At 43.2% G+C, this 55567-nt stretch overlaps 2 protein-coding genes across 2 annotated transcripts; both read left to right on the plus strand.

Moving 5' to 3' along the window:
• The first annotated feature begins 8355 nt into the window (after positions 1-8355).
• On the plus strand, positions 8356-34407 carry CSF3R (colony stimulating factor 3 receptor). The gene is made up of 16 exons (XM_027864736.1): positions 8356-8519; positions 17946-18024; positions 23111-23410; positions 24162-24285; positions 24794-24987; positions 25845-26017; positions 26395-26569; positions 26674-26759; positions 29047-29260; positions 29614-29808; positions 30494-30595; positions 31139-31285; positions 31808-31948; positions 32373-32469; positions 33054-33135; positions 33402-34407. The coding sequence occupies exons 2-16, from the start codon at positions 17967-17969 to the stop codon at positions 33912-33914; spliced, it is 2601 nt and encodes an 866-aa protein (XP_027720537.1). The 5' UTR covers positions 8356-8519; positions 17946-17966; the 3' UTR covers positions 33915-34407.
• Positions 34408-44784: 10377 nt separating this feature from the next.
• On the plus strand, positions 44785-52849 carry MRPS15 (mitochondrial ribosomal protein S15). The gene is made up of 8 exons (XM_027864363.1): positions 44785-44951; positions 45447-45497; positions 46023-46101; positions 46691-46739; positions 48139-48223; positions 50585-50643; positions 51939-52130; positions 52681-52849. Exons 1-8 carry the CDS (start codon positions 44837-44839, stop codon positions 52783-52785), a joined length of 735 nt encoding a protein of 244 aa, XP_027720164.1. The 5' UTR covers positions 44785-44836; the 3' UTR covers positions 52786-52849.
• The last annotated feature ends 2718 nt before the right edge of the window (positions 52850-55567 follow it).

The raw sequence follows: 55567 nt of genomic DNA on the forward strand, positions 1-55567 counted from the left end.
TAGGAGGGGCAGGCCATGCATGCTAAGACTTCTCCCCAAAAGTGACAAAACTAGTTGATCTTTAAACAAATGAGCCAAGAGGCCACAGGGATTTTGATAAACTCCAAGGGAAACCATTCACTCAATATGCAAGCAAAAAGGGTACCCTTGGTAATCTCTTCACACGGGAGTTACATGAGTGATTTTCATGTACAGTAAGTATAATACAATAACACAACACCACAAAGGGAACTGGTCTGTCACTTGGTCTTATTTCTTATATTCTTATATTATGTTCTTATATTTGAACATCAGTGGCAACTCTAAATACAATACCATGAGGTGTTAGTCAAGAAAAAGAAAAGTCCATAAAAATACTTTGTGTTCTAGGGTCCCTTGCAGTTCTAACATTCCATGTTCTGGGTTATAAAGCCCCTTTCAGCTCTGGAACTCTGTGTTATGTCACAGAAGTGTGGAATTTTAGAGTTAGAAGGGACCTCGGTGAAATCTAGTACCATCCACATCTGAAGAAAGATATCCACCATGACACTACCAACAAGGGGTCATCCAGACTCCACTTGGAAACCTCCAATGAGGAGAACCAGACCAAAGCAGCCCATTTCACTTTTGGAGAGCTCAAATCATTTAAAAAAAACCTTTCCTAATATTGCTTCAGCTTCCTGCTCCTAGATCTACCCTCTAAGGCTAAACAGAACAAGTCTAATTAATCACTCTCCCACATAGTACCCTTTTAAGAAGTCAGTTCTTCGATAACACCTGTTTCAAAAATACAAATTTATTCCAACTTAATTGAAATTCTATGTTCTAATGTCTACCTCTGATAGTCTGGGTTCTAAAGCCCCTCCCAACTCTGATATTCTGTGTTCTAAGCGCCCTCCCAACCCTGACATTCTATATTCTAAGGGCTCTCCCAGCCCTGACATCCTATAAATGGCTCTCATTTCATGTATTATCCTTTGCTTTGCATTTTAGTTAATTGATTATAGGTATCATCCCCAATCCACTCCCTAACTATTAGATTGTGAGCTCTCTGAAGACTGGAACTGTGTCTTTTCTTCTTTTATATTCTACAGTATAGGGCACCAGGTCTTATACATACATACTCAGTATACATACATATACTGAGTTCCTTAACTCAGTAAATTCAGAAGGAAGGAATGGATGGATGAATGGATAGATGGATGTATGGATGGTTGGGTGGATGGGTGGATGGATGGACCATAGAAAGAAAAAGCCTTTAGAGATGACTTAATCTAATTTTCCTAAGATACAGAAATATTTAGCAACTTGTCCAAGGTTTTGAGAGCACCTGGAATCCATACTGTATTAAAGAACCAGGGATTAAGATTAAAGACTCAAGAAGACACAGGATAACTATTTACAAATATCTGAAGGATTGTGATAGGGCAGAGGAATTAAATTTACTCTGCTTGGCCCCAGAAGCTAGAGCCATGAGCAAAGGGAGGAAAGTTACAGGGAGGCCATTTTGAGTTCAATAAAAGAGGGAACTTTTCTAACAATTGGAGCTGTCCAACAATGAAATGAGCTGCCTCAGAAAATAATAATAATAACAGCTTACTCCTATGGCAGCTTATGGTTTACAAAGGCCTTTATTCACAATAGCCCTGCAAAATAGGTAGCACAATTATTTATATATTTATATTTATATATTTTTTTATTATTTATATATTTATATTTACAGATCAGGAAACTGAGGGTTTGAAAGGTGAAATCATTTGCTGATCACTTAATTGGTGGGGTGTGTAAAACAGAGACAGACAGACAGACAACAAAGACAGAGACAGAGAAAGGAGGGGGAGGGAAGGAGAGAGACAGAGATAGAAACAGTGAGAGAGAGAAATAGGGAGAGAGACAGACAGACAGAGAGAGGGAGGGAGAGAGACAGAGACAGACAGAGAAAAACAGATAGAGACAAAGACAGAGAGACAAAGAAGAGAAAGATAGGAGGGAAAGCATAATTTATAGAGAGCTGGCCTTGGAGCCAGGAAGACTTAAGTTCAGATCTGGTCTCTGACACATGCTGGTTGTGTGACCCGGAGCAAGTCGACTAACCTCTCTGCGCTCTAGGCACATTCTAAGAGAATAAATTGCAGCCAATCTCTATTTCCTGAGGAATGGCCTCACCAGCACCTCCTTACACCAATAAATTTACAGGTCTGGTCCCTGTCCCCCACTTTATGCTGGTGATATGAAGTGTTGCAGAGGCCTCAGTCAGGAAGTCCTGAGTTCAAGCCCTGCCTTGAACACATCCTGGGGCAGCCCTGAATTGCAGAACAGTTGCAGATCCCCTTAAATGGAGTTTCCTTGCTGTGAGTTCCCTACAGTGATGAAATCATAGGTCTGAACTCCCTTCCCCCACCAACAAGTGGTCATAATGCTGACTGTCGGAAGCACAGAATTCAGGTCTTAGAGCCTGGAAGACCAAGATTCAAATCCTACCTCAGAAATTTACTAACTGTGTAATCCTGGACATGATGTTTAACCTCATAATTTCTGATTCTGTAAAATGGGGATAGTAATATCTATAGCACTTAACCCACAGGGTTTTTCACAAAGATGAAAAAAGATTATTTATACAATGTACTTTGCCAAACTTAAAGTAATATAATAATAATAATAGTAATAGTAATAATAATAATAGCTAACATTTATATAGTCTAGGTGGAACAGTAAATAGAGCGCAGGGCCTCAAGTCAGGAAGACCTGAATTCAAATCTAAAATTAGATACTTCCTAGCTGTGTGACCTTAGGCAAGTCACTTAACCTCTGTTTGCCTCAGTTTCCTCACCTATAAGATGGAGATAATAATAGCACTACCTCCTAGGGTTATTATCAGGATCAAATGAGATAATATTTGTAAAATACTTAGCCCAGTGCCTGGACTATATAGATGCTAGCTATTTTAGCGTACTTTGTACCTACTATGGGCTAAACACTGATGATATAATGAACGAAACAATCCCAACACACAAGGAGTAGGTACTAACATGCCTTAATTCTAGGAGGAGAATGGACAAAGGACAAGGTATTTTATTCTACTGTTGAACTTCAAAGTAATTAAGAGTCTAGTCCAAGGGGCAGCTGGGTTGCAGCAGATAGAGCTCCAGTCTTAGAGTCAGGAGGACTTGAGGTCAAATTCAGCCTCAGACCCTTGAAGCTTACCAGCTGTGTGCCCCTGGGCAAGTCACTTAACCCCCATTGCCTCACCAAAAAAAGCAAAAAAGAATCTAATCCAAAGTCATTCAGCTAATAAGCATAGGAGATAGAATTGAAAGCCATGTCTCTTTATTGGTCCAGGAACACCCAGAGGATTCCCCGGTATACCACAGCTGCCTCTCTAATAGAGGCAAATGCAAAGGGGAAAATATATATAGAAAGAAAACAAAGCAAATGTAAGTGCCTTTGGGAATTATCTCTAGTTCATGGATAACCCGTGCTTTGGGCTGGCCTGTGCACTGGCTCTGCTCTGGCTGCAGATGCACAGACAATCTCAGGGTTGGTCTTGTTTTCCCTTTGACTGGGACCTGTGAATCCTTGTCTCCATGGGACTAGAGAAGCAGCCTCTTCTAGCTGGTCTGGTTTGGGGATGCCACCCATGGTGAGGGAATGGGGCAGAACAGGTCCTGAGACTGTCTATGAGAAAGAGACATATACAGACAGAAAGAGATAGAGACAGAAACAAAGACAGAGAGATGCAAAGAGACACAGAGACAGAGAGATGCAGAGAGACACAGAGACAGAGACAAAGACAGAGACAGAGAGACAAAGACAGAGGTTGCTGCCCGGAAGAAGCTGTTGCCCAGGCTGCTGGGTTGGAATACAGTTCTCTGTGCTGAGATTGTGCAAACAAGGTATTGCCCAAGGGCCCGGGTGACCTCCATTGTGCAAACAGGTGTTTACTGGAGGCTGTGAGTTGGGCATGCTCAAAGAGCCTTCTTACCAAAAGCTGAGAGGCTGACTCAAAAAGAAACAGGAATTATTTGTATGCATATTTTCATGTTATTTGTTTATTGTTTTCATGGGCTTCCAGCTGGGATGTATTTGATGGGAAGATGGGTGATGAGTTGAATATCTGGCCCAGCTTCAGCTCTTCCAAGAATGCAACAAATTTAATAGATGTGTTAAGCACCTACTTCATGCAAGGTACCATATTAGACCCTGGAGATACAAAGATAAAAAAAATGATAATAATTCTGCCTTCAAAAGACTTACATTCTATTGTGGCAGGGAGGGGACAACATATATAGAAAAGGTAGTCTAATGAGGGAAAGAGAATTAGCAAGTGGGGGCTATCAAGGAAGGAATCATTGAGGAATTGACACCAGAACTAAACCATGAAGGAAAAGATTACAAAAGCCATATGCAGACAAATAATTGGGGGCTGTTTGTTCAGGCAGAATGTTGGGCAGTTGAGGTGGTTGAGGGGGGGGAAGATGTGGCAAAAAGAGGAGTCCAAAACACTTCAGAACCTCACCAGGGAAATTTTAATGACAGACCAAACTCAAGACGCCCCTTGGCCATAAACAACCTTGAAATGTTAGATTTTTTTTTTCTCCTCATCTTGTTTTTGGACAAGACGGTGGGTTCTTAATACTTCTCAGTCAGATGAAAATTTCTTCCTGCTTTTAAAGACTAGAGGAGGGAATCCATCATCATAATAGTAACTGACATTTATATTGGGTTTTAAGGTTTCACAAAGCACTTTACATACATTAATATCCTTTAAGTCTCAGAAGAACCCTTTGAAATTAGTGCTCTTTGACAGATTAAGAAACCGAGGCTCAGAAAGGTGAATTGATTTACACGTGACTTCATGGCACCAGTTAATCAATCAATGAGCATTTATTAAGCATTTATTTTAAATGCTGGGTACTGTGCTACAGCTAGGTATATGAAGACAAGAATGAAACAGTCCCTGCCTTCCAGAAACTTATATTCTATCACAGGAGACTATATGTATCTTACTAAGTGTATATAGAATAAATACAAGGTAAATTCAGGGGATGGGGAGGATGAAGAAATAGTAGCTGTGGAGAAATAGGAAAGGCTTTACTTAGAAAGTGGTGTTCGATCAAAGTGTCAAAGGAAATTCAGTTTTCTTAGAAGCAATAGGTGAGAAGAGAGTGTATTCTGGGCATGAAGACAGCCAAGACAAAGGCTGGAGATGGAGGACCGTGTATGAAGAACAGCAAGAGTGCAGTCATGCTAGACGATGGAATTTAGGAAAGGGAATAATGTATCATAATGTATCATAATGTGAAAAATTGTAAAAGTCATAAGAAACAAAATTTCATCTCAAGGTTCTCCAGCCTCAAAGCCCATTGCTTGTTCTATCATATTATATGCGCTTCCCATTCTCCTACCTCCCTCCTTTTTCCCTGTCCCTCCCACATTTTCATGTATTTTGGAATTTCCCATCTCCCCACACCCCCCCAGGATATGTTCCTTTAAATCTAACTTGTATATCACATATTTGGGGAAAAGAAGGGATCTCCATAATGATAACCCACATCTATGCAGGCATACCCCAGAGATATTGCAGGTTCAGTTCTAGACTACTGCAATAAAGGCAGTAGCATGAATTTTTTGGTTTTCTGACGTACATAAAAATTATGTTTACACTATACTGTAGTCTATTAAGTATGCAATAGTATTATGTCTTTAAAAACCAATGTACATACTTTAATTGAAAAATATTTCATATTGCTTTTAAAAAAAATGCTGACAATCATCTGAGCCTTCATCGAGTCATTATCTTTTTGTTTGTGGAAGGTCTTGCCTTCATGTTGATGGCTGCTGACTGATCAGGGTGGTGGTGCTGAAGGTTGGAGTGGTTATGGCAATTTCTTAAAATAAGACAACAATGAAGTTTGCCTCATGGATCGACTCTTCCTTTCACTTGAACACTTAGAGACCATTGTAGGGTTATTAACTGGCCTAATTTCAATATTGTTGTGTCTCAGGAAATAGGGAGGCCTGAGGAGAGGGAGGAAGACAGGGAATGGCCTATCAGTGGAACAGTCAGAACACACACATTTATTACTTAAGTTCCCCATCTTATATGGTCATGGTTCACAGCATCCCAAAATAATTACAATAATAACATCAAAGGTCACTGATCACAGCTCTTCATAACAGACATGATAATAATGGAAAAAGTCTGAAATAGTGTGAGAATTACCAAAATGTGACACAGAGTCATGAAGTGAGCACATGCTGTTGGAAAAATGGCACCAGTAGACTTGCTCCATGCAGGGTAGCCACAAAGCTTCAATTCACAAAAAAAACAAAGTATCTGGGGGCAGCGAGGTGGCACAGTAGATAGAGCACCAGCCCTGGAGTCAGGAGGACCTGAGTTCAAATATGGCCTCAGACACATAATACTTACTAGCTGTGTGACTCTGGGCAAGTTACTTAACCCCAATTGCTTCTCTCTCTTTCTCTCTCTCTCTCTCTCTCTCTCTCTCTCTCTCTCTCACACACACACACACACACACACACACACACACACACACACAAACAACCCACAGTATCTGCGAAGTGCAATAAGGTGAAACCCAATAAAATGAGGTATGCCTGTATAAAGCTTTACCATTAATAGTAGTGCTTTATATTGATTATCTCCTTTAAGTCTCATGGAGATAATCAATACAAGTATTTTTATCCTCATTTAATAGATGAGGAAACAGAGGCTCAGCTTCATCAGTAACATATCTTGCCAGGCTAGCCTCATTTCCTTTATTGACAACATTACTAAACTAGCAGATGAGGGGAATGCTATGGATATAATTTTTCTAGATTTTAGCAAAGCTGTTTTTAACGTATCTCATGATATTCTTGCAAAGAAGATGGAAAGATATAGATTAGATCAAAACACAATCAGATGAATTAACAAAGTACTGGATAGGTAGCCAGTCTCAGAGAGTGGGTGTTCATGGTTCAAGGCCTATACAGTAAGAACAGCCACAGAATTTGGGGTACTTCAGCTTCTTCTCGGTGGTTTAACATGTTTATCAATGACTTGAACAAAGGCATAGATGACACACTCATCAGATTTGTAGATGACACAAAAGTGGGAGAGATTGTGAACATGCTAGATAACAGTCATGATCCAAAAGGATCTCACAAGTTTGGAGAATGGAGTTGAATCTAATAGAATGAACTTCAACAGGGATAAATGTGAAGTCTAGCATTTGACCACCAAAAGGAAACCCACCTCACAGGCGTAAGATGGGGGTGGGCATGGACTTGGGGGCTTAGTGGACTGCAAGCTCAATGGGAGTCAGTTCTTCAAGCAGAGATTAGATGACCAGTTGTTGGGTCTGTTAGAGTAAGGATTCCTTTCATGTGTGGACTGAATTAGAGAGCTGGCTGCTGATATGCCCTCCAACTCTCAAATTCTATGAAGCTCAGAGAGGGTTAAAATTTTAGGAGAAATTTGAAAATTATAGGAGAAAACTGAGGGAGAAAGGACCTTAGAGAGTTTATAGCCCAACCCTTTAATAGGAATTGGAGACTCAGATAAGACACCCAAATTCATATAACTGCTAAATCAGAACTTGAACCCAGGTCCTCTGACTCCAAAGTTCTCTTTCCATGGTACCACCACCATGATGCCTCAATATAAGTGACACTCTAAGACACAAACTTGAAGGAGGTACAACCCCCATCTCTACAAAAACAATGTTCAACACCCAAAATTCTCCTCTACCTTGTTCTATCCTTCCCCCCAGCCCAAATCTTGTTTCTCTGTCTATAGAATGGAGAGACCTACTCTAAACTGGCCATGAGAGCAATGGTGATCAATGGTAGGGCAAAGGAAGAGGGAATAACAGACAGTGGGATTTGGCTAAAGAATGGGAATTACTAAGTCCCATTCAAGGCCAAGGGCTTCAAGGAAAGGTAGGTTTCAGGTTACCCAAGTGACCAATATTTTGGGGAAAAGGAAGAAGGATTAACATTGCATTTGACCTGCCCAATTGGCAGATTCCCAAAACACCTATTTTTGGGGGAAGGTACCAGAGCAGGCTCCAATCCAGGTTGGAGAACCCCTGGCCCCTGCCCAGGCTCAAGACTTCTAGGCCAGGAAATCCGGGGGGTGGGGTCTTCTGAGCCTTGCCACATCACCAAGCCCCTTTAAGGGTCCTGGGCAGGAAAGCTGCCCCAGAGTGACTGCCTAGCTTCTCAGAGGCTCCTTCCTGGGGGGAAGGGACTCCTTTCCCAGGGAGGGAGGCTGAAGCAGGTGTTGCAATCCCCCAGCCCGGGGAAGGCCTGTCAGAAAGTCAAAAAGACTAACGACAGCCCTGGGTTGGGAGGGAGGGGCATGGGGGGAGGAAGGTGGAAGAACAGTCTGTGCCGAAGTGGTTTTCAGGAACTGAGCAAGAAAGGGGATGATATGAGGCCCCTGGTGAATGCCTGAAACAGGCCAGCCACCCAGTGCAGCCAGCTCGATCTCTGAGAAACTACTGAAGTGGGGGTAAAATCATTCCAGGAATGAGGTAAGTCCTAAGGGTGCCATCCCCGAACCCTCTATACCTCCCCAAGACCAACTCCCCATTCCATCTCAGCTGAGCCCTGATAGCATGAGGGTTTAGACCTGCGCCAGGAAGTTGAGCCCCAGGAAACATTACTAAGGCCCAGCTCCTTAGGAACAGGAGTGGTGAGATGTGTGGATCCAGACATGATACTCTCCCTAAACATGTATTAGTTATTGGCATCTCCACATGAGCAGAGGGGAAGGGGTATCTCTCTGGGGTATCTGTCTGTCTGCCTGCCACACATATGAGGAGGTCCCTTTTTCTCACAGGGCATGTATGACCTAAAGGAGATGGAATATATGCCTTTTAAGATGAATCCACTTCTGCCTATATGATTTATAACTAGGAGGACCCTAGGTGGTATAGTCTATAGAGTATAGGTAGAGTCGGAAAGATCTGACTTGGAATCTTATCTCAGATGCTGTGTGACCCTGAATGAGCCGCTTAATTTCTGTCTACCCCAGAACAATCCGTGCAAAGGAGATAATAATAGTAACTACCTTACAGGGTTGCTGTAAGAATCAAATGACATGGTGTATATAAATTGTGTGTATGTAAATACATGTAAATTGATTTGAAAACCTTAAGTTGCTATGTAAATATTACTTATTAGAGATCATCTTATCCAAATGCTTTGTTGTACAGATGAGGAAAGTGAGGTGTAAAATGGCTAAGGTAGGATTCTAATGCACATCCTCTAACACCAAATCAAATATTTCTTACTAACAACTTGGTCTGAAGTCTAAGGCAAACAGCAAACTAAGTAGGAAAAGATGAAAAACACAAAGATTTGGGAGCACTAAGGACCAATGCAGAGAGCTCTGAAATCAAAGTAAGGGAGCCTGGACCCAAATCTTTGGTCTGGTATTACTAATAATAATAATTAGCATTTAAGAAATCCAAAGTGCTTTACAAATACTATCTTACTTTATCCTCATTTACCTGGGAGGTAAATGTTATTATCCTTATTGAAAACTATAGCAGACAGATTAGTTGACTTACCCAGAGGTCACACAGATAGTATGGGTCTGAGGTAGAATTTGAACTCAGGTCTTCCTGACTCCAGTTAGGTCCAGCATTCTATCCACTGTGCCACCTAGCTGTCTCTAATTCACTCTATTACCTTAAGCAAGTCCCCTCTCTTTCCTGGGCCTCACTTTGCCCATCTGTAAAATGGCAATCATTGGCTAGGGGAAGAGGAGATGAAAATAAATCAGCAGATTACTAGCTCCCTGGTGATGTTTTTCTGAGTCCAGTTAGGTTGGTCCTTAAACAACAGATATTCAGGCTTTCGCTGGCCCTAAGTTGCTACATAGAACCACAACACAGTCAAAGTTGGTGAGGCAGGCAGTGGTGAATGGAAAGAGAGAAGATGGCTCCATTTAGAAAAGATGTGGGATTAGACTAAGTGGTTTCAACCCAACTCGCCATTGATTAAGCCTAAGTCTCTGCCATCTGCCATGTGTATTGGGTGCTGAAGGAAAAAGTGATTAAGGGACAGTTCTCTAAGGTCTTTCCAGTTCTGATGTGGGAGGATGGGGAGGAGGAAGGAAAGATGAGAGACAAAAGGAAAGTAGGAGCCAGAGGGAGAATATAAGAATGTAAGGAGAATCAAGGGAAGAGAGAAAGGGAAAAAGGGGAGACTTCTCAGAGAGAGGAGAGAAAATTGACAGTACATTGAACAATGAACAGACAAGAAGAGAAAAATAAAAAAGAAGCTGAGAAATAAATTTAAAAAAAGAAATAGCTGATATCGATCAGAATGTAAGCAGGGGCTCTTACTTTTTCATTGTGACCAGTATACTTAGTACAATACCTGGCACAGAGAAAACTTGTTGATTGATTAGTATTTATATAGAACCTTAAAAACTGCAAATCACTTTGATCCTTACAACAACCTGGTGCTATTACTATTCCCATTTGACAGATAAGGAAACTGAGGTTCCTAGAGGCTAGGATCACATACAGTAGGTATTTGAAGCAGGATTTGAACCCAAGTCTACTACACCATCCTACCTCTAAGGAAACTGAAGGGAAAAGATGATGCAATACAAGGAAGGAAGGGATGGCATTGATCCATTCAAGTTTCTGGATTCTTCTTTGTATATAAGGACCATCTGCAGTTGGGCTGAAGGAAAGAGTCAAAGGACAGGAAAATAAGAGACCTCTCCCCCGGTCCAGCAGTTTCCCTGGAGGGAAGCAATTCTAAAGAGTACAATGAGGGGGAATGAGGACTCCAGGCACATAATGACTGGGTAAGAAAGATAGCCACCTATTTGCTATGATCTTCTGTTAAATGATGCTACTTTAAAGTTCTTAAAGAACCTTTGAGAGGCTCCATTGTTTAGTGAATAGAGCACTTTCCTTAGCATCAAAAAGATCAGGATTCAAGTCTTGCCTCCAACCCATACTAGCCATTTGACCATGGACAAGTTGTTTAAACTATCACTACTTCAGGCGCCTCTCTGAGTCTGTAAGTTACAGAAGAGTAGCTGATAGATATCAGTGGAGGGAGCCTTCTACCTAGGGAGTTCCCCACATGAAAGATATCACAAGATCAGACTAAAAAAAAAATAGGACCCTTAAAATTTGCAATACAAGTTAGTGTCGACTTAGAGCAACCAGCCTTGGATTCAGACCTCCCCTCTGACACTTACTAACTGGGGGACTATGACCAAGTCACCTAACGTCTCTGCAGGTCAGTTTACTCATCTGCCAAAATAGTATTTGCCCTACCTAATTCACAGGGCTGTGCTGAGGAAAGCATTTTGTAATCTTTAAAGGCTAGACAAATGTGGGTCGCTATATTTCCCCAACTGCCTCCACCTCCATCCTCTTCTAGCAGAGTTCAATCTCTTACTGCCAATCAGTGTTCACATATTGGTTGAGAGATGTTGTCCACATAGGCTTTGCCTTTGTTGGGATGAGTGGCCACTCAAGAAGCATTTGAAGCAAAGGAAGATGCTTAGTCTGAAAAAGAAAAGATTTAGGAAGGACAAGATCCTTTAGCAGAACCAGGGGGAGATCGTTTCAAAAGGGGAAATATAGATTCCCAATGAAGAAATGCTCCCTTACAACTAGAGATGTCATACACACACAGCTGCATTACAAAGGATCAGTAATGGAAAGGATCTTAGAGTTCATCTAGTCCAATCCCCTCATTTGACAGATAAGGAAACCGAGACCCAAAGAGGTAATTTCTTTCCCAAGGTGCCACAGGTACTAAGTGGCAGTGCCAGGATTTCATTTCAATGCAGCTAAACAAATATTTCTCAAGCTCATGCTATGTGCCTACACTGTTCCAGGCACTGGGGCTATTAAGGCAAAAATAAAATCATCCATGCCTTACAATCTAATAAAGGGATGCTGACACATATAATTACAGTAGAATGAAAGTTCCTTGAAGGCAGAGGCTGTTCACAGTGCCTGGAATAGAGAAGGAGGTGACTACATGTTAATTTAATTGAATATATACAAATATATAACTTTTAAAAATGACAAAAGCTTATGAGAAATCAGACATTGAGGGAGGAGAGATTTAGGGGTGGAAGGATCACTTCTACCTGAGAAGCTATCACAGAAGAATTGCTTATGTTATATCTTAGGAGCAGAAATTAAGAACTGAAATGGATAAAAGAGAACAGACACATAGCCCAACCATCTCATTAAATATGTGAAGAAACTAAGACCTAGAAACCCAGAGAGATTAGAGGGTTATCACTGAAAGTGACCTGAGAGGCTGTCTACTCTAACAGCCCACCCCCATTCCACCCATGAAGAAGCTGAAGCACACAGAGATAAAGGAACTTGCCTAAAGTCATATACGTAGTAATTGGCAGAAGTAGGATTCAAATTCATTTCTTCCAAATCTGGTGCCTAAGAAGGAAAAGATGGAGATATGAGGAGGGGAGATAGGAAAGAAAAGTCAATCCAGGCAGCTGAGTCCATGTAAGTAAAGGTATGAAAATAAAAGGTAGATTGGGGAACAGAAAGTCTTCTGCATTGAACATGGAGTAAATAGGGAAACAGTATGAAGTAAGGGCAGAAAAGGAGGTTGGATCCAGATTATCAGACTAAGGAATTTGCATTTTGTCCTATTGGCAATGGAGAGCCATTCGAGTTTTTTAAACAAGTTAATGACATTATCAGACTTTTGCATTGAAAAGATTAATCTCATGGTATGTATGGGATGGATTGGGGAGAGACAGTAGGCAAGAAGAGCAGTTCAGAGTCTTCTTCCAGGAAAGAAGTGGTGAGAGGCTGAACAAGGGTGCTGGCACTGGGAATTGAGTGGAACAGATCGATTTCAGAAACATTGTCAGTCAATGAATATTTATTAAGAACCTACCATGTGCCAGGCACTGGGATAAGCATTGGGGATATAAAAAAAAAGGTGAAAAATAATCCCTGAACTCAAAGAACTCACAATCTTGGGGTGAGGCAACATACAAACAAATATGTACAAATCAGCTATATATAGGAAAAATGGGAAATAATGAACAGAGGGAAAGCACTAGAATTAAGAGGAATTGATAAAAGTTTTCTACAGAAGGTGGGATTTTAACTGGAACTTGATAGAAGTCAGGGAATCCAAGAGATGGAGAAGAGGTGGGGAGAGCATTCAAGCATAAGGAAAGCCAGTGAAAATGCCCGGAGTTGGAAGATGAAGTGTCCTGTTTGAGAAATAGCAAGAAGGTCAGTGTCCCTGGATTGAAGAGTATAATGGTGTGATATCAGGTGTAAGAAGACTAAAATATAACAGGGGGATTAGGTTATGAAGAGCTTTGAGCATTAGAGCATTTTAGTTTAATATTGAAGGTGACAGAAAGCCACTGGAGTTTATTGAGTAGGGGGTATGACATAGTTGGACCTGAACTTTAGGAAAATCACTCTAGCAGCTGAGTGGAGGATGGCCCAAAGTGGGAAGAGACTTGGGACAGGGAGACCTACCAACAAGCTATTGGAAAGTACAGGCATGAGGAGAAACCAGGATAAATGAGAGTAATGACAATATTAGGGGAGAGATGGAGGTATATTCCAGAGATGTTACAAAGGTGAAATTTGAAAATACTTGGCAACAGATTGGATATGGGTGAGAGATAGCAAGGAGTCAAGATAACACTTAGGTTTCAAACCTGGGGGACTGGGAGGACGGCAGTACCCTTCACAGTAATAGGGAAGTTTGGGAGGGGGAACAAAGTGGGAAAGATAATAAATTCATCTTTGGAAATATTGAGATTAAGATGTCTATATAATGTCTAATTCAAAATGTCCAATAGGCAGTTAGAGATGCTAAACTGGAAGGCGGCAGAGAAGTCAGAGATAAGTAGATTTGAGAATTATCAGCATAGAGATGATAATTGAATCCATGAGAGCTGATGAGATCACCAAGTGAAACTGAAGAAAATAAAAGGAATCAGGACAGTACCCTGTGGGATATCCACAGTTAGCAGGTATGAGTTGCATAAGGATCAAGCAAAGGAGATTGAGAAGGAGTAATCTGATGAGTAAGAGGAGAACTAGAGAGAGTAGAGTCCAGAAAACCCAGAGAAAAGAGAGTATCAATGAGAGTATCAAGGAGAAGAGGGAGAATGATTATGTCAAAGACTGCAAAGGAGTCAAGACTGAGAAAAGGTCATTGGATTTGGCAATTAAAAGATCATTTGGTATCTCTGTAGAGAGTAGTTTCAATTGAATGATGAAGTCCAAAACCCAACTGTAGAGAGTTAAGAGGGGAGAGATAGGAAAAGAAGTGGAGGAACCTATTATAGATGGCTTTCTCAAGATCATTTATTTAGCCTCAAAAGGCAAGTAGAATATGGAACAATTTAGTTAGTGGAGATAGATGGATCAGGTGAGGTGTTTTTGAAAGTTGGGGAGACAAATTGGTAGGCAGTAAAGAAGCAGCCAGTAGACAAAGAGAGATTGAAGATAAGTGGAAGGGGGTGATGGGGCAACCTACTGGAGGAGAGAGGATGGAATGGGGCCACTTGTGCACAAAAAGGGGTTGGTCTTGGCAAGAGGAATGGCCACTTCATCATGTGAGACAGGGGTAAAGAAATAGTGGGCAAAAGGCATCTGGGTGATATAAGGAGTAGGGGAGAAAAGGAACTTCTCAGTGAATGCCTCAATTGTTTCAGTAAAATATGAGATGAGCTTAACTGAGAGGATGGGAAGGGAGCCATGGGAGGTTCAAGGAGGAAGGATGAAAAGGTTTAGAAGAGCCATAGTGGTGAATGAGATAGTAATTTAATTAGGGAGCTATAAAAGGATTGCCTCGCAGCAGTGAGGGCCCAGCTGAGGTTGTTTAACATAAATTTGAGGTGGATTCAGTCGGGACAATTTGATTTTCTCTGATTTCATTCAATAAAAAATGCATATGATCAGATGCAACAGATGGTGGAAGGGATCCAAGGCCAAGGTTTGGCAGATCACAATCAGTGATATGATAAGGGGGCAAAGGATTCAACAGAAGAGGACAGTGTAGAGTTGACCTGGTTCATTAATGGTCAAGGGAAAGCAAGAAAGTATGGCTAGTGAATGGGGCAATGGCCTGGGAGAGAACTGAGGGGTTAAAGGATTGGAGGTCATGGTGTGGATGAAAAGAAGGGTTTGGTATTAGAAAGCAGAAGGAAAGGTAGAATACTAATAGATTGTGATCAGATAAGGGAATTTCAGAGTTCATGAACATGGAAGTGATGTATTTGTGAGTGAGGGCAAGATCAAAGGTATGAGCACCTCTGTATGTAACTACGGTAGGATGGAGAAGTAGGTCATGGGAAATGAGTAAGTTGAGGAACCAATATGTTGGGGTCTCTGGAGAGCATCAATATGTATGCTGAAGTCTCCTAATATAAGGGCAGGAGTTGAGAAGGAAAGAAAGATTATAGAGGTAGATTTGGCAATTGTTGGGATGTAGCAGATGAGGAAGAAGGAAGAGAAAGAAAGGACTCCAAATTTATAAGCTTGAGGAAATGAGAGAACGGCGTCACCAAGTGAAATTGGGAAATTGGGGAAAGATGTAGGTTTAGGACAGGTTTAGTCTGGGACATGCTGAGAATGAGGTACCTATGGGACACTCAGGTGGAAAAGTGCAGGTAAGAAGTGAGAATAGTACTAGACATGGAATCAGAGAGACCTGAGTTTAAATCCTACCTCAGATATTAACTAGTTTTGTAACCCTGGGTAAGTCACTTAACCTGTTGGCTTCATCAGTTTGCTCATCTTTGAAAATAGGATAATAATAGTAACTACCTCACAGGGTTAGGGTTGTTGTGAAAATCAAACAAGATGATATATATAAAGTGTTTTTCAAACCTTAATGTACCCAATAAATGGCTGTTTATTATTATTATTATTATTATTATAGCTGCAACTTGGATACACAGAAGAGGGATTAGGCCTGTATGTGTAGTATATGTAGTATATGTAGATTTGGAAATCATGAGATGGTCAATGAACCCCTGGGAGCAGATGAGACCACCAAATGAGGAAGTGTTGAGAGAGGAGAAGGCCAAGGACAAAGCACTGGGAGATAACCTCAGGCTGCAGGAGGGGAAAGATGTACCAACCAAGGAGGCCTAGAAGGAGTAGTCAGATGAAACCAAAGAGTTGTTCAAACCTGGAGAAAGGTCAAGGAGTATAAAGACTTTTAACGAGAAGAAGAAGAAGGAGAAGAAGAAGAAAAAAGAAGAAGGAGAAGAAAGAGAAGAAGGGGAAGAAGAAGTGGAAGAAGAAGAGGAAGGGGAAGAAGAAGGGGAAGAAGAAGGGGAAGAAGAAGGGGTAGAAGAAGAAGAGGAAGGGGAAGAAGAAGAGGAAGGGGAAGAAGAAGAAGAAGGGAAAGAAGAAGAGGAAGGAGAAGAAGAAGAGGAAGGGGAAGAAGAAGAGGAAGGGGAAGAAAAAGGGGAAGGAGGAGAAGAGGAAAAAGATGATGATGATGACGACCGACAAAGAAGAAGAGAAGAGAAAAGAAAGAAAGAACGTTAGCTCTAGAGATAAGGAAGTCAAATGGTGGCCCCAAAGAGAGTCATTTCAGTAGAGTGGTGTGGACAGAATCCACACTGCTTGGGGTTGAGGTGTAGCAGTGGCAGCAATAAATGTAGAAGGCTCTCTGTTTCATCAGGAATTGAGATAATTGAGGACCATAAATTGGGCCTTGATAGAGTCTTGATAAGGTCCAACAACAACAACAAAGCTACACACTCTGGATACAAAATAAAGGGGGAATAGACCCTGCCCTTAAGCAACTGACTAGAGAGGAGGGAGGGGAAGAGATTCCAATGCACCAAAAAAAAAAATGTCAAGCAACTTGAGGGAGAAACCAACAACAAAAGGAGAGTAGGGTGGGGTAATCAGCCCTGATTTCTTTCTCTACTTTGCTATACCTCTCTTTCTTCCTCCTCTTCCTTTTGTTTTTCTCTCTCCCCTGCTTTCCTTCATGTTCATATGATCACAGGATTCAGAACTGAAAGAGACCTTAAGAGATCATCTGGTCCAACTCTCTCCTTTTACTGAGCAGGAAACAGAGACCTGAGGTACCAAGCTTAGGGACAGCTCCATGCCCTGGGGCTGCGATACTCTGCTCTGATACATTCTCCATCATAAAGGGTAGAAATTAAGGACTATGGGGCAGCTAGATGGCACAGTAGATAGAGCACTGGCCTTGGAGCCAGAAGAACCTGAGTTCAAACCCAGCTCAGACTAGTAACAGCTGTGTGACTCTGTTTGGAAAGAAAGAAAGAAAGAAAGAAAGAAAGAAAGAAAGAAAGAAAGAAAAAGAAAGAAAGAAAAAGAAATTAGGGCTGTGCAACCTGTGCCTCTCCCTAATCCAGGTCCAGGGTTTGAAAAGGGACAGGAGAAAAGACAATGGAGTTCCCTGGAAAGAGTTACGAAGGTAGAAAACCTCAGTTCACATTCTGCTTATGTCACTTATTAACAAAAATATTCATAATAATAGCTGGCACTATATAAGGGCTTTGACATTTTGCAAAGTGCTTCACCACTATCTCATTTTATCCTCCAAATAACCCTGGTATGCAGGTGCTATTATTATCCCCATTTTACAGATGAGGAAATTAAGACAGGGGAAGGTTAGGTGAATTGTCCAATGTCCCATAGCTGGTGCCTGAGGGTGTACTAACAAATATGACTTGCGCAAGTCTCTTAACCTCCTGAGTCTCAGTTCCTCATCTGCCAAACAAGGGGGATGGAGCAGATGGCCTCTGAAGACCTTTCCAGCTTTGGATCTAAATTTGTGGTCCTATAACACCAGAGATGGCGCAGGTCTAGCAAGCTCTTCACTCCCAAGGCTCTGTCTCAAATCTTCTCTGAGATGTAGCTGTGGATGAACACCTGTTTCTCACCCTGGGGTCTGGGGACTTATTTCAGGTGAACACAAATAATGCAGCCATGAGGCCTGGGGCCTGGAACCTGCTGGGAACCGTTCTGCTCTTCCAGTTCTGTAAAGGCAAGTAGTTTGGGGATTTAGTGGAGGGGGGACAGTATCATGACTACTGTCCATGAGCTAGGATGGGAACCTACTGTGTTATTTCCCTGAGCAGAAAGTCAGCAGACTCCTCAAAGATCTTAGGAGCATAGACAACCCTGAGCTGAAAAGAAAGCCTCCTTTTCAGTAACAAGTGTTTATTAAACAGCTAATATATGCCAGGTACAAAGCAAGAAAAAAGACAGCCTCTGATGCCAAGGAGCTTACAGTCTAATGAAAGGCGACAACATGCAAACAATTATTATGGGAGAAATATCTCCTCTCTGAATTTATGTGGTAGGTAACTGCTGCTAAAATATATTTACTGCAACACAGAAATTATAGCACTAAAAACCTAGGTTTTATTATTATATTCAAGCATAGGTTCAGATCTCAGAGAAAATCTGGACAATCATTAGAATTCTTATATCTTCTTTTAGATTCTTATTTTAGAATCTTCTTTTAGAATTCTTATATTACATCTCTTATATTACATCAGAATGCAGAGAAATAGTTCTTTTACATATTGCATTCTTATACTTTCCTCTTAGGCCATAGAAGTTAGAGAGAAGATAGATCCATAATCTCATGCTCTCTTTAATGTCATAAAAGTTGAACAAACTTAGTTAAACTGAATCATAATCCTATACAGCCCCTAAGGAAACAAACTTCATCAAACAAACTCTATAGGTAAACTCACAACTAGGCTAATTGAGGAAGAAGATTTTCATGTCACCAAGGAGTCAGGGACAGTTGAGATTCTTCCTTCATATCTAAGGAATGTTTAAAGCTTTAAGTAAATTTTCACTTACCATGGGGCAGGTTTTGGTCAGGTGAGGTTAATATTAATTGAAAACAGGCCTTTAGTTAACCAAAAGTTGTAGGGGAAAAAAGGAAATAAAAAATTCCCATTACACAACTATGTAAAAATAAGATATGTACAGGATAAACTGGACATAATCTTAGAGGAAAGGCACAAGATTAAGGACTGAGAAAAGCTTCTTGCAGAAGATAGGATTTTAGCTGAGACTTGAAGGAAGTCAGGGAAGTCAGGAGGCAGAAATGAGGTGATTCCTTAATAACTAGACTTCAAGTCAAAAGATCTAAGTTCAAATTTTTCCTCTGCCACTTACAAGCTATATGACCATGGGCAAGACTTACCCTCCCTGTGCCTTATTTTCCTCATTTATATAATAGGGAACCATCAACCAACAAACATTTATTAAGCATTTGTAGAATGCTAGGAACCTATAGTACTTTCCTTACAGAACTATTGTGAGGCTCAAATGTCATGAAGTACTTCTTATATTCTTATTATTAGTGTCTGGGATTTAGCCCTGGAATAGCATTTGGGGATCATCTCATCTATCCCTGTCATTCTACAGATGGGGAGACTGAGGCCCAGACAGGTAAAGGACTTCCCTGTTGTCTCAGGAAGTCCTTGCCAATAAACCAGCATAGGATATAGATACAGTAAAAATCTAGAGTTTATTCAGAGTATGGCATATTCTACCAATAGATGATAGACATGTGTGTGTGTGTGCAATAATTGATGAATGGTATTAATATAGTCTCCCCTCCAAAGCTATATAAGGTAGAGAGAAAAGGGTATTCATTACTGCAAAAGAGGATGATTATCACTTGTTACAAAGGAAGGAATGTGTCCCTGTTAGCACAGCCATTCCCACTAGTTCACAGGGAACAATATCTCCTTTATCAGATAGTATAAAGAATAAAGCAACATTTTGGAATTATGGAAGTCCTCTGAGTTCTTTTTTGCAATAACAAAGCAATTAGAGGTGGAAGGTAGATACTGAAGGAGATAGCTTGTTTTAGGCTGTCCCTGCAATATGTGCTGAGACATCACGTAGCAAGAAGTGGCAGAATTAGTTATTTCAACTCTTCACAGACTATTCTTAGCTCCCAAAATTCCTCTTTTGACAATTCCCTCTTTTTTCCTAGATAAAATTTTATCTCTAGGTCATCTAAAGATTCACAGTACAGCAAGTCAGTTATTTGTACAGACCACAATCAATGTGACAAAGAATAAAAAAAAAACCCTGAACAAAACCTCTTAACAAAATTGGAGATTCGTGTTAATTTCCAAACTTCAGACCTACTCTATACAGCTTCTAAAGCTATTATTTTAAAAGTAGTAATTATTTGGCAAAATTATCTGTACTCAGAAGTGGTGAACTGAACCTCAAGAGCAGGGACCAAGATTCTCCTGGTCGCAGACTGAGACATAATTGACAACAATTTCACAAAGAACTAGAAAATAAAAAACCTGAACTTAAACTTCCAGTTTTGTCTTAAATCTGACATTTAGACATCTTTCCAAAAGGGCCAAGGCACTTGTAAGAAATAATAGACAATAAACATAATTTCATAATCAGGAAGACACAAAGGACTGAGATGCATCTTAATGCCCATTTAAACAACAGATTTCTTGTTCCTTTAGTTTAGATTTAGCTGTCTACTTCATGAAGTTGTCTGCTTCTGGGAAGTATTTTTCCCTTGGAAATTCTGTGTCAAAAAGGTCTATCCTAGACCACTGTCCAAAAATTGTCTGATTTGGTCCACTAGAACTCAGAGATATGAGTTCTAAATCTCTAAATCTAAATCTAAACCCCTAAATCAACATCTTGATGTCTTCAACATGAGTGTCTGCAGTGTTTACAGTACCTAGAATGAGCCTTTTATTTTTTTTCTGCAGATTTGCACTTCTTCTAGTAGATTGATTTTCTAAGTTCCAAGCCACTTGTAGAGATATCCTAGGCTGCTTAAAACTGTTAGTGATGAGACTTAGTATAATTTAGTAGTGCCTTACAAAGTCTGATTACATTGGTCTTCTAGTAATTAGTTCATGTGGTAAAAGCCATTGGAAATTTTATGGAGTTAACCTTATGAGCATCAGTGCTACAGGAAGAAAATCAAATTGAACTACTTGTAACTCATCTGAGAGTTTGAAGACTTCACATACCATTTTTTTTCTGTCTATCTTTCCCTAAACCTTACACATTGCATAGATAATGCTGTCTATAAGCTAGAGGAAGAGTCTCACAAAAGTTTCCTTGAGGAATTGACATTGAAAAAATAAGTCTTTCTGTTTCTTGATTTTATCAGAGAGACCTCAAACAGAAAAAAAAAAATCATGACTTAAGAGTTTCTTAAACAACTAATTAATATATAAAGCCTCAATCCAACTTGAGACCTTGTAAACAATTACTAAAATATATGCAAATCCATGTATTTGTATGGTTAGTTATCAATGAATATTTAAATAAACCTGAGGGTATTTCCCTATTACCTCCAAGATAAAATTTAAAATATATCATTTAGGACCATCATCTTTACTTGGACTTTTCCATTGCTTTTCACTGCCACAACAGCAGAAGTTTTAAGACTATTAATACAATTACAGTTATCATAAGTCCTTTAAATATATATATTATATATATATACATATATATCTATGTGTATATATATATACATATATATATATATATATTTACCCAAGGGAAAACATGCAGAAGCCAATCACATTATCTCCTGGATCAAATGGAAACAGTTTAATCTCACTGCATTTCTCAAATAAAGTTTACTAATCCATTAAAATAAATGTTTTTACACCTTTATCACATCATACCTTTATCATATCTCCCTTTGATAATATATGTTATCTTCATATCTTTCAGAAAAGATGTGATATTGTGTGGGAATAATCTTATACATAAATATAGAACTATTCATCCAATGAGCAAGAAGATGATAAGTCAAAGAACTCATTTTCCACAGTCACCATTTCCATAGTCACAGGAAGTTGAGACAACTCTTTATAGATCATATCATGATCATACCACTGCTTGGAAGGGACAAAAAAATAGTGTTAATATTATCCTAGTAATGGCTAGCATTTTAATAATGCTAAAGTACTTTACTCACAATAGTCCTTCAAGGTAGATTATTTTCCCCATTGAACAGATAAAGAAACTGAGGTTTAATTGGTTAAGTAACTTGCAGAGTTAGTAAACATCACAGCTGGCATTAAAACTCAGGTCTCTGATATCCTAGGTCTCTTTCTACTCCACCATGATGCCTCCTTCTTTTTTTTTATTTTTTAACATTTTTATTTAAAGTTTTGAGTTCCAAATTCTATCTCTCCTTCCTCTCACTCCTCCCCGAGACAGTGAGCACCCAGATATAGGTTATACATGTGCAATTATGTAAAACATTTCCATAATAATCATTTTGTACAAAAAGATTCGAGTAAAAGAAAAAAATGAGAGGTGAAAAATAGCATACTTTAGTCTGTATTCAAACAATATCAGTCCTTTCTCTGGAGACAGATAGTATGTTTCATCATTAATCCTTCAGAATTGTCTTGGATCATTGTATTGCTGAGAATAGCTGTCATGCACAATTCTTTATTGAACAATATTGCTGTCACTGTATACAACATTTTCCTGGTTCTGTTCAATTCATTATGCATCGGTTCATGTAAGTCTTTCCAGGTTTCTCTGAAATCATCGTGCTTCTCATTTCTTATAGTGCAATAATATTCCATTATAAGCATATACCACAGCTTGTTTAGCCATTCCCCAACTGATGGACATCCCTTCAATTTCCAATTTGTAGCCACCACAAAAAGAGCTGCTATAAATATTTTTGTACAAATAGGTCCTTTTCCCTTTTTTGGACGTCTTTGGGATATAGATCTAGCAGTGGTATTGCAGAATCAAAGGGTATGTATAGTTTTATAGATGATGCATCCTTCCAGTGGAGGATAGGATCAGAGAGTCATACATCTAGAGCTGAAAAGGCCTCATGGTCATCTAGTTCAGTCCCCTCATTTTACAGGAGAGGAAACTGAAGTCCAGAGAGGTTAAATAACTTGACCAAGGTCACATCATTAATAATTTTCAGAGTCAAGATTAGAATACAGGTCCTCTGAACCCCAACGTAGTATTCTTTCTACAATTCCACATTGCCCAGTTAGCCTTCCCTGACAAAAGATACAGCACCCTCATCACTCTGTCAATGACCTGTCCTTTTCCCCATCCCACAGGCCTTCAAGACTGTGTGGACATCCATCTGTCAGCTTCTGTCATCCACCTGGGTGCTCCCATATCAGCTTCTTGTACCATCAACACTAACTGCAGTAGCCTGACTGCAATAGCCACGAAAATCGTGTGGAAGTTAGACTGGGAGAAGCTGCCTGAGCACTGGCAACATCAGAGGGAAGATGGAACTCTGGGGTCCAACATCACCCTTCCCCACCTCAACCATACCCACGCCATGCTCTCTTGTTGCCTGCTTTTGGCAGGGACTCCCCAGATCATAGGACAGGCAGAGCTGCAGGCTGGCTGTAAGTCCTTCCCATCCCACTGAGAAGCCTGCCCCCATCACCCTCTGCTAGGATATGGGGAAGGGGGTAAACATAGGATCAGGGGCTCTCAGTATGGGGAGGAGTTGATGGAGACATGGACTCTCTTCTCCAAGGTCTTGGGGGAGAAAGTCTTTCTACCCCTTCTGGGTATATGTCCTTCCTATTGAGGATGGGAGAAGAACAAGTCTAAATTTCTTAATTAGTAATCTAAACATAAGGCAGAGGGGCTAGATTGGTAGGACTGGTTGTCAAGGACACCTGAGTCTACTTCCCACCAAAACTGGTACAGAATCATGGACAAGATAATGTCTTAGGATCATATAATTTAAGACCTGAAAAGCACCTTAGAGTGCATCTTTCTAATTCTCTCAAATTTACGGAAAACTGGAGAAACCACCAAAGAGGTTAAGTGAATTTCCCAAGGTCACACAGTAATAAGTAGCCAAGCTGGGATTCACTGGATAAATGTCTCCTGACTCTCCATCCAGTTCTCTCTATTGTAGGGCCTCAGTTTTCCTCAGCCCTCACCCTCTGGCCTTCAAGGATCAAGGGCAGTCCTGAATGGAAAACGGGAGTCTGGATGGTCTGATCTCAGAAGGTCTGAGTTTGAGAGATAGAACGGAGGAGGGGTTAGGGGACCAGAATTAGGTCCCCTATTTATTTGCCCAATCTAAGAGCTTTTCAACATCCCTGTCCTCACACTCTTTTTTTCACCACTGCTTTACCCCAGACCCCCCTCAGTCACCTAGCAACTTCTCCTGCATCATGAACCTCACAGCCCAGGAACTCACCTGTCAGTGGAAGCCTGGTCGCAGCACATACCTGCCCACCAAATTCATTCTGAAGAGCTACAAGTGAGTGAGACTGTGGGAGGAATATCAGCCTTGTGCTCCCAACCCTCATACCCCTCAGACCCCTCATCCCCCTGATTGCAGGGTCATGTGGAAGGGCCACAGAGAAAATGGTATAAGAGATAATAGTGGAGCATAGGCCCTGGGGTGAGGAGGACCAGCTCCCAAGGCCTTGTGGAGTCTATAGCAAATCTGGCCACAGTCAAGAACCAGGGAAATGAAAACATTGTAGCTGGGGCCTGGAAAGTATGGGTAAGGATTTTTTTCCTAAGTCTTCCCTCAGTGGTTCCACTGAAAACATTTTTTATGGCCTAGGACACAGACAAGTTTAGTGGAAGTGATGGGGGATGAGCAAAATGGGTGGGAGCTCAGTGAGGGTGATGGGGTCTCAGTGAAGTAGGTAAAGGCTCACTGAGGTGGATGAAGCCTAGATGAAAAGCCTAGCGAGGGGATAGAGTTTTGGAGAGGGGGGTGTAGGCAACCAGCTCCAATATAAACTACTCTTATCAAGCTCTACGAGCAAGGATAACTGCCAGTCTAGAAAAAAGCCCATCCAACACTGTGTCTCCGAAGATGGTAAGAACCAGTGCTCCATCCCCCGAAGCCAGCTTCCCTTGTACCAGAAGATAGACATCTGGGTGAAGGCAGAGAATATGCTGGGAGAGGCTGAGTCTCCACACTTGTGCATCTACCCCATGGATGTGGGTGAGTAATATAGTCAATAGGGAGGGACATCCAGCTGAGCTCAGAGACAGAAAAAGGACTATAAAGACACAGACAAAAACAGAGGAACCAGGATGTAGTCAGAAATAAAAAGGCCACCACAGGCAATGAATATTAAATGTTTATTAAGGGACAGCTAGGTGGCACAGTGGATAGAGCATTAGCCCTAGAGTCAGGAGGACCTGAGTTCAAATGCAGCCTCAGACACATAACACTTACTAGCTGTGTGACCCTGGGTAAGTCACTTAACCCCATTGCCTAGCCCAAAAAAAATGTTTATTAAGCACCTACTTGGTGCTTAATGAGCAGGCTGATACAAAGTATTAGTGAGCCCTTGCACTTAAGGCACTTATACTCTAGTAAGGGAATAAGACATAAACACGGATACTGTCACCTACCATGTCATGAAAATTGCATTAGAGAGGTGCAAAGTTCTCTGTGAAGTCTGAGGAGCAATTGCTGTTAGGGTTTGTGGATCAAGGAAAGCTTCCTGGAGCAGGTAGCATTTGAGTTGGTCTTTGTAGAGTGGGTAGAAAGCAAACCTGAAAAGTGACAAAGGGAGGGCATTCCAGGCATAAGGAATGGTAATGAGCAAAGACATGGATTCAGGAAAATGACTTGCCCAGGGTTACACAGCTAGTACGTTTCTGAGGCCAGATTTTAACTCAGATCTTCCTGGCTCTAGGCCCAATGCTATAGCCATCATAACACCTAGAAGTCTTCTGGCAAGAATATAGAAACAGACAAAGAAACAGGAGACACAAAAACAGGGTCACAAGAGAAGAGAAATTTGGAAAGGTCCCCTCAGAGTGGGGTAATAACTGACTTCTCTGTTACAGTAAAGCTAGAACCCCCAATACTTCAGGCTGCTGAGGCCAGGCTCGGCCCAGACTCCTCCTTTCCCCAGCCTGGATGCCTCAAGCTAAAGTGGGAGAAGGCCAAATCGAGCAAGCACGTGGAGCAGATGTGTGAGCTTCAGTACCAGCATCCTGGGGAGCTGTCCTGGGTCCTGGTAAGGCTCTCACCCCCATCTCCTTCCTGGCAGAAGTTCACTCTGTGCTTGGGGGAGGGAACCTACATCCCCTTCACTGAACCCTCAATGCCTTCGTGAAATCTTTATCCTTCTCCCTAAGTCTCCTAACTAAGCTCTCATCCTCACTGATCACTCACCTTCCCTCATTCAGAGTCCTCATTCCTCCACTCAGCATCCACCCCCTCCTTGATCTTTTGCCATTCTCCTCCTCCATTGAGCCCTCATCCTCACCATAATGCCTTATTTCTTTATATCCATATCTATCCTGGTTCTCTGAGCAGCCAGGATCCTCCTGTTTGGGCTTGGGTCCAGGGCTCAGGGTTTCCTTGACATGGTTTCTGACTACTTTCTGGCAGGTGCCCTTCTTGAATTCAGGTCCCCAACATGCGGGGGAATATGACCTCTGTGGCCTCCTCTTTGCCACCCGCTATGTCCTACAAATGCGCTGTGTCCGTTCATCCTTGGGGGGCCAACTGGGTGGTCACTGGAGTGACTGGAGCTCCAGCTTGGAACTCACTACCAGGGAGAGACGTAAGTGACCAAAAGTGTTGATGGAAATAGGTAGTAGAGACTACCTCTGGTATTCTTTCACCTCCTCTCATTCTCCTTAGTCAGCCATGACTCCTATTTCCTAGGTCCCATAGTCAGACTGGATGTGTGGTGGAGACGACGAGTACGGAAACTGGACCCGACAATGATGGACATCCAACTTTTCTGGAAGGTAACACCCTTTCACCACCCCTCTCCAGTCTATCCTCTAGGAAGCTTGACCCCTTCCCAAGCTTGGAGAAGTGACACCAAGAAGCTGGGAATCTGTGAGAGACAGACAGGCCCTCAAGTCTACATAGGTTCTAGGTTGAATATTCTTGCCCCCCCCTTTTAGATAATGCCAGTCATTCAATAAGCGTTTATTAAGTGATGACTACATGAACAGTATATAAAGACACCTGGGGCCAGGAGAGATCTTAGAGATTATACAATCCAACTCTATCACTTCACAGAGAAGAAAATCCAGAGAATGGCAGAAGAAACTTTCCAAGGTTGCCCATCTGGCTAGGGGCAAAAATAGAAGTAGAGTCACAACTTCTGGCTCTAATGTTCTTTCTTCTCCTTATCCCTTTCATCCCTCTCACCATCATCGTCCTCAATCCTAGAGCTTGGAAATAGAAGGCAAAGTTGTGGAACAGGAGAGATCCTGGTCATGAGAACCTTGGTCATCTCCCAGCTAGGGACCCTTAGTTTCTGTGACCCAGGAAATCCATTCAGCTTTCCACGGAGGGAATCGGCTACCTCTGGAAGTGATGAACTACCCATCACTGAAGAGAAGGCTATAAATTATCAGGGAAGTTGAGGAGAGGATGTATGCTTTGGGGAGAGAGGTGTGATGATAGTAGTTGATGTTAATAGCATTGTAACATTTTAATAGCTAACATTTATATAGGGCTTCAGTTTGCAAAGCATTTTACAAATGTGATCTTATTTCCTCCACACAACAACCCTAGGAGATAGGTTATTAGTATTATTTATTTATTTAATTATAATATGTTTATTATTAAATTATATTACATTATTAATAATATATAATTACATATAATATTATTATCCCCATTTTACAGATGAGGAAACAGAATCAAGCTAGTAAGTGTCTGAGACCAGATTTGAACACAGAACTTCCTAACTCCATCCACCATGCCACTTCACTGCCAAACTTAAGTTTTGCAATGTGCCTCATACCCATTATCTTATATTTGGATTCACAAATTCCCTTTCAAAAGTTCAAGATGAAACCAGCATGACTAGATAGCATTTTGTCCAAAAAAAGATTTGGGGGTTGTTAGTAGACCACGAGCTCAAGATGAGTCAACAAGGCAATATGGCAGCCAAGAAAGCTAACCTCAACCTTAGGTGCGTAAAGAGAACAGAATCTAGGGCTGGGAGATGATAGTACCACTGTACTCCTCCCTAGTGAGACTACATCTGGATAACTGTGTGCATTTCTGGGCTCCATCTTTTAGATCAAAGAAAAACAAGTGTGTCCAGAAGAAGGTTACCAATGTGATGAACAGCCTCATGGTCATGCCCTATAAAGATCAGTTGAAGTAACTAGGGATGCTGATCTTGGAAAAGAAAAGAATTAAGGAGGGGGCTAGCAACCTTCAAATATTTGAAGGGTTATTGTGCGAAAGAGGATATTCCACTTGGGCCCAGAGGGCAGAAGCAGAAGCATTGGGTCTAAGTTCAAAGAAACTGATTAGGTTTGATGTTGGGGGAAAATGTCCTGAACATAAGCTGGAATGGGCCAATTTAGGAATAATAATAAGAATACCTAGCATTTATATAGCACTTAGTAAGTGCCAGGCACTATACCAAGCTCTTTAAAATTATTATCTCATTTGATCCCCTCCAATAACCCTGGCAGGTATGTGCTATTATTATCCCCATTTTATAGATGAGGAAACTGAAGCAAACAGAGGTTAAGTGACATAACTATTAAATGTTGAGGCTAGATTTGATCTGGGGCTTTCCTTACTCCAGGCTCAGGACTCTATCCACTGTACCACCTAGATGCCTGGAAGTAGTGGAACCCCCATCCTTGGAAGTCCTTAAGCCAAGACTGGATAAACACTTGTCTGCTATATAGTAGAGAGGATTCCTGGTCAGATATAAGTTGGACTATGTTGCCTCTGAGATCCCTTCAAATTCTGAAATGTTGATCTCTTCTGAGCTTCCCAATAACTATGAGAGGTGGTTTTTGACAGGCATTATTATCCCCATTTTACAGATGAAAAAACTGAGGCTCAGAGAGATTTGCTGATTTACCCAGGATCATATAGCTAATGTCTAAAGCAGAATTTGAACCCAAGACTCTCCTGACTCCAAGTGCAAAACCCTTTCCACAGCCTCACATTACCTCTAGGTTTGGACTAAATGCCCTCTGAGGCCCCTTCCAATTGTCGTATTCTGTGATTCCTTGAAGAGACCAAATCCTCTTGTGTATGTCTATACAGCCAATGCCCACAGAGGAAAACAGTGACAGGATCCAAGGCTATCTGGTCTTCCCAAGTCCTCCAAGACAAGATAGGGAGTCTCCACCCCTCTGCAATACCACACAGCTGAGCTGTGCCTTCCAGCTTCCAGAGAGGGCTCAGGAGGTCATCCTCACCGCCTATAACACAGCCGGAGAATCTCCCTCAACCACTGTTATTTTCTGGGAATGCCAAGGTAAGGATGAGACTTTTCCTGCCTTGTCAGAAGAGACATCAGATACACTGCTTGATCGTCAGGCCCACAGCACCCCCTTCCTCCAGGTCCATCCTATTCCTTCCTCCTCAGAGATGAGGAGGGAGATGAAGAGAATCTGCAAGCCTCTCTAGGTAGAGCCTGGTTTTAGACTGGGACATCTTCTTGGGGCCTGACTAGAGCCACATCTGGGTGAATCTGAAAGTTCAGAATCAATTATTTGTTACTCCAGACCCCACTGCATTCATTGAGGGTGGAGTTTGGGGGATAGGAAAGATGCCATACCCTTCCTTTACCTCCACAAAATGGGTTCTATACCATATCCACATCTGCAGGTGCCTCTCTGTCCAGCATCCACACCTCTGCTCCAGATGCTCACAGCCTCTGGGTAGGATGGGAACACCCCCTCGGCCAGCCCCTCCCGAGGGCCTATGTGATAGAGTGGTGCCTAGCTCCAGCCCAAGAGGGTGACTGCAATGGCAACTGGAAGATGGAGTCCAATGGGAGCAGCACTGGGACCCTGCTAGATGGTGAGGGCTCAGAGCCTACAGAGGAACTAGGGCTCTTTTACTGAAGGTAGATCCTTTACAGGGGGATTACAGGGTCCTCTTGTCCCATGGGCTTGGCTGCCCTCCCACTTCATCACCCCATCCATTCTCCTGCTGAAATTCTAGGCAAAGCAGCTCCTGTCCCAGACTGGATAAGCGGGATCTCTTAGGTGATAGTCTTTGAGTAAGGAAGATCTGAGTTCAAATCCAGTCCCAGATACTTACTAGTTGTGTGACCCTGGGCAAGCCACTTAACCACTCTCAGCCTCAGTTTCCTTATCTGTAAAATGGGCACAATAATAGCACCTACTTCCCAGGGTTGTTATGAACATAAAATAAGTTAATATTTGTAAAGCACTTTGCAATCCTTCAAGCACTATATAAATGCTAGCTATTATCATGGTTGATGTTCTTTTCCTCTGGGGAAAGAAGAATCTCTAGGTTTTCTCAAACTACTTATTGTTTCTCCATCCCCATATTCAGAGATAGGAAGTTCTTCCTGATATGTTTCCTCTGCCCCTCCTACTACAGCTGTATCCCAACAGTCCAGCTACCATCATTCATGTGCTTCTCTCTTAGCCAGTGTCAATGGTTGCAGAAAGAAAGTACAGTGGGTGGCCCCTCCCCCTTCCCAGGACTTAGCTCCCTGCTCTTCTTTCTTTTGCAGAGAACATAGTGCCCTTCCAGCTGTACAAGATCACTGTGTCCCCCCTGTACCATGGCACCAGAGGGCGCCCCCAGCACGTCTATGCTTACTCCCAAGAAAAGGGTTCGCTATCAACTTACTCTCATTCCCAAACTCCTACCCCAAAGCTTCCTCATGCCCTGGTCACATCCATCCCATATCCCATCCTTAGCCATTAGCCCAGAGAACACAATCATGAGAGCCCAATAAGGTAACTTCCCCTTCGATTTCAAGCATTAGGCTTGTAAAAATCAGGCAAAGGACTTGGAAGAAATTACGTAGACGGTCAAGGGCCATCAGTTCTAAAATGAGCTTCCCTTCTCTCCCCTTGGTGTTTCCCTGTATCAGGGGAAGGGAAAATGGAGGGACTAGAAGAAAACAGAAAGAAGGCTGGAGCAAGGGACAGCAGTACTCAGAGACAAGGTCACACTGGCCTCAGGAATTCTCCCTCTGGCTTAATCCCACCTCCAACACACACCTGTGGCAACCAGCTGCAAAGACCTGGGAAGTGGAATCCAGCCCCACATCTGTTCTTCCCCCAACCCCATCCCAGGGAATAGACCTGCCTGGAGGGCAGGTGTTCAAAATCCATCCAGCCTCCATGGATACCCCCTTCTCAATCCACAGCCCCATCCCATGCCCCTAAGCTAAAGCTGAAACATATCGGAAGGACCTGGGCAGAGCTGCAATGGGAGCCTGGGGCCCCAGAGCTAGGGAAGAGCCCCATCACCCAATACACTGTCTTCTGGACCAACACTCAGGATGAGGGATTCTGTGAGTACTACCCCCTGTCCCTCTCTGATCCCTACCCCCAAAGCAGCTAGGGTCCAAGGAATTTAGCCCACTATTCTTTCAGGGAGATCCCTGACATCCCCACCACAAGCCTCAGGTCTCCCATACCCAATACACTACCCTTTGAACCATTCCCAGATCAAGGAATTTTGTAAGGGTCATTGCCTGTCCCCCCTGACTCAATCTCTCATTGCTGCTTCCTTCACTCAGAACCTTGGACAAGGGCCCCAGAACACATACCTGGTAATCTCAGGCTATCCCCTTCCAAGGCTCTCCCATATCCCCCACCCATGTCCTTTTCAACCACTTTTGGACCAATATCCAAAACCAGGGATTCTAGAAGGACTATTCCCTGCCCCCAAGGGATATGCTTTCTCAGAGACCAGGATCAGCGCCCAGAGTCCCAGAGCTCAAAAGCCAAAGGAGGAGAAACCAGAGCCCCCAGGGTCCTAACCCCAGGCTGACTACCTTTCTCTCTCATTCTCTTTCACTACCATTTCATAGCCATCATCCTAAATGCCTCCTCTCGAAGCTGCATCCTCCGTGGCCTAGCACCCACCAGCATGTACCATGTCCATCTCATGGCTTCCAATCAAGTTGGAAGTATTAACAGCACAGACCTCACAGTGATGACCATAGCCCTGGGTAAAGACAAACTCCATGGGGGTGGCCAGAACCCACCAGCAAACAACCAACCAACCTACAAGCACCTACTATGTGCCAAGCACTGTTCTAGGTGCAGGGGATACAAGTCACAAAGAAGGGAATGATCTCTATGTGCAAGGAGTTCACATTCCAATGGCATAGAGTCACTCCTGCTAGGGCCAAACCCCTGTCCTAGTTACCTGGGGAATATCCAGAGGAAAGACGCATCCTGTCCTAAGGGGAATTCCAGTCTAAAGTGGGGAAATATAGCCCTGCCTTCAGGAAGCCCTAGTCTGAGAGGGAAAGTCATGGCACCACATGGCACATCAGGAAGTATCCATTCTGGGAATTTTGAAATGTTTCTGTGCTCAAAGATCTGATCTTCCTTCCTTTGGTGCTTCCTCCCCTAACCCCTCCCCCACAGAAGAGAAAGATATCAATGTACTCTTGATCCTGATCGGCCTCTTCTCTGTGATGTTTTTCTGCATTATAACGCTGATTTTCCTGCATAAGAACCACAAGTGAGAGCCTGGGGCTGCTGGGATGGGATGGGAATGGGATTCTGAGAGGGGAGGACACAGCTCACCAGCCTCAGGGTCTGCCATCATCAGCCTTGCCTCCTTCCATCCATCCAGGTCCTCCAACTGGGCAGTCGTTCCTCACATCTAACTGAAATTCCTCCTAAACCTATCTCCTCCCCTGTTAATCATGGAATCCAAGATGTAGGAACCTTAGAGAGGAGACTTTGGAGATCACTGATTCTCATCTCATTTTACAGATGAGGCCCAGGGATTTGCCTGGCTTCAGATCCAACGCTTCTCTCCAATATACTGAATTGAGGAAAGACACTGAAGGCCAAGCTTCATCCTGCACAGTCTATAATGGGCCTTCAGGGTCTTAGCAAACAGTATTCAATTGCCCTGTTTTCTCTTCCCCAAGACCAGGGATTCCCCCTTACCTTGACCTCGAAGCAAAGCTGAGGTTTTTGGAGGACAAAGAGAACTCGCAGGAACCCAGGGTCAATTAGGAGAGGGGAATCCTTGACACCAGAGCAGGGCATCCCCAATGCCTGCCCCAATCAGGGCGCTCACTTCAACTTTTCCAGGATGAAGAATCAATTCTGGCCAAATGTCCCAGACCCAGCCCACAGCAGCCTTGGCCAGTGGACCCCCACAATCCTTCCTGGGGTAAGACATAAGCTGGAGGGACAGATTAGGGTGGGACAATGGTACTGGGAGCCTAAGAGGGAAAATAGGTGAGGAGGAGAGATGGAAACACTGATTCCCACTTCCCAACTGTATCTCCCAATCCTCCCTATGTGCCTTCCCCTCTCCCAAAGGGAGTAGTTTCCTCCCAACTAACACTGGGCAACCAAAACCCCCCTTTAACCCCATGGAGGAGCCATTTTCTGGGTATCCCCCTCCAATCCCTTTGATGCTCCCATCCTTCCCAGGAGACCATTCATCTGTCAAGCCTAAGGGACCTTGCCATGCCCCCTGTCTCCAAGATCATAGTCCTGAAGGAGGAGGAGAAGAAATCACCACCACAGACAATGGAGACAGATGAAGAGTCTAAGAACCTCCCCCACCTGGTCCAGGCTTACATTCTCCAGGGGGATCCCTTCCTGCCAGAGCCCCATCCCAGCTCCAGTGGCCCCATCCAGTATGGGAAGGTGATGGGAAACCAAGGGTACCAGAGGCAGCACAGACCCCCTTCTGGGCTCTACCTGCGCACAGATTCCACACAGCCCCTCCTGGTTGATCTCACCCCAAGCCCCAAACCCTATGAGAACATGTGGTTCCAGAGAAGTCCCCCTGGATCTAAGGTTCCCAGCTTTCAAGGCTTCCCAGAAGAGGACAGTGATGACTCTGCCTTCCTTCCCCACTGCCCACAAGGACCACTCCCTGATTTTCCCCTTCTGCAAGGTCTGAGGATTGAAGGCATTGAAGGACTGGGCAGCATTTAGAATCCCTTATAAACTCTCATTTCAACCTCCTTTCATGCTGTGGGATGTCCTCCCATACCTGGACCTGGGGTCAGGGTCCCTGTGGGAGGAAAATCCCAGAGTTTCCCATTGTTCTCAGAAGTAGGCAAGAGACTGGTTGCCCTAATGGAAAAGACAGCTCAGGACCTCTCCAGCTGAGTTATGATGAAGGTCTTTTCTGCACAGTATGGAAAACCAGAGAGGAATCACTAAAAGAGCCTGGAACCTACCCATCCTCAAAGGAACTGCCCTCTCCTCCAGTCCCCTTCCCTTTTCCAGAAAGATGTTCCCTGCCCCAGGGTACCATGGCCCTGGCTGCCCCACCTACATCAAATCTGTTGGGTGGGCCCATATCCTGACAAGAAATGACTATGCATATTTCCTAAAGTCAAAGAATCCTACCCTTGTCCCTTATTGTACCTGCCATGTGACTTCCAAATGGACAATATTTTAAACTGATTCTTTCAGACTCTAAGGTGTGTCTGGGCTCTCTGTCCTTGCTGTCATCCACATGAGTGAAGGGGGAAGGGGGGAGCAGGGTGGGGGCAGGGGAGAATAAGCATTATCAGTGAACAAGCCTCATCTGAGACATTGTGTGACATGGTGCTAGGGAAAGATTAGTGAAGACAGAAGAACCATGAAATCTTAGAGTAGGAAAGGATCCCTGATATCATCTAGCCCAATAACCCCCAATTCCTATTTCATAAAAGAGGAAACTGAACCCTAAAGAGACCCACATAGCCAGTGGCAGAACAGGGACCAGAACTCAAGGTTCAGACTCATATACCATGCTGTCATGGATGATATCTGGAGGCAGCATTTTGTTCAGAAATTGTCCCAGTTTGGAATGGGGTTAAGCGGGGAAGAGGTTAGTTCACAGGCTCATACAAACTCGCAAAGAGCATATGAGGGCCAAGCACAGGTTATCTAGATAACAGTTACCTCTGGACCCTGTCATCAGGAAAAGCCTCTGTGGACACTCTCCTCTCAGAACATCAGCTCAGCCACAATGTGCTTAATTATGAATTAATGCCGGAAGGATTAAACTCAGAATATGGGACTTGGAAAGAAATCATTTCCCATGACTTCAGTGATTACCTCTGTCCAAATGATTCCTCAGTCAACAGCTCCAGCCCCAACCTCCTCCCTGATTTCCAAACTCAGGATATAATAGTAGAATAAAGAGCACTGGATTTGCAGTCAGGAGATATGTGTTGTTAGTCATTAAATAAATGCCTACTACAGGCACTGTGATAAGTGCTGGGGATCCCCCCAAAAAAAAGGCAAAAGAAAGTCCTTGCCCTCAAGGAACTTACAATATAATGGAATCTAATAACCCAGGGTGGGTCATTGAACTTCCCCAGGCTTCGGATTCCTCATTTGTAAAATGAGGCGGTTGTATTAGGGGATCTCTAAGGCCCTTCCAGCTCTGGATTTATGATCCTGTTATCTCTAGCTGTGAATACAATCCATCCATATGCTAGATCTGTCCACTCAGCTCCCTACTCAAATTCAGCATGTCCAGAACTGAAGCCATCTTCTCCCTTCACCCATACCTGCCTCTCCTCTAAACTGTTCTACTTCTATTGCTGCCCCCAAGTCTCCACCCCCTATGTTTGAAACTCTGATGTCTTCTTTGAGTCTTCCTCCTACACCACATCCAATTAGCTGCCAAGTCCTACTAAGTCTGCCTCCACAACATCTTTTCCATTTGTCCATCCTCCACCTTCCCATTGCTCAGGCCCCCAACAACCTAGAATATTGTAATAGCTTCTCAATTGACCTCTCTACCTTTAGTCTAAGGGCAGCAAGGTGGATAGAGTGCCATGCCTAGAGTCAGGAAGATTCATCTCCCTAAATTCTAATCCAGCCTCAGACACTTACTAGCAGTGTGACCCTGGGCAAGTCACTTAACCCTGTCTGTCTTAGTTCCTCATCTGTAAAATGAGCTGGAGGAGGAAATGGCACACCACCATCTTTGCCAAGAAAACCCCAAGTCAAGTCACAAAGAGTCAGACACAACTGAAATAACTGAACAATAACAACAACCTTCAGTCTATTCCTTCTGCAGTCTATTTTTCTATTTAGTTGACTAAATAATCTCCCTAATGTACTGGTCAGACCCCATCACTACCCTACTATAAAACCTCCATTGGCTCCCTATTGTCTTTAGGATAAAAATTCAAAACTCCTTAATCTGACATTCAAGCCCTTCACAATCTGACACCAATTTGCCTTTCCAAGATTATTTTACTTTAATCTACTCCTCAGGCCAACCGGAATGCTCCGAAAATATTCTGAAGAATGTTTGTGGATCTTGGCCTATCCTCTCCTGGTTCTATGCATTCAGAGTCCATTCCCTAGTCCTAGAACGCATTCCTTCCTCATCCCTACCTATTGATCTTTCTCTTCCTTCAAGACTCAGCTAAGATACCATCTCCTCCACAAAGCCTCCTCAAATCTTCCCAAGTTAAAGTTTTCCAGATTTTCCTAGAGACCACGGGAAAACTAAGATGGCAGGGTGATAGGAAAGAGTATAGTGAGCTCTTCTCCATAAACCTTTCCTAACATATCTAAAAAAGATTGAATCTTGAGGTGGAAATACACTATAAGTCACAGTGAGTCCTCTGTCCAGCCCAATTTGTCATAGAGAGAACAGATAGGGAGGTCTTTGGGCACTGGAAATGGGTAGAGCCAGTAGCACACTGCCTGGAGCATTCCATGTAAGTAGCTGTGCACAAGGGAAGGAGAAGATCTCAGACCCATTCAGGGAACCCCCAGACCCACACCAGGGCACCACCAGATACCCACAAGGGCAGTGCAATGGGGACATGTGCCAACTGGCCACTTTCCAGCCCCAGGTCACAAATCCAACATGGAATACGAAGGAGACCCACATAGGCAGGGCAATGGCTTTCCCCAGTAAGGAGGCTCTGGGTAACACACAGAGAAAGGAGCGAGTTCAGAAGCCACATCAGCAGACAGAATGGCTCACGCTTTTGGTGCAAAGCAGAGTCTCACTTCAGCCCAGCCTGCAGAGGGATGATCAGAACAAAACCTGACCAAAGGGGAGCCTACAATTCTGCTATTCTGAGCAACAGAGCTTTCCAGATGGCCCATCAGGGTGGGATCCTGCAGCATTTAGTCTTGCTCAGAACCAAACCCAGGTCAGGAACTCACAGAGCTCAGACAAGCAGGCAACAATCAGACTTTGCCCTGGATCAGATCCCTTTGGGAACTCTGACAGCTTGCAGGTCCCCAGCCTGCTCCACAGATTCTGGAATAACACAAACCCCAAGAAAGCAGCAACAGAACCAGCCCAGACCTTCTCTACCAAAATGCCACAGAGCCCAGCCCTAACATCAAGAATGAAGTCAGAAAGTTGTCCGGAAGAATGAGCAAACAAAAAAAGAACCTCACCATAATAGGAATGGTGATAATGAGCTATCATGGCGGCAGGGACAGTCAGGATACAAACATAAAAGAAGAGAATGACTCCAAAAGATCTACAAGCATTACCTCAGAGGAAAACTCAGCTTGGACACAAACTCAACTAGAATTTCTGGAAGAGATAAAGCAAGAATCTAAAAAAAATTTTTTTTTCTTTTTTTTTTGGCAATCGGGGTTAAGTGACTTGCCCAGGGTTACACAGCTAGTGTCAAGTCTGAGGCTGGATTTGAAAAAAAAAAAAGATTTTTAAAATATTTTTATAAATAGAATGAGCACTTGAGGAAAAATTGGAAAAGAAATTAGAGGTATGGAAGAAAGAATAGGAAAGGGAATGAAGAGCTTGACACAAGAGGTACAAAACTTTGCCCAAGCAACAAACTCTCTGAAAATTTAAATGGACCAAATAGACGCCAATAACTCCATGAGGCAACAAGAAATATTAACAACAAAGTCAAAAGACAGAAAAACATAGAAGGAAATGTAAAGTACCTTGTAGCAAAAACAACTGTCCTGGAAAACAGATCGAGGAGAAAAAAATTAAGAATCATTAGACTATCTGAATGTCATGTCCAGGAAAAAAAAAAAAAAAAAAAACACCTACACATCCTATTTCAAAAAGCTTAAAACTGCCCAGATCTCTTAGAATCAGAGGGCAAAGTCAGGGGAAGGGAGGAAGAATCCACTAGTCACCTCCCAAAAGAAACCCCAAATGAAAACTCCCAGAAACATCATAGTCAAAATCCAGTTTCCAGTTTAAAGAAAAAATACTGCAAGCAGCCAGAAAGAAAGAATTCAAGTACCCAAGAAGCCAAAGCCACAATCACATGTAATTTAGCAACCTTTATAAAGGAGCAAAGAATTTCAAATACAATATTTCATAAGGCAAAGTATATGGGTTCACAGTCAAGAAAACTTATCCAGAAAAAACTGAGTATAATGTTGGAAGGGGGTGAGGAGAGAGGGGGGAGGTGCAAGGAGAAATGGATCTTTAATGAAATGGAGGACTTCAAACATTCCTGATGAAAAGACCAGAGGGTGTGTAGAAACTTTGAAGTACAGAGTAGTGAAGAGAAAGGTAAATGTGAATGAACAATGATAAAGGACTAAACAAGAGTAAACTGATCACATTCAAATATGAGATGATAAGTGCCCCTTCTGATGCCTACCACCATCAAGGCTCATAGGGGGCGCCCCATTAGACAAAGCCTGGAAGTGATTCTATTATGTCTAGATGATCTTAAGAAAAGAATGGAAAAGAGAGGAAGAAAAATACCCTGGGGGAAAGAGAAAGAAAGATTAGGGGAAATTATTTTACATAATCAGGGTGCACAAGTAGACATATACACAAACAAGGTGGGGGTAGTGGCTGACACTTGAACCTCACTCTCATCTGAACTGATCAAAAAAAGAAACACACACAGAGCTGAGTACAGAAATACATTTCACTCAACAATGAAATAGGAGGGGAAAAGGAGAAGGAATGAGGGGAAATTAAAGAGAAAGTAAATTAAAGGAGAAATTAGTCCTAAGCAAAACAAATTCTAAGAATGTATTAAAATACTTGGAGGCTATTTTTGATGTGGCAAAGAATCGGAATCTGGGGGCAGCTAGGTGGCACAGCGGATAGAGCATCAGCCCTGGAGTCAGGAGGACCTGAGTTCAAATCTGGCCTTACACACATGATACTCACTGGCTGTGTGACCCTGAGCAAGTCATTTAACCCCAATTGCCTCACCAAAAACAAAAAAACAAAAACAAAAAAAAAGAATCAGAATCTGAGAAGTTACCCATAAATTGGGGAATAAGTGAACAAGTTATGGTATATAAATGTGGTGGAACTCTTTTTGTGCTGAACTCTTATCAGCAAAATTATCAACCAGGATTCTGGAGGATTAATGATGAAATATGCTACCCATCTCCTGATAGAGAAGTGAAGGGAATACAGAATGAAACAAATATGCTCTAGGATATCACCATTGTTTGTCTTGATTGACTATACAAAGTAATAGGTTTTGTTTTTCTTGTGTTTTCAATGGGGCGAGGTAGGGGGAAAGTTGCATTGGGAGGATGAGGAAAGCAGATTTTAAGTAATTAAAAAAAATTTTTTTTAAATTAAGAATTCTGATCAACACAATGACCAATCACAGCAATTCCTGAGGACTCATGATGAAACATAACTGCCTACTTCCTAGCAGAAAGGTAATAAACTCCAAGTGAAGATTGAGACTTTTTTTTCAACATGGTCAGTGGAAAATTCTGTTTTCCTTGACTATACATGCTTGTAACAGGGGAAAAAAAATTCATAGATTACTTTGTATGTCTAAGGTACTATCCCTTTTCTATGAGGACATTTTATTTGTGGGAAGAAACAGAAGAAGAATATTTGGTATGAAACAGAGAAAAGTGATTTGAAGAAACAAAGAAATACTGAAGACCTGAGAGAAAACAGCCCCTCAGACGAATGGACGTGGAGGATCTATTTGAAAGCAGCTCAGAGCCAAAAGTACTAACCATAAAGATGGCTACTGCACAATGTCTCCCAGCAGCCAATTTGAATACCATTGTTTTTAGGGTTTTATAATTTATTTTGGGGAAATTATATCAATAAACAATTTGGGGACTGTGGGACTATTGCATAATAAATATTTGTGTCATGGCTAACATAAGCTACAGATCGATTACTTCACACCAGATAGTGCTGGTTTGAAATGGAAGAGGGGATGGTGATCAACAGACAAGACAAGGCAGAGCACAGCATGGCAGGGCAGGATAGGGCAGGGCAGGGCAGGGCAGGGCAGGGCAGGGCAGGGCAGGACAGAACAAGCTGATGACAGAAGAAAGAAGCAAAGAATTATCCTCTTTCCTGCCTCATTCAAAGGGTGAAGATCTCAATTCACCCAGGGCATGAACCAAAACGGTGAGAGGGAAACGATTTTCCTTCCCCAGCCCTCCCTTTTTTCCCCCAGCTCTGAGAAATAAGCCTGGGAATGTTTGTTCCTGTTCTTTGTTATTTGTCCTTAGTTTCAGGTGTTGGAGGAGGCAGGTGATCCGCACTTGCAGGCCAGATGGTGTAGCCAGTCAGCCAGACCAAACATGGAAACCCTGAGGAGCCAGGGTACCTAGCACTGGAACCTGAGGGGAATTTTGGGCTTGGAACTGGAACTGTGTGCTCTATGGGAACCCAGCTAAGCAGGGAACCTAATCCCCTTTACCTCCCCAGAGACTGAGGTAGTGCAAGAAGGGGAATTATGTCCCCCATGTATTAGAGGAGTAAGTTTTTATATTTGTGATTATACCTTTTGAAATAAATATTTCTGTGTAAAAGCTAACACACACACACACACACACACACACACACACACACACACACACACACAGAAAGGATATGTGGAGGCAGAGAGCCACTGAAATGAAAGTTGAGAAAATTTAAAGCTCCAACTGACCCCCTCTCTAAACTGAAAGTAAGAGAGACAGGCTTTGCTTCTGGGAGCTGATTGGAAGAAAACTGTTGCTGGGAGCTGATTAGAGAAAGCAAAGTCCCCTGATGTTTGAAGAGCTGGCTGGACTCAGATGCCTTAGATACATCATCTATAGTTTGAGAACTGACAAACCAGGCAGTCTCTGCAGTTGCTCTGGGAGTTGATTTGATTGGATGAGAGCTCTGATATTGGGAGATGATTGGAGGAAAGCAGAATCCTCTGTGATTCAAAGAGCTGTCTGGACTTATGTACAAATGGACAGAAGGGAAAACTCCTAACAGTAGGAGTTTTTGATCATTTTTTATGTCATGGACCCCTTTGTTAATCTGGTGAAGACCTTCTCAAAATACTGTTTTGTTTTTAATCCATAACTGAAAGAAATACTAAGTTTCAGTGAGAAGTTACTAAAACTAAAGATGTCATCTTTTTGCCATCCAAGTTCAAGATCCCCCTGAAATCTAACCATGAATCCCTTGGGAGTCCCTTAACCCAGTGTTAAAAACCCCTGCCTAATAGGCTTGACTATATTGTTCGTTACTACCCTCTCTAGGGCAAGCAGGTTCAGCCTCAGACACTTACTAGCTGTGTGACCTTGGACAAGTCACTTAACCCTGTTTAGCTCAGTTTCCTTGTCTGCAAAATAAGCTGGAGAAAAAAATGGCGAATCACTCCAGTTTGCCACAAAAACTCCAAAAAGGGGCTACAAAGAGTCAGATGTGACTGAACAACAACAATTACCCTCTCTAGATGAAGCAAAAGAAATGTCTCATACCCCAGATTGCATAGCTCTACAGAGTTCAGGTTTAATGGAACTGCTTATCATTAAAAGAGTATTACACTATTGTTTTTGTTTTTGTTTTTTAAGTTTAATACAGCTTCAGTGAAAAGAGACTAACTAGACTAACTAGAAAGGGAATGGAAAGGCCCAGAAAAGGAATGACCCCACCCAGCCAGTGACTTGTGGCACCAATTATTCCCTAAGGAACATCAAGGCCTGCAGCTCAGTTATGAGTTTCCCCATGCACATGGTTTTCCCTACTGCTATGCCTCACTAGGTTTCTGGAAGTTTATGCCTATTTTCACAAACACATAGACACTGTGTACATTAGTAGAAGAGAAGAACCTGAGTTATGGGTGGACTGTTACATTTTGTTTTGATTTATTTATGATTTAATTATTCCTGCTTTTGCCTTCTCTTGAGAAAATGTTATGTTTTTGGTTAGTCTTACTTTTGCCTTCTTGTTTAGTAAATATTTCATGTCTGAGTCAATGGTACCAAGAGGTAGGTACCACAGCCTACCATGTACAAGTTACATATGGTTTGTCTACTATCCCTATCACATTCAACCTTGCATCTGACTTATTTGTGTACATGGCATATCACTGTCTTGAACTGTAAACTCCCTGGGGACAGGGTCTGTGTTCTTTTGCATTTTCGAATGCCTGGGGCAATGAATAGCACTCTATACTGAATCTAGTAGGTGCTTAGTAAATATTGACTTAACTAAATTGACTACATTATGAACTTAGGATGAGTTCATAGAATCATAGACTTAGAGACAATAGGGACCACAGAAATCACCCAGTCCAAACCTCTGATTTTACTAAGAATCCAAAAGATGAAGTGATTGGCCTAAGATTACTAGCAGCAAGTAGAGCTGGGATCCAAAGAACCTGAGTCATCAAATTCTAGGGCTACAACTAAAAGAGACCTCAGAGGTAACCTAGTCATAGGATCATCGAGAGCCAGAAGGGAACTCAGAGGTTACATAGCCTCCTCCTTCATTTTACAGATGAGGAAACTGAGGCCCTGGGAATTTAAATGACTGGCTCAAGGACACATAGGTGGTAAGTGCCAGAGGTGGGATCTGAACTCAGGTCTTCTGATTCCAGATCCAAGTTTCACTGCATCATCATGCTGCAAATGCAAGTAACACGAATGACCCACCATCAGTAACAAAGGCAATAGGTCCTGTCTTAATAGAGGACCCCAATCATCCTCAGCCCTACTGCCTCAATGAACACAGGTCCAACATTTAGGTCTTGCTTCAGGAGAAATTCCCTCTCACAATTATTGAAATCATATCCCTAAGTATCCTGTTTTCATGCCTAAGTGCTCTAGTTCATTATAACATCAACAAAATAAAAGGCAATTTGAGAATCTGGATTTTTTTAAGAGAGAAGGAAGGTAACAGCACTGGAATTTTTTTTTAAGTTTAATACATCAGTTAAGACAGTTGTTTTGTTTAGGAATTAGGCAGAGACTGTAAGTCCGTGACTTGATTCTAAGCTATGATTTGGGTAAGACAGTGATTTAGGAGAGTAGCTGGGAAGAACAACAAAGCCAAGAAGCTAGGAAGCAACACGGGAGAGAATGAATTTGGGTTTTAGAGTAGTTGAAAAAGAAGTCCCAGAAGGGGGATGGAACCAATAAAATATAAACTACTCGACCACAGAGACTGTTTCCAGGGGATTTGAGGATTGTTTGAAATATGAAATAACACAGGTAATGCACTTGTAAACTTTAAAGCCCTACAGAAGCCTCACAGCCTAGAGCAGGACCAGGCATATGCCAGACATTTAAAAGAGGCTTGTTCTTCATTCTGGAACCCAATTTGTAGTTATGCTAAGAGGGCAACTAAAGAGATTTCACCGCTAAACATATACCCCAAAGAGGTCGATAACTAAAATAAAGTTTCTATTCCAAAATATACATAGCAGCACTTTCTGTGGTAGCAAAGAAATGGAATCACAGTATATGTCCATCAGTTAAGGAAATGAATGGCTCAATAAGGTATAGCACCTGTATGTAACAGAATATCACTGTGCTTTATGAAACAATGAATGTTGCATACAGAGAAAACTGAGGAAGACATGCATAAACCAATCCACACAAGGTGAAGTAAGCAGAACCAAGAAAACAACATACCAAATGCCTACAACTATGTAACTGGAAAAAACAACAGTGAAACAATGGAAACTGAATGCTGGGAACTTATATAATGACTAAATCTGGCACCAAAGATGATAATTCACCTCCCTCCCTCCTTTGCAAAGGTAAGGGAACTAGGGAAAACTAACATTCAACCTGGTTCATTGGTTGGTTAGTTCTTCTGACCCTTTGTTTTGTTTTATTCTTTGTTATAAGAGATGATTCTCCAGGAGGAGGGGCATTCAGGGTACATTGCAGTGTTAAAAAAAAAAAAAAGATACCCATCTAAAATGTTTTTAAATACTTGTTGAATGAATGCCCAGAGTCAGAAATTCCCCTGGAATCACAGAATGTCAGCGGTAAAAGAGCCCTCTTTCCCTTTTTTGCTTATCTCCAATTTATCCTGCATATAGCTTTTTGTACATAGTTGTTCAGATGTTGTCTCCCTCATTAGAGTGTGAGCTCTCTGAAGGCAAGGGCTGTCTTTTGTCTTCCTTTGTATCCCCAATGCTTACCACAGTGCCTGGCACAGAGTGGAACCCTTAATTAATGTTTATTCGGTGACTCACAGATGGGGGAAACTGAGGCCCAGGTTGGAGAATAGATCTGCCTAAGGTCCAGCCGAAGTCTCCTGCCTCGCACGTCAAGGGACCTTTTCCAGCACCAGGCATCAAAGATGATGATGATGATGATGATGATGATGGTGATGGTGATGGTGGTGGTGATGGTGGTGATAATGATGGCTAGTATTTATACAACTCTTCGGGGTTTGCATTTAGATGCAGAAACGGGGCAGAGCGCAGATTTGGAAGAGAATTGAAGGACTATCCGAGCCCACTCCCTAAGACTTTCAAAGAAGCCACCGAAGTTCCATCGATGTGCTCGACCATCCTCTGCGCCTGGCCGCAGCCGCACTCGATTGGCTGAGCCTGGGCCAAGATGGCTGCGCCCATGTGAGTCGTCCGCTCGCTCCCTGGCGTTTTGCGGCGGTGGCGGCGGCGGCGAGGCCCGAGGCTAGGCCGGGGAGTAACGCGGAGGCCAAGATGCTGAGGACGGCGCGGAGGGTGCTCCTGTGGGGCCGAGCTCAGGCCCCGGCCCTGGCCTGCGGGCCATCGACCAGAGTAACCGTGGGGCCTCCGTGCGCCCTGCGACCTCCGGGTGAGGGGGAGGGCGGGGCGAAATCAGGCGACGAGTCCGGCGAGAGCGAGACCTGAGAGAAAGCGGGCGGCGGGGACTGGAAAAAGCGGGGGAGGGGTGGAAGAAACGAAGCGGGCGAGGAGGATCATGACCAAGGGCCAGGGAAGAAACCAGGCGGCGGGGCCCCATAGTAAAATGGGGGAGAAGTGGACCAGTGAGGACGAGAAGGAAGCCCGGGAAGGAAATCAGGCGGAGAGGTCTGGGGGAGACACGGGACAGAGAAGAAGGGCCAGGAAAGAAGTTGGGCAGCGGGGCCAGTGAAGAAGGGGGAGGGGGTTAGAAATCAAGGAGGGAAAGAGGAAATTGATCTGGTAGCTAGACCTTTGAACTCTGGGGAGGAGAGAAATGAGGCGGAGGGAAGAGTCAGGGTATGGGGACGGGGATGCTACCCGGGCCCCAGCAAGTTTGGGCTTTTGGGGGCCACTTCCAATCCCCCTCCTCCCTTTCACTTTCTAGGAAGTAGCATCCTCCTCCAGGCAGCCCGAGCCTATGCAGATAAGAAACCAGGTAGGTGACCCCTAGAGGCTCCTGCCCAGACAGGGCTGGGGTTGTCTGAGAAACTGAATGGGAAAAGCCTCAGCTCCAGAGACTTTAAGGGTGTCTTGGGGGGAGAGGGGAGACTAGGGAGGGACTCTGTCCCCATAATGGACCCCATGAAGGCAGTGGCTGTCGTTTGCCTTTCTTTGTATGCCTAACACTTAGCACTGGACCTGCCACTGATTAAGTATGGAATAAATGTTTATTGATTGACTGATTTAATTGGGATACATAGATAGAAACCCCTGAACTTTAGCACTGGAAAGGGGCTAAACGTTCCCTAACATCATCTAGGCCCATCATAGCCGCTTCTACCTCCCAGTTTTGCGCATGAATAAGCTGAGACTCCTAGAGACTAAATAACTTGCCCAGTCTTTTCAAATCCAGTAATCTACTTAGCCCCTGAGTATCCCTGGGGTCTGTTGGGGTTCACTGGGGGCATATGGGCAAGGGTGAGAGCTGATCTCCTATGGTTTCCTTCTGTCCCTGCCTTAGTGACCCAGTCCGGCCAGATGGATGACCTGCCTTCCTCCATGCTGCTGAAAGATTACCAAAACGTCCCAGGAATTGACAGGTATGTATGTATATCATGGTCTGGAGGCAGAATGTGGGAGAAAAGAGATGAAAAAAGCCAGTTTTGAAGTACTGGATCCCCGTTATCACAGACTTTCATTCTTTCTGCTGGTCAAGAATAGGAGGCTGGCCCCAATTTGGGGAAGTGGTTGAATGGGACTAATTGGTGAGGACCCAAGGTAACCAGAGAGCAAGCAGAGTGATCTGGAGAGATGGAGGCATTGGCCATTCCCTTCAGTCACCCACTTATCATTGGGACAAGTAGAAAAATAAATGATCTGAGGCTTAAGGTATGTTCAGATGATCTCTCCTATATTCTGGTTAATATTGAAGTCCTGCCTCCTGTAACAGGACAGCCTCAGTTTCTTACTGTCATCCCAGTAGATCATTTCACATGGTCCCCCTAAAAGCATAATCTGTCATTCTTCTAATTCTTGGGGAGGAACCTCTCTTCTCCAGAGAGTTTATTGATCTGCTTGGGAAAGAGGTTGTAGGTTGCCATGATTTTCCAGACTGACTTGAAATATGGAGTTACCCCTACCATCACCACACCCAATCTGAAGTTCTTTACCATTGTGGTCTCCCTACAGGGTCGATGATGTTGTGAAAAGACTCTTGTCTCTGGAAATGGCCAACCAGGTGAGTGTCTTCTCCCCTTCTCCAGGCATTTTTTCCCTCTGCCATTTACCTGTGGCTCATTGTCAGAACAGGTATGCCATGGAGTCTGCTGTGTTTTCTCTCTGGTGTTTGATTCCATTAGCTCTAAAGTCAGACATAGATGTGTTGCCACACCAAGTGTAGTTTGCCATCATGATATTGACACCTCTGAGCAGAATTATTTAAATTATTTCTCTGGGTTCATTTTGTTTTGTAAGAGGAGTTGGCTAGAGGATCACTTTGGCCTCAGGAAGCCTGGGTTCTAATCCTGGGCCTGCTATTTTGTAATCTTGGACAAGTCACGGTTATCTGGGTCTCCATTTCCTGATCTATAAATCAAGGAGAATAGGGTCATGGATCATAGATTTAGAGGCAGAAGGGCCTTCACAGATCAGGTAGTCCAACCCCTGTACAAAGGAGGAAACTGAAGTCTGGGAAGTACAATGACATGCTTATAGTCACATACTAAGTGGCAGAGCCAGAGTTCAAACCAGGGTCCCCTGAGTCCAAAATCAGTACATGGAATACTGTATTACATTGCCTCCCCAGTCACCTCCTGTGTCACAGGACTGTGAGAAATAAATGAAACCGAAGCGATAAAGCATTTCATGTACTGCAGAGCCCTATATGAAATGTTAGCTGATTTAAAATTAAGTAACGAGAGGAAAGCACAGGTCCTTGCTTCTGATGATGGGGGTGGTACCCATCTCACTTTACTTTCTGTCCCCAGTGTGATGTCAGGCTCGTGTCCACCAGCCTCAATATATGTATTTATTAAGTATCAACCTCAAACCAAGTTCTTCTTGGTTCCAAGGCCAACTAATTTACCCACTACACCGTCTGGCCTCTGACAGATAGTGGCTGTGTAACCCTCAGCAAGTCACTTGGGCTCTCAATGCCCTAGGTCAGAGGTGTCAAACTTGCAGCCCACAGCAGTGCTGATTGCAGCCATAACTAAATCAAAATGTAATTTGAAAATATTTAACAAAATAAATGCAATAAAACATAGATAATATTACATTTTTAAATTAAGACATTATTCATCCCACAAGGGTTCTTATATGCATTTAGTGGCCCCTGTTCTATTTGAGCTTGGTACCACTTCCCTAGATAAATCTCTTAAGATTCTTAGTTTTAGAGAAGGTACCCTCAGAAGCTCTCAATCACCTTCCTTCTGTTTTCTGGTTGCTTTTTACTGAACTCCCTTGGAGGCAGTCCTCTGTAATGCCTGGGGAGCAGTGGTGTGACCTTTTCCAAGACAGCCCTTAGAGTACAGTGTCCCAAGAGGTTTGAGAACATGGAGAAAAGAGGTGGAGTGTGTTTTGAGGATGAAAGGGCTCAGACTATACAGAAGAACCTTTTTGGTTTGTTCCCCTATCAGAAGGAGAAAATGAAGATAAAGACAGAGCAGTTGCTAACCCAGATCACCCTCAACCCAGAAGATACCACATCCCTGGAAGCTCGAGGTTGGTCCAAGGGTGAATGGAGGTGGGGGGGCGGGGAATGACCTGCCTCCCAACACATATTCTAGAGTCCTCTTCAGTTCAAATGGTTATAGGAGCTGAAATCTGGCTTGGGCAAGGAAGACAGAGAGTGACCAAGAAAAATGAAACTATCTTCTGTACCTAAAACTCTACTGGAACAATATTTATTAGCGTTGGGTGCTGTGGGTGGCACAGTTCTATGTAAAAGGATGGTGATCTCCAAGGTGCCTTTAAGCTATTAGTCCATGCTGTGTGTTCCAGGGTTCCTCCCAGCTCTGACATTCTCAGCTCTAACATTTCTGTGCTTTGAGGTTCCTTCCAACTTGAATTTCATTCTGTGGCTGTTTAAGTCCCCTCCCCTCTTTGGGCGCAGTCTGCTCTGTAAAATTAAGGAATTGGACTTAAGTGTCTAAGGTCTTTTCCAGGTCTGTCATGCCACCGTCCAGGTTCTTGTCCCTTCTCCCACCCTGGCCCACTCCCATCTCCTACCTGGGCATCCAGCTGTTTATTACAGTTTCTTTTTACTTCCTCTCCTACCCTTCGACCAGTCTCTATTTACTCGATGGTGAGTTTCTAAGTATCAAAGAGACCCACATGAACGGTTTGAAGGGCCTGCCTCCAGAGCCTCCTAGCCCTGTTTGGGGAAGGCGACCTCAGTTTTCCCACTAGCATTTCCACCTGTCTAGTCTGAGCATCACTCTGATGGCAGCAGAGCCACGGCACCACCTGTCCTGCCTTCTCCTGCCTTGCTACTAAAGTACAACTCTCAGGACTGATAGTAAAATGTCACTTAATTCAGACGGATATTTTCTAAGTGCGTACAATGTACCCAATCTCTCTGTTATTGATGAGACGCCAATAGGATAGGTAATTAATTCCTGCCAAAAACAAAATGCAAGTATTAATTCAGACAACACTAACCCATGGACCACCTGCGAGATGCTTCTTAGCCATGTTTTGAGAACCTTGCTTTAAGGGAGCTGGTCCTTAAGCTAATCCTACCTCCAACCTCTTTTCACCCGAGCACAGCTCAGTTCAGCTCTAGTTCTAAAAAAGCAATGTGTCACGAGTCAATCTTGAGAGAGCCTCGTTAGTCAATGGTTTCTCGGCAAGAAACCATCAAAACCCTGTCTCAGAACTGTTCTCTCCCATGTCTACCAGAGCTGGGTTGTCATTGTTTTGAGGGCTTTTCCTCTGCGCCATCTTCTGCTTTTTTCTGCCCTGCCCCGGAAATAGTAATATCATGTACCCACAGAAATGAAGCAAGAACTTGACGGAAGGATGTGTTGGGGGTACTGGGGGCAGAGTGAGAACTGACAAGTGAGGAGGAATCATGCACTGTTAGAACTAGCAGTAGCCTTAGAGAGTATCAAGCATCCAAAACCTTCCTAAAGAAGCAGGCAGCACACCAGAGAAGGGAAGTGATTTCTTTGTCCAAGGTCCTCGCTGGTCCCCCATCTGGCCCTGAAGCCTAGGTCTCCTGACTCACAGGCCAGGCCTGTTTCTGCTATACCTCACCCTTCCCTCCCATCTGAATGGCTTGAAAGGGGCCAAAGACCACCAGGGCTCCCACGACCATTGGGATTGTCAGGCCACTGGCAGCTTGCAAAAAGTAAATTACTAGCATTGCAGAGTGACTGGAGAGCTGGCTTTGGTTCACATCAGACCTCTGATATATACCAGCGCTATGACCATGGCCAGTGCTCCAGGCATACCTCTAATACTGAAGAGCTGAGGATCTGAATCCTCTGGGGTAGTTACCATGATAGGATTCCATCCCTACCCTACAGAAGAAATGGTGGGTAAGGAGGTCAAAGTTACCTAAGTCAGGTGGCATTTGGGCTTCAGTCTCTGAGCTCACCCTCAACTCTGTCAATCAATAAACATTAAGCACCTACTGTGTGCCTAGCACTGCTAAATGCTGGAGATACAAAAAAAGGCAAAAGTCAGTCCCTGCCTTAAGGAGTTTACAGTCTAATAGGGGAGACAACATGCAGACAGGTTTGTACGAACAGGCTACATAGAGGATAAATGATAAATAGAAAATAATGGACAGAGGGAAGACCCTGGCATTAAGAGGGGTTGGGGAGGGCTTCCTGTAGGAAGTGGATTTGAGTTGGGAATTAAAGGAAGCCAGGGAGCTCAGTAGTTGGAGGGGAGGAAGGAGAGCATTCCAGGTCTAAGTGACAGCCAGAGAGAATGCCCAGAGGAGAGAAATGGAGTGGCTTGTTCATGGAACAGCCTGGAGGCCAGTGTCACTGAATCAGAGGGAAGTGTAAGAAGATTCTGTGACTCGAGTTCTGGCTGCTTGCTATCCTGACCTCTTGTGGTTTGGTATTATAGTTATAAAACTGACAGTCAAGATCCGAAACTATGAAGAACACATGCAGAAGCATCGCAAGGTGAGCTTTCCCCTCCTGCCTTCCCATCCCTCCTCCTTCCACCCCCTCCCCAGTGGAGACAGATCTGGCAGCACCTGAGATCAAGCATGCCTGGGTTAAGACCCCACTTTGTGGGGGGGGAATCTCATAAAACATTTGTTGGTGGGGAAAATGTATTCTTATTTATAACTAAAGTAAACTGGATATAAAATTTTGGATAGCTTGGATTAATCCTATTTCTTTCGCATGAAGATGCACACCCTTGCTTGCTAATGGGTGTTTCTCCTTGACATCCAATAGGATTTTTACCCAGACATCACCCTCTGTCAGATACTCAAAAAATTAACTGAGTTATCCAATAAACCAAACTAAATGTAATTTTATGGAGGATAATTATATGATTATGAAACATAGCTTATATTAAATGTCCTTAAAATGCTACTTGACCGTCTCTGTCAGTTTGTGCTAATTAAGATGACACTAGGTGGCACTAGTTGTCAGTACACTGACTGTGTGACCACAGAACAATTATTTGACCTCCCTGAGCCTCATTTTCTCAATTAAATGGGAAGACAAGCACCTAAAGTATGTCCCTTCCTAGGTTTTGAAGATAGTGAAATAGAGTAGGTAACACACTTTGCAAACCTTAAAGCGTTCTCTCAATACAGCTGTTGTTGTTATTCTGTTCCTTCTGGGGAACCCCCCTCACAAGGGAAGGCTGAGGCCCAGACTTGACTCCAGAGGCTGCAGGGTGAAGTAGAAAGTGGGCTGGATTTGGAGTCTGGGGACATAGATTGGAATCTGGGCTGTGCTGTTTAACCAGCTAGGGTACCTCAGACAAACTTCAGTGCCTCATATAATATAAAGGGATAGTGTAAATGACTCTGGGGTCCCTTCACCTTTACATCTGTGACCCTGAAAATCTCATTGGCTACAACTCTTGAGTTTCTCTGCCTCTGCAGCATTGAGGCAGTGGGTAGGTCCTTAGCTCTTTTTAGTTCATATCTGAGCTTGCAGATGAAGAAACTAGAGTCTGCCCATTGGAAATTCATGCATTCAGCAACCATTTATTAAGTGCTAGGAGATGGAACCTTACATTCTACTAGGGGAAAGAAACTCATTCAAGAAACCGGCCCCTACCACTCCTTTGTAAGGAGGAGCACAGGGCTTGACTGGTAAATCACAAATGGCAAGATTCCTATGTAGAGTAATGGCAGCCTAGGTCATGAGACCATCAGGAAAATCCCATTGCTGGTGGACCAGCCTTCCCTGACTCCCTTGACAGTTGACTATTCACTAACTCGATGCTTCTACAGGACAAAGCTCACAAGCGATCCCTGCTTATGACCATTGACCAGAGAAAAAAGCTCCTGAAAAAACTTCGGCAGACCAACTTTGAGGTGTTTGAGAAGATATGTAAAGAGCTGGACATCGAATACACATTTCCCCCTCTGTATTACCGACCTGCGCACCGTCGGTGGGTGGCTAAGAAGGCTTTTTGTATTACGGTAAGGATCAGAAGTCACTTTAATTGGGCTGGTGTGGGACGGGTTAGAGGAATAAGGAGCTCTCTGTCAGCCTAGTAGTACCATGGAATAGCCTTCATGGGCCTTGGTTTAGATGACTTTTTGTAATCTTGACTCTTAAAATAATGTTTGACCTACCAGAGAGGTGGCAGGTAAGCTACCCTGCAGGTAAAAAGGATGGGGCTTCACTTCTGTTAGGGTAAGGTGCCCTATGGAGAAAATCTGAATTAGGGGGAATTGAGTGTTGTCTTCAAGTATGAGAAGGGCTGGCATGCCAAGGTGACAGATTAGACTTTTCTGCTTAGCCTCAGTGGAAAGCCAGGAGGTGAAGAGGAAAGGAGGTAGAGAGAGGCAGGTTTTGACTTGATCTGTCAGTGGGATGCAGTAGTAAGTTCTCTGTCACTAGAGACTAAATGATGACTTGGGCAACAGGGGATTTCCCTACTGGGACAGATTCTGTTTAGACACTTCCATGGATGAGGTGTTATTTATCCAGAATTCAAGGACCGTTTCCTCCCATTTCCTCCGATAGGTTTTCCAGGAGGCACAGAAGCTGAAGAAGTTGAAGAAGCAGGAAGAAGCACTGAAACGTGAAGGAGCAAAGAGGTCAGAGAGTCAGGACGCTTCGCTCTCCTAGCCCAGGCTCCACCAATCCTGTGGCCCTTTGTCTAACACAAAAAATAAATTAAGTCAAAACCCAGTGTTCTGGATGTCCTGGCTGAACATGGGGAAGGATAGCGTTGTAGACATGTGAAAAGTGATTTCACCAACTATGTAGCTGAGGCCCCTAGGAGGCAAGGACCATGGCCCACCTCGATTTTCTTTTCTTTTTCATTTTCTTTCTTTTTTGCAGCGTCCAGGATGGTTTGAGTGTTTTAATAAATAATATGACAAGTCATTACATAGATTAAAACAGTTACTTTCTAAGGGCAGGGACCTCTTTAGCCCAGAAAGCCCAGAGGTGTCATAGAAAGCACCAGGTTTATAGCAGGCTCTAGGTTTCCATCCCAATTCTATAACTGCAGGCTGGGTGACCTAGAGGAAATCATTTCCATCCTCTGAGCTTCATTTCCTTCATCTGTAAAATGAGAGGGTTAGAATAGATGGTTTCAGGTCCCTTCTAGCATCCTGTGATTATAGTTTCATGGATTACAAGTTGGAAGTTATATTTCATTATTGAACATCTACTGTGTAGGTGGCCCAATGCCAGCAAGAGCTGGGAAAATGGAGAGGAGGGTGGAAAGAATCAGGGTACAAAGGAAGAGAAGGCATAGCCTCTGCCTTTGAGGACCCAACAGTCTAGTCAGAAAAATAAGAAATACATAAATAAGTGACAATAGGACATAAGGGATGGATGAGCGATGGGGACGGTAATGTAGTTATTGTCCATGGCAGGGGAAAGTCACTGGGCTGGCACAGTCAAAGAAAACAACCACCCCTGTTGGGGAAATGGGACCTGGAAGGAGGGGGAGGGATTTGACAGTTTAGGAAGAGGATGACCAACATAAGCAGGAGCAGACGGTTCTGGGAAATGGTGATGTAAAACAGGGCCAAGAGCAAACTGAGGGTCCCAAATGAGAAGTTTAAACCTTATCACAGTGCTCTCAACTATACATACATGCACATTTGTGAGTGTGTATGTACCTTAAAGGGGGGTGTCATTAGCAGCTGGAGGCCCAGGAAAGGCCTGGGATAGGTGGTACTTGGGCTAAGTCTCTGATGCTAAGTTGGAGGTCTCCCCTTGCATTCTAGTCTTGGGGAAAGCCAATTTAAGAACAGTGAGCAGAACAAAGTACCTTGATAATAAGAGTCTATAGAGAGGAGGAAGGAGCCAGGTGAAGAGCTTTAAGTGACAAACAAAGGACTTTCTGTGGTCCTGGAGGTAATAGGGAGCTGCTGTGCTCAGAGCTATGCTTTAGGAAAATCGCTTCAGCAGTTGAGTGGAGGGTGGATTAATGTGCAGAGACATTTGAGGAAGGGAGAATTGGCTACTGGAATAGTCCAGGTGAGTAGTGATAAAGGCCTGAATTTGGGTAGTGATTGAGTGTACCTATACTAGAGATCTTTGAAAAAACCTCGAATAAGCTTTGGCAACTGATAATTAGCTGTATGTGGGGTGAGTGAGAGAGAAATGGATGACGATGCCCAAGTCGGGAACCTGGGTGACTAAAAAGTCAGTGGTGCCCTCCACAGTAATACGGTTTAGACGAGGGGAGGGTTTGCAGAGAAAGATAATGAGTTGTGTTTTGGACATGTTGAGTTTGAGTGGCCTATCTATGGAACATCAAGTTTGAAGACATTTGACAATTTGGGATTGGAGCTCAGGAAAGAGATTGGAGCTGGATAAAGACATCCAGAAATCGTCCGCATAGAGATCCTCATTGAGCCATGGGAACTGATGAGATCTCCAGGGGTGAGACTAGAGAAGAAGGCCTAGAGTTAGTGAGATAAACATAGATGAAGATCCATCACAAGAAGCTAAGGGGTCATTAATGAAGAACCAAGGGATTAGAGAGTACAGAAGGGGGTCAATGGCATCAAAGACTGTGGAGAAGTCCAGGCTGAAACCATTAGATTTAGCAATTTAGAAATCATGGTAACTAGAAAGAAGTTTCAGTTGAATAATGAGAACAGCAGCTAAGATTGCAAGGGATTTAGACGAGGAGAAGGCAATGAGAAGGGAAGGAAAGGGGCCGAAGCCAGTGAGTTTAGGTGTGAAGGAGGAGTAATGGGATTGCTTTGCTGTAATGAAGACCCATTTGAGATTAGCTAGCACAGATTTGTATTGGACCCAGTCAACGTTTCGATACTTCCCTCTAATTCAATTTAACAGCACGTGAGTAGGAAGGAATAGATGTGATAGTAATCTGGGGTCGGGGTTTGGTTCAGCATGATAAGCAATAGGACAGGGAGCAAGAAATTCAAGAGCAGAGGATTGTGTAAGGTTGGACTGGTTCACCAAAAGGTCAAGATTGATTGGCAAGCGAGTGTAGGCAGAGCGAGGACGATGGCCTGGGACAGTACTAAAGGGTAGAGGGATGGATTATAGGTCACGGGATCAAAGGTAGGTTTAGGAAGAGTGAGACATAGTGAAAGCTGGAAAAATAAAAGATTATGATCAGATAAAGGAAATACAGAGCTCTTGAAGATCCCCTCCCCCAAGAGGGGGGCTCTACCTATGGAACATTGCATTTACTCTCAGCCTCAGTTAATACATTGGCCCATTTATTTTTCCCTTTTTTATTCTTTGTTACAAGGGATGGCTCACTATTAGAGGTTGTATAAATAGTCAGCAAACATTTATGAAGCACCTACTATGTGCCGGGCACTGTGCTAGTGCTATGGATACAAAAAGAGGCAAAAGAGCATCGTGATCTCTCAAGGAGTTCAGAATCTAATGGACTGTGATGTAAAAACAA

The sequence above is a fragment of the Vombatus ursinus genome, unplaced genomic scaffold (assembly GCF_900497805.2).
Source record: "Vombatus ursinus unplaced genomic scaffold, bare-nosed wombat genome assembly UNPS02014775.1, whole genome shotgun sequence".
Classification (NCBI taxonomy): domain Eukaryota; kingdom Metazoa; phylum Chordata; class Mammalia; order Diprotodontia; family Vombatidae; genus Vombatus; species Vombatus ursinus.

Bases quoted from the DNA above. Each gene is read 5' to 3' on its own strand.
- CSF3R (XM_027864736.1), top strand. From the start codon at position 17,967: ATGAGGCCTGGGGCCTGGAACCTGCTGGGAACCGTTCTGCTCTTCCAG. The intron at 24,286-24,793 runs GTGAGTGAGACT...ACTCTTATCAAG, and splicing joins TTCATTCTGAAGAGCTACAA to CTCTACGAGCAAGGATAACT. The intron at 24,988-25,844 runs GTGAGTAATATA...TCTCTGTTACAG, and splicing joins CATCTACCCCATGGATGTGG to TAAAGCTAGAACCCCCAATA.
- MRPS15 (XM_027864363.1), top strand. From the start codon at position 44,837: ATGCTGAGGACGGCGCGGAGGGTGCTCCTGTGGGGCCGAGCTCAGGCC. The intron at 46,740-48,138 runs GTGAGTGTCTTC...TTCCCCTATCAG, and splicing joins CTCTGGAAATGGCCAACCAG to AAGGAGAAAATGAAGATAAA. The intron at 52,131-52,680 runs GTAAGGATCAGA...TTCCTCCGATAG, and splicing joins AGAAGGCTTTTTGTATTACG to GTTTTCCAGGAGGCACAGAA.